The following is a 72,089-nucleotide window of genomic DNA, read 5'->3' as shown; positions in this document are numbered from 1 at the left end:
TTTTTATGTAGCACAATTTTGTAATTATTAATGCAAATATGAACAAACAGTATTTGAAGCCTAGACGCATCAGCAGGATGTAACTGCAGAAAAACCTGGAAGCTTCACTTGGCTATAATGAGTTAAACTATATCAGTGCTTCCATTATATAGTTGCACTGCATTTGTGCTGTTTTGGGTGGTCTGGCTGTTGTTATTCGGCCCTGATTTTATTCTTGTGGCCTGGTTCAGGACTTGTCTTTGCATTGGGGCAGTTTCAGGCCAGTCAGCTCAGAACTAAGTGTATTGGTTGTTGTCTGCCCCTTGTGATAATTTGAAAACCTAATTCTTTCCCTCTCCTCATTCATAAGCTGTTCACAATAAGCACATAAGTATCATTTTGTAAATTCTCTCCCCTTAATGTACTCACCAGGCTAAAGGACATTTGAACACATTGCTTAATAGTGAGGTACTGATACTGCTTGCACTGACATTAGTATCAAAGTAGTGAGTTGGGTTTTGCTATAATTAGTTTACTGGTTCTTGCTGATAGCAGAAGGTTTCCAGGCTAGCTGCTTTGCATTGAAATTTAAATTTTCAGCAGCAAGTCCACCCAAATATTATTCTAAAACTGAACTCTAAGTAGTTACCCCTGCCCCCAATGTCATTCCTGTCAGTACCATGGACCAGCACTTCCCCACAAATTCTCTGGCCAGCCTGATTGAAATGGGTATCTTGAGACAGTGTAAGAATTGTCTCATGCAGTCAGATGATCATCTATTACTCAAACAGCATAACACAGTGTATGAGAAATATACATAAATAATATACTTGGAGGCAAAAATCTCATAAACAGTAAACTCAAACACCAAAATCATTAGCAGTACACCACATGCCACACCTGTCCAAGGCCATAGCAATGCACATTATCCATCACATGCTAAGGTTCTAAAGATTAACTTACCTAAACTTCAAAGATGTCCAAAACACAATACAGGCACAAAGCGCACTCAGCATATGAAGCCTACTTCCTCACAGAGAGCAAGAAGTCCCAAGGTCACAGATGCTGAGCCTGTAAGGTAGGCATCGACCCAACCAAACATTCTTATTACAGCTGATTCCATTGTAAGACATACAGATGAGCCTCTTACTTAGCTGAGCAAGAAAGGAGTGACAGTAAGTTGCTTGTCTGGTGCCAGGATCCTTCAAATCACATACTCACTCAAGACCTTGAACAGCAAATACCAGTATGACTCTGTCATAGTTCATGCCAGTGTCATTGACTTCATGTGTACCTCCCTGGACTATATAAAGACAGACATAATGGAGCTTTCAGGCTGTGTGTCCTAAGCAGGTATGAACCTAGCACTGAGCAGCATTTACCTTCTTTAAGGATGATGCTACAAAATAAGCAAAAAATAATTGACTTCAATAACTGGCTTAGTTTTTGGTGTCATTCAAAGGAGGTCCAATATGTGTCAGCCTGGGAGGATATGATCAACAGACCATGGTGCTTCATCAGGGGTGGCCTGCATCTGTCCCCTCTAGGGTTTCAATTATTGGAAAAGACATTGCCCACACCCATAGTGTCTTTAGGTAATGCCAGCCTGATAAACCTACCAACATAATGAAGCAAGCAAAGGACCATACAATCGTGTTTTGATCAATGCTTGGAGCCTGAACAGGAATCTCCACTTTCTACAAGCCCTTCTCACCCAGGAAAGCACTGAGGTCTGTGTAGTGACTGAGACATGATATAAAATACCATAGAGCACTCCATCTGTGCAGGGCTATAATGCCTTTCACACATTTAGACGATTCACTGTGCAGGACTGCAAAAAATGTGGAGGTGTATTAATCTACATCCAGAAGAGACTTGCATCAAGGTTAGTAAAGCAGAACTAGAGCTTCTTTGTGTATAAATAACCATCAGAAAGGTCCCATGCCATATATTAGCTAACTATAAAACTCCCTCTATGACAAAAGAAAGCCACACCTCCTATCTACAGAAACTAGAATCACTAAGTATTAAACCCAATACCATTTTCCTAAGTTATCTAAACTATCCATTTATAGACTGGGAAACCTACACTACCACGAGTGCACAACAAGAGATTCCTAGACTTTGTTAATATGAACACCCTGGAACAATTAGTCAGTGTGCACACTGGGGGAATAACATCTTGGATCTTGTACCATCCCTTGTGTATCTTCATCACCTGTTAGGTGTGGCCATAAAGCAGTCCCCTTGGAAATAAAACTGAAACCAGAGATCCCTTCCACCCAAGGTACCTTTAGAAATTTCTTTAAAGGAAAACTTCACCTTAGAACTCAAAAAACATGTTTTTTCATTGTATCTTTGTTTTCCAATATATTTTAATGTCCCCAAATCACTCCAAATGCTTCTTTCTCGATTTTAATGTGTTTCCCACAAAATGGCAGCTGACGGGGCCTGCCTTGGTAATGTGATCTTGTTTTCTTGCTTTCGTTCCTTCTTCCCAGAATACATTTCAAGTCCTCTTTACATGAGTTATGTTAATACATAAAGAAGTGTTTTTTTTTCCTTATGCCATTAAGATAGAAGGACAGGAGTGTGAAGCACTGTCATCCAACACACCCTGCTACAACAGAGCTACTGCTGTCTTTCACTGACTGAGCCTAAGTTATGTGTCTGTCAGAGTTTGTTCTATTCTATAAATAACTGTTAGCTACTTCAACAAAAGAAAGTAGGCAAATAGCAGGCTTTTGTAAAGGGATTCTTTTGAACTTCTAAAAGAACTGACATACCTTTCCCCACACTTATCCTGATGTGTTAAATCTCTCACTGCAGTAAATTATCCTTGCTGTATCATGTACAGATATCAACTGATACTGGAAAGGAGTACAAAGAAAATTGGTCTGCTACTTCCCAATGCCTTCAGTGGGAAGTTTTTAAATCTCTCATGAATGATGCAGAATTAAAATGTGCTTCACTAGTTCCTTAATTATTTCTGTCATGTCACCCTCCCCCCATTTTTTCTATTTTGTATTTATTTATACTTTGTTAACCAGGAAAGTGAAAAGATCACAAGACCCTTGTCAGACCTGGGCTATACTGGCAAAGATAATAACAAATAATAGATGTACTTACAATACAATGAAAAACATATTCCCTGGATTCACGAAACCTCCGTGTAAGACTAAATAAGTCTTACTCAGAAACTGCGGTTGAATGGTCTGACGTCAGCATGCCATGCATATTCATGAGGGCACGCTGACTCCACTCCAAGTCTAACACAGACCATGCAGGAAGGCAGGGGGCGTGTCTGACTGCTGAGTAGTCCTAAGGTCCACGCCCCTGCAAGTGTCTGAATTATGAAATGTCAACACACATGAACGAGTCCGCTCAAATGTCAACATACCCAACACTACACTACCTCACATTGTAAACCCCCAGTAGAGTTATAAAATGTAAACTATAATTTTTTTTTCTAATTCCCGATATAGCTGCTCGTATATGTGTTTGCACGGGTGTGCCCATAGCTTAGCTAGAGTTAGCAATGCTGACATTGAAGAGCATAATAGCATATGAAATAATTCCTGACATATATATGACTAAAATATTACTAAAAAAGCATTGAAATGGCCTATGTATCAGTGAACAAAATGTATATATAGAAATGTAAGAAGGATCTTGACATATAAATGCCCGTAGCTAAGCAGCGCTTTACCCAGCGCAAAATAGTTGCCCACAGCTAAGCAGCACTTTACTCAGCGCAATAAGTTTTCGCGGAGCTGCGCACCACGCTAACCAGTGCACCGTAGGGCAACGGGGAGCAACGTCGGGCAATGTGGAGCAACGTTGAGCAAAGTTGCCTAAACACAGCCACACCCCCTAGCCTGTCTGGACAGTAGTAAAATAAAATACAATGACAAGTTCCGAACCCGGGACACTGTGCACCATAATCAAAGTACTGAACCACTAAGCCATGACAGCTTAGGATAAACATCCACTGTTAACATACATATACTTATAAATGGTAGATTAACCATTGCTAAGCAGGCCTGCAATCAGCCGAGAATTTTCAAACATGGCCAATTACAAAAAAGTGTGGGAAATGGGGCATATTTAAGCTCCATAGGCGGGAATACTCGTCATAACTGATTGTAGCTCCCATCTGCAGTTAGAATGTCTGCTGCTGGAGAGGGTACTCGCTTTCGAGCACAATGCTGGGGCATCAAGGAGTCAAAATACATGGTTTGGCTCCTAGTCCATCGTCATGAGTCTCAACTCCTGCAGGGTCAGTTCCAAGGGACGGAGTATAAGGCAGAGGCTTGGAACCGGTTGGCTCATGAACTCACCAGTGCCACAGGCATCCCTCAGACTGGTGAGCAGGTCCGTCACCACCATGCAGACCTGAAGATATGGAAGCAGGACCTACTGAACCAATGGATCCAGGAAGCCCGTCATATGCAAGATGCCCCACTACTGAGTAGGTAGCCATGGAATGCAGTATGTAAGACATGCTAATATAGTCTAAATAATGGATAGGTATGTCTAAATATCCCTTCATTTACTTCACAGCTGCAGGTGTCAGTGCTGCGAATCAGCAAGCCTATGCAGATAGGCTGCTAAGGCTGTGCCACCAGGCAGGTTAGTAATTATCCTGCATGTATTGTTATATAATATATGTGAGAAAGCATGAAAAAAGTGTTGTAGCCCAATAATACAGCTATAAAATGCCCTGAATAAATTCTCTGCATGTACTGTTATATAACATAAGTCAGAGAGTCAGAAATAGAGTTTAGTAACACATTAATAAAGGTAAAATAAGTCTGGAATACTATCACTGCATGTACTGTCATATAAAATAAGTGAGCAAGCCTGAAAAAGAGTGTTGTAACCTATCAATAAAGGGATAATATGTCCTGAATAGGTCTTCCGTATGCACTGTAATATCAAATAAAGGAGACAGCCTGTAGAAAAGAGTGTTTAATGTAATTAATAAAGGTATAATACTTGGAATGTGTCTGTGTCACTTACTTTGAAGTGTTGTTGTACCCTTGCATTAAATAAATAGTACTGCTGTATTAAGTGCTGTCAACCCACAGTTGTGCAGTCCCATATAAAGTGGATGAAGGAAGTGCCAGTAGCTGTGAAGCATATAACAGTCCTCAACAGTCAGTAAATGGCTGTTATGCATAGGTAAATCTGGCACACAAGTAGCTTGTCAAGGTGTTCCCCAGAAATGTGAGTGTGCTACATGAAATGTAGGATTCTGCAGAAATTAACTGAAAATGTCACGTGAACACATCCAGATATGTAGATACATAAATATAAAAATAAAATATAACTATGTAGCAGTAACATCTGCATCTTGGACAGTTACTATGTCAGATATAGGTCAGGTATATAATGAACTAGCCAAACCCATTACACAACCTAATGCATGCTGCCTAGTGTAATAATACATGTAGGGGATATACACCTGCAGTCAATAGGAATGTAGTGTAGAGTAAAAGTACTAATAAGATGTTAATGGAGGTTTCTTTTTACACCCTACTCCATGTGCATAAACAATGCAATTCCACACCTCAATGGGTATGTCTTATCTCAAGACATTTGTTGGGACATATGTCCTATTGTTCTATAAAAATCTGCATTTCCTTTGATGCATGTGCCCTGTTCAAACACCACAATCTTGTTGGCCTGTTGCCACTAATCATCCCTGCATGCTGTTGTAATGTCCACTGTTGTTCAATATATGCATGTGCTATGCTTGCTGTTCAACTGTTGTAACCTTGGTGTGTTGGGTTAATGGGAATATTACTGCATGCTGTTCCAACTAATTTGGAATGCTGTTGTCTATGTTGTAATTAAACACACCTAATCACAGAACGTATGGGAAGGCCGATCCCAGCGGACCCACCTGTCCCTCCTCAGCTGGCGATTGCACCTGGCACCAGCAGGTCTGGTGCCCAGCCCGGGCTACCCTCCTCCATTGGTCCTGTGCCACGTTCAGGTGGAAGCGCTGCAGTGGATGGAGCTCATCCCCCTTGCAAGCGTGGGCGGAAAAGGGCCACCTGTCACCCTCCAAAGGGTCCGGGTTGTGGTGCGTAGGGAGATCCAGCATTTAGTCGCTGATCCCCTACGCCAGCTCGAGGCAAGAGTGGCGCGACTCATGGGTGAGCCTGCCCCTCCTACACAGCCTCCAGCACAGCCACCCTCAGGTCTGTGAAGGTTCAGTGGTGACTACCCATGGGTGGGGATCTCAGCCCCACTGTTACCATCTGTGGGCTCATGGGCTTGCGATTTCCAAACATCCATCCACGTCAGTTGTGTTCACTCACCCATGTGTCATACTCTGCCCCTGTATGCATCTTGTTTGTCTTGTCTGTTTACCTCCTCAACCTACCTCCCCAAATATGCCTACTTCCTCTACCTCACATTCCACTCTCACCTGAAAAAAAAAGGGGGGCAATCTGTACCTACAAAAAATTATGCCCCATACATAGCTGCCCATTTCGCACACATGTCTACTGGACATGTAAACTGAAAATTAGAATTGGCAGCACTACATACTTTGTTGTCCTCACCCCTCTCTCAGGGGTGGAAGGTTTCAAATTTCACTCCAAATTTGTAACATATGCACAGCTGTTGCTGGTAAAGAAATGGGCAGCTATGTACCTTCCCTACACCTGTCCTGCACATCCCGATCTGGTTTCCCTACTGTCTTTCTCTCTTTGTGCCCCCTGTTTCACCACTTTCCTATCTCCCCTTTTTCTTTTCTTTTCTTTCAAAGAAATTAGCACGGGGGTTAGTGGGAGTAAACACTTTTAAGCAGTAGTTAGCGGGTTTGAGCGAGTGTGTGCATGTGTGCGCTTAGCTAAGCATCGCTAAGCATCATGCAAACTCGCGCAAACCCACTTACAACTTCTTAAAAGTGCCTTAATCACTCTGTATGTCAGGGCCCTTGTTCTGTTCAGCAGCAAAATAAAACACCTTTGTCAGTCTCGGACCCCAGACCTTGGACACACTTGACTGCATAAAGTGCCACTAAGCCACAGCAGATATACAATAACTTGGTGCTGAAATAAATATATCATGCAGAACAATGAGTGAATGTAAATGAAAAATAGGAAGGCCATAACACAAAGCTTGTTCTGTGGATCTTTACCAGCAATTGTTGTGGAATTGCATTACATCACTGTGATATGAGACGCAGCCATCCTAGCAGCAAATAATGTTATTTAGGCACTTTACAACCCCCACACAGTATCATAGCAGAGCAAACACTGACATATCTGATTAGGGCAGAGGCCATACTTCCTGATTGTGATACATATTATAACTGTGTCCCCCTGAATCCCTCTGAAAAGTACTGACGTTAGTCAGAGAGGTGTTGTATTACACAATGAATAATCAAATTAATAACAGTAGACACCGCGTGTACTTCATAAAAGGAGTACAAATCCATATGCACTGCTTCACTCAAGTCTACACTTACTGTCTCTATTAGTTGGAAGGTGTACCTCACATTTAACTACCTATCCCTGACTCCAAGCAAATATGTATCTGAGTGTTTCATAGGCCTGGCAGAGACACAAACACACAGGCATATCAGCTCATCAGCTGTTACACACTCTGCAAACAGCTTTGTGCAGACTTCCACAAGCATGCCCTTATGTAGGAGTACAACACAGAAATACCAAAGGATCTAGCCATGTACTGGTAGCAACTGACTGTACTAATGCCATTGTACCAGTGCTGAACACACCTGTGGGTTGCACAGACAAAGAATAACAGGCTAAAATCTGTCTACCATCTAGATAGGTTCACAGTTAGGACCTATGCAGACAGGCCACCTGCCTTGATAAACCAACAAGTACACACCAATCCATTAAGTCCAGTAAGATAACACTCACACAATAAGATGTAATGCCCTCTGTATGTCTGCATCCCCCCCCCATATTTTAAATATACGTGTGTTTAAGGTCAACCAAGGATGTAGGGAGGCATACTCAGTAGTGGAATTGTCCAGTTTACCTGAGACTCCTGTGCTAATGTCAACAATAAAAAGTACACAAACCCTGCAGAAGTGAGTACATCAATATGCACAGTATAACAGTCCACAAACAGTTCATGTGTCAAAAGAATACTTCTCAATAACTACTTTTGTATGGCAGTCAATTACATAAGTAGAAAAGAAATGACATAATCACATATATCTTGTGTAAGCATTTGTAGGGGTGAGTTAAACTCTACACTGATAGCTCTGTACTGGAAGTGGCAACAGTCAGGTCTGAATACAACATGTACATCACTGTCTGCACCTCTAGCTTCAGATATAAGAAGTATACCAACCTTCTGACATAAACAACAGCGTACACAGCAAACAAGCATGGGCCCCACTCTGGAAATCTGAAAAGGCTACGCCTACAAAACGTAGCAATTTATAGCATTGGGTTGCTATGACAGTGAGTACTGCAATTACCACACAACAGGCTGTATGCATTTACCAAATGCTGGGCACCAATTGATGCAGAGGTCTTCACATGCAGATGTGCAGATACCTATAAAAGCAGACTGTACTTGCTATCCCCACATGCAATCATTACATTGCACCTGATAAAGCTTCACAGAACTTGTATATGAGTAAATAGTGGTTATTACTTAATAACGCAAAAGTTTGATTAAGTAAAAATACTCTAGTGAATCAGCCACCAAATATATTAATTAAGTAAAAAAAAACTTAATTAATAAGAAAGGGAATTAAGTAGAAGCAATCTCTACTTAGGCAACACCAAAAAAATAAAAAAAATTCAAAAAAAAACAGATGGACCTGAAAGTGGCAAACAGATATGTGACAGAAATTTGATTACCGGCAAGTAGTAGATGTTTATGAAGAGTACTGTAAATACTTTGAAACATGCATATGTGGCAGCAGTAGGTATGTATGCACTGATGCCATGCATGACTACTGTCATGGACAAATTAGTGTGTAGCTGTGTGCAGTGGTACATAACTGTGACATATGTAGCTCAGCATTTAATGTCAAACATACAATCATGTCATCTATGTTCTGTACAGTACTGTGTATAATGGCTGTCTGGGAGAGTAGTGCAAACAGCTATATAAACATGGATGTGACAGAGTAACACATGCATGATAGTCATATAATGTGTAGCTTAGCATTGACAACTGCTGTACCAGGCTAGTATAGTAATGTAGCATTAGCAGCTATAAATACTCCCTGTAATATTACTGCCATGCACACATGTGACAACTGCTCATGTTGTAGCAAGGCCCAACAGGTCATCCGTGAGGTCTACAGACGTACAACAGTGTGTACCTTGTGTGTGTATGGCACACACATATATAGAGATATTTATGTGTCAGATATATTAGCATCTTAACATGTGCATAGAGCAAGGTACATACTGCAACTGTTTGTGAAGGGTGGACATATATATGTTGGTGAAGGCTGTTATGTGCATATTTTCATGTAGGTTGTAGTGTGTGGCAAACAAGACAGCATACAATGCTGGTATATGACATGTGGTGTTTAAACGCTGTGAGTATGATTTGCTAAGTTTATAGTCTTCCAGACAGGGAGTCCTGCTAAAGATACATGGCCTGAGAATACCCTCAATGCATTCTGCACAAGACTGTGCAAAATTATTACATAACTGTATCTCTCTCAACCCTTGCATAATTGATATTCCCACCATGAAAGGTGGACTGTATATGTCCCTACATGTAAATCTATATGTACACCAATGGATGCTTATATGTACTCTTAAGCACAATGTTGTAAATGTATTGCCATCTCTTTTGTTAAAAACCCTGTACCCATGAACTACCTCATAGGTGGTAGTCTACTCAACACCAAAAGTGTGATAAGAGACCAAGGGACTCAGGTGGACAGTAGTGTCCTTTTTGATAATCACAGTGCCACACTAGTCATGTAAACTGTGTACGGTCCACATGTCATCACAAAAGGTGTGTCATACATGGAATGAGAGGTCAGTGTTCCACTCTACTCATCAGTCATAAAACCCATCATAGAGTACAATGGGCCTTTTGGTATGTACCTCAGAAGACATCTACAGCAACTGTAGACGCCAGGCACAAACACCACAAAGAGTATTACCAGACTCAAACAGATGCCCTATGCAGACTGTCTTACAAAACCACAGCTACACTGTGTCGCATACCGCACACCCAGAGCCAACCTCTGCCTAACATACAAAGCTATGCCAAGCCCACAGGTGTTGGACATGCTCCATGTCAACAGATCAAAATCCCTACAAGCTACACACTGTACTGATCTAAACCTTGTAATGTCAAAAAGCAGAACATGCTGGAATGGTACATTCTCATCTCAGACACATACCATACCCTGGAACTAACTACCTATCAATAGCAAAGAAAGGTCCTCATTAGCAGTCGTCATGAATAATCATGATGAATGGATGTGACATAGGAAATACAACCTGGGAATCACCTCTGTGGCTCTGCATGACAGGGTCACATGAACTTAAATCACATGGGTGTTAAAGGGTAGGGTACCGTATGGCTAGGCTTCTATAGGCCCTATCCCTAATAGCCTATGAGCTACCTATGACCTGATACACACACGCATGTACATGTTGCATTAATTGCTATGTGAGGTTGACTGAGTGTGATGGTGAATGTGTAGGTGAATGTGTCAATGTTGTGTATATGTGTGATAGCCTAGTGGGTAAATGTTTATATCATGGCATGTAGTGTTCTAGCTCTGATCCCTGCAAAAGATATGCATGCTATTGCTAGGCAGTAAAAGCAGTATGGTATACGGTGTGACATAGTGCCATGGTGTTGACTGGAGTGTGCCAATGTAGGCTAAAGTAGTACATGTATGCTCATTGATTGTTGACACTAGTGAATACAAATCCCGTATGAACTATAGTACTACCTGAAGCTGTAGGCCTAAACAACGCAATATGGTGATTATCCACATTGCTTTGAAACATTGTTTTGTTTGTTACCTGTAGTCCCCACACATTACATACCTGAGGCATAAGGTTTTGTAAGTGCTGACACACAGTACTGTATGGTACACAGGTAAAGCTCATCTGGGTTGCCATACCTTTGTGTCTTGTAGGTATGTCTGATGTGTGTGTGGGTATGCCTGTAACATGGCCTGGGTCATATGTGTGTTACAGGATATAAGTAAATAATGTGGGAAGAAATAGCCAGGGAATTGTTATGGCTAGGCTTGTATAGGCCCTAGGGCTGATAGCCTAGTACCAACCTATGAACCTATGAACCTATGAATAAGTGCATATCTAGCAACATGTATAGTGTAGTACAGCAGTATGCCACCTATATTGATGAATGTGCACATATGTTACTTAGGGGTTTGCTATCAACAAGTAGTGTGGTGTACTGGTAGTACTCTAACTGTACTTTACAATCATTTCAATGGATGACAAATTTCTGTATGCATTAGCTTCATATATACCTCCTGTAGCTAGGTGTTGCATTGTGTCACATACAGTGTGCCATGTGCTGTTGTATAGTCTTACAAACTGGTTTCACTTTGTTGCTGTGCAGAACATGGTTTAATATATAGAACATGCCAGGCACTGTCAGGCAGTTGTGGGCTGAGCACTGATGTGTGGTATTAAAAGTGTGTATCTACTGACAGCCAATAGGTTGCTATATATGGCATTTCATTGATATCTGTACTTTATAATGTTAAGTGTGCCACAAGACTTGCTCACAATAATTGTCTTATTATCTTCCAGGGACACGTCTCATCATCGCAACCCTGCCTATTCCCCTGAAGAGGAGGAATTAATCATATCCACACTATTACAACATCACACTCTGCTGTTCTCCAGAACCAGCCAGGACCAGCATGAGCGCACTGCACTGTGGCAGGATATTGTCTGTCAGGTTAATGACGTAGGCATGCATAACTGGACTTATGAGCAGGTACGCCATCACTGCAGTGATTTAATCAGACATGTCCGGCAGCATGCCTCTGATGTCTGCAGACAACAGCTTGCCACAGGTGGTGGTGCAGCATCACACCCGCCCCTCACCAGAGTGGAAGAGCTGCTCCTCAGAGTGGTGGCTCCTGGCCAACCACTACAGCAAACATGTGTCATCATGGAGGCCGGAGTCACCCAGCAAGTTGACTCTGAGCGTGCAGGTAACATGCCATATCTGTAGACTACTGTTAGCTCGATTGTTAGAACATGCAAATGTCAGATGTGTACTGTGTATTTGGATGATGTGGAGCCTGGTGTTGTGCAATACTGATAATTTTGAACATAATCTGTATGCCTGTGACTGTCAACCATTGTACTACTGTAAAATTGCAAAGTCACAGCAGCGATGCCACAGTTGTTGACACTGACAAACTGTCTCATATCCTTGCAGGTCCCTCTGGTGTGACAGCAAGACAGCAGACCCATGCTGGTGAGTGTTCAACATTTCATATGGCAAATAACATGTGCATGTCATAGGTGGGTTTTAGGCCATTTACACATGTACAACACCTACACATAATGCATGCTCTGCAATTTTTCTTTGGGACTATGCACATCCCAGTAGCATGAGTGGCTGCCTCAAACACATGCTATACACAGAGCATCCCAAACAATTGTGGTACACCGCAGTGGACATTGTATAGGCAGAGTCAATACACATGCACACAATATACACCACGTTGTCATACGCAGTACGTGTCAATATGATACACATGGCGTATGTAGACATCTGCTGTAAGGTCAGACTCCAGTATCCCAAATGTCATCCACACAGCACACATACTATACCTGAGGGGTAGAGACCTATCATGGGGCATTGCAAAACACTTCAACAAACAAGACATACATGTTAGGCAATGCTCCCTATTGAACACCTTACATACCCATGTAACAACTGCCTGTGAAATGGTTAATGTAGCCACAGTGCTGCAGATCAGGTACAGCAAGATAGTTGCCAGTGTGGCACACATTAGTGGCCTTGAGTGACCACATGATGCTGACTGATCATGGCTTATGGTACTATACTACATCCAGTTACAGTAACTACAGTACAACACATAGCATTCATTGCTATACACCTGACAGTTGTGTGCATCCAGCCATGGTATGTATACCTGTGAGTGATGGTGCACAGGACATTTAAAAGAATTTAATACTTGCACAGCAATGTTGTGTCCATGTACACATTGTGTTCCAGGGTGAGGCCAATCATTGAACAACACACATGCATCAAACACATGTATACTGTTATTAACAAGGGCTCTCTACACTCGCACTGCATGCTGTTGAGCAACACACATCTTGTATGCTGATATGCATGACAGGACTCTTTGGCTTGTGATACTGTACTCCACCATCAACCACTAATGGGTATGTTCTGGATTGCTGTTGGTGTGCGTGTGTGTGTGTGTGTGTGTGTGTGTGTGTGTGTGTGTCTACTTTAGTGAGTAGTGTATTTGTGTTCATATGTGCATGTGTGCATGTGTGCATGTGTTCATGTATGCATGTGTGCATATGTGCATGTGTGTATGTGTTCATGTGTTCATGTGTTCATGTGTGCATGTGTGCATGTGTTCATGTGTGCATGTGTGCATGTGTTCATGTGTTCATGTATGCATGTGTGCATGTGTTCATGTGTGCATGTGTGCTAACATCATGTACAGATTGTAAAGTGTGTTTCCTGTCTCCCTCTCACATGTGCTGAGGTTGTGTTGGTTGAGTGCAGCAGGGAACCTGAAGACACTGCCACAAATAGTGGAGATAATGAAACATGTGTTGTGGCACAGGCAGGTTTGACAGGGTCTGTCGTTGTTCCGCCAATCGACAGTACACAGCTTTCTACACCATCTATGTGCACATTCATACTGCCAATACATCCCTCATCACCAATGGCCTTAGCTGAGGGACAGCATACAGTAGGCATTGACCATGATAGTGTGGTATCTATGACACATGCAACCCGTCACAGCAGCCATACACAGATTCATGGAATGGTACTACATAGGCGGATGTCCAGGGGTTCTTGTGGGAGCACTGCTGGTCGTAACGCCCCTGACAGATGTGCCCCCACAGGTCTTACAACCTCAGGTATGTTCCGGGCTGTAATGCAGGCACAGGCACGTATGGAACGGTACACCAGACAGGGACTGAGGGTGCAGAGGGCCCATAACACCGCTATCAATGACAGTATCCGTGACCTTGCGGGTGCAGTGCGTCACTACACCGAGGTCATTGATAGACATTGGGGGGAGACATTAGATGTCCTCCGCAATGTAATGTCCATGTGCCAGGACAGTGCAGGATGGCCAAGACGTCAACGTGGATGTATGCCAGCAACAACATCAGCTGGCAATCGTCGCGGACGACACACAAGTCGCAGCTGCTCCCATAGTGGCAGTACCAGCCCCAGCAATGTTGGAGCAGGGCTGTCAATAGACCATCATAGAAGACCACATGCACGTGGCTCTGGCCAGTCCCAGCAGGGACATGGGTCCAGTCCACATCTCTCTGCCTCTGATGACAGTACCCAGTCTGGCTTAGTACCCAATACTGTCTATTGCACCCCTGCTAGGCACAGGTACTGTGTCCATGGCCAGAGACGGTGATCTGTACAGCCTGGCAGGTACAGTCTGTGGCTGTCCCACAACCTCCCATATATGGCAGCCACATGGTGGAACTGTGTGCATGCAGACACACACACATAATCCAAACACCTAGGGCTAACACATACACACACATATTACATCAACATTGACCCATGCTGTACTGTTGTCCCTCTCACACACACACACACACACACACACACACACACACACACACACACACACACACACACACACACATACATGTCGATTGGATGGGTCAATGTCAGGCTCTGGCAAACCAACAACACACCCTGTGCATATGATGAAACTCTGCCACCTCCTGTCATCTGTAACATTGATGCAGGAACAGGCTAACATGGTGCTGAAGCACAGGGTGACTTTATAACAGTGTAGCAATGTTAGCATGTTGTCAACAGTACAGTGTAATGATATCCCTGTAGGTATATCTGAGCAGGCATGATGCATTAAAGCTATGATTATCAATGTAGTATTGTTTACAACAGTGTAAATTCCAAAAATGTTTTGTCCGCCCATGTGCCACTTGGCTGATGTGTGTAGTTTTGGAAGCATGTGTTGGTGAGTGGACAGTACATGTGTGATGTGTGCAGTACAGATTTGCAGGTGTACATTTATGACCATGCTGGAGGTGTACTGTCTGCATGTACATGCATAGTGGACACATGGGAAGGGTGGCATGCCCTGTATTTCACAGTGTCAAGACTTCATTGTTTCTATTGGTGGCCAGTATGCATTTTAATATACATATGTTTTAACTTGGGTACACATGTTTGTATGACATGGTTTGACACTATGCTGTGGGTGATCCTGTTACTATCTGTAATTGGTTTGCATTCTGGTAGTGCACACAACCTCAACAGCCTGACTATAACCAATCGTTAGATGATGTCTTGACAACTGACACACAGATGTAGGTAACTCAGTAGCATTTGGATCCATCCGGTACTATACTATACCAGTGACCAGTGGTATTGACCACCACCCATTCCTGGGAGCACTCCTGTTTGGCATATAGCCCTCTTAGATACAAGCAAACACACTGGGGATATGTCTGTCCACATCTGGAAATGCATACAGTGGCCTACAATGCATTCTCCGGATGAGACACTTATCCTCTACAAGGGTATCATACAGACAAATACCTGTTGTCCAACACATGCTGTAAAGATGTAAGACAAATATAGCATAGTTATCCACATTTATTAAGCATTGTATCCCAACAGTACCACATAGGTAGTAGCCCCAAACATGTAGAACAGGTACCGATGTGTACATACGACCAAGTGTTATGTCATCTGTCCTTTGGTATTCACATTTCCATAGGCATTCTGAAGTCCCCCGGTGTATCACATAACCAATAAGGGGTCTGTATGCATATCCACAAAGTTGTTGTACACCTATAATGAATGTCCATTATTGACAGACTTTGTTGTGTTTGAACATGTCTGAAATATACCCAAGGCATGAACCCTCACTCACACTATTCTATAGAAACTGTCATGGGTGTGTGTGACACAGATGACCTAGGCCACAGATCACTACAGTGGCTGGCCTTGTCACAAACATACATATGTGACCGAAGGTCTGAGGAGCAGCAGCACAATCTGTCATAGGTAACAGATGTATTCATGTAGAAAGCAGGCTTCACACCTTTGAACTAATTGAGGTCACATGTACATATATGTATTTGCCACACAGATACCTGAAGTGTGCAATGCACATACTGTTGTTATACTGATATGTCATACAGTAGTAAAAGCTAAACACACAACACATTGACCAACAGTATCACACACACACACTCATCAATTGCAGGATTCAAACCCCCTACCTATGTTATGATATTGGAGAGATACGCATTAACACGACACGCTATATGCTCTACTGGAAGTTTGTATTTCCACTGCTATATTTGTAGGATGCTGACATCATCAGACTTGCCAAACAGGAATGTAACACTTTTAAGGTGTTTGCCTAGTCTCCAAAAAGGACAATACTCTCAAAGGAAATCATACACCAGCCCCTACAAACACACACTCATCAATTGCAGGATTCAAACCCCTATCTAACTATGTTACAATATTAGAGAGATACGCATTAACACAACATGCTACATGCTTTACTGGGAGTTTTTATTTCCACTGCTATATTTGTAGGATGCTGACATCATCAGACCTGCCAAACAGGAATATAACACTTTTAAGGTGTTTGCCTAGTCTCCAAAAAGAGCAATACTCTCAAAGGAAATCACACACAAACATACACACCCCACACACACTCAGCAATTGCAGGATTCAAACCCCTATTTAACTATATTATGATACTAGAGAAATACGCATTAACACAACACTCTATAATGCTTTATTTGGAGTTTATATTTCCACTGCTATATTTGTAGGATGCTGATATCATCAGACCTGCCAAGCAGGAATATAACACTTTTAAGGTGTTTGCCTAGTCTTCAAAAAGGGCAAAACTCTCAAAGGAAATCACACAGACATATACTCCCCACACACACACACACACACACACACACACACACACACACACACACACAGCAATTGCAGGATTCAAACCCCTACCTAACTATGTTATGATACTGGAGAGATACAATTAACACGACACATTATATGCTTCATTGGGAGTTTTCATTTCCACTGCTATATTTGTGGGATGCTGACATCATTAGACTAGATATGGTACTGTGTGTGCACTTAGTTTTATGCCATCCCAGGACTGAGACATGGGGGACAGCAGGTGTTACCAGCTTGAACAGGGCTCCACAATTCTTACCTTGTGTGATCTATCTGTGGCACAGTTGCCAATCCATCCGATGACAATACATATTTATGCACAGGTTGTTGATTTTTTGGATACGAGATGTGTCTGGGATGTTGGGAAAGGCATATTCAAAGTGTATATGGGACGTGTGTAGCTCATTTCATTGATGTATGTCCTGGGTGGCTGCCTTGCAAACAATCTAGCAGGTTTGGGAAACATGATCTGCCCATGAACAGTCCAACGTTGGTAGGGTTGTGTGTTTATAGGCTGCCAATAGCTCTGTTTCTGACTTCAAGTCATGATGGACTCTATGGCCTTGCAGATCAGACTTCATCGGCTTATAAGACTATAGTTCCCATGGTCTGTTGTGCACCAACACTTGTGTAGTGTGCCATATGTTGCTGTAGCCCATTCAACAGTTTCATATCCTGTAGAGAGGGTGAGAATCAACAGACTGTTCAGGTGCAGGGTCTGTTTGTTCTGCAGTTCACTTATGACACATATAGGGGCACAATGTAATCCAATTGATGCCATGTTTTCGGCTTTGGAAGGACCTGTTTAACCATTCTATATGTGATATTTCCTGGTATGATGAGTGGGCCTTTTGTCAGTGGGAGGTGGGTATGTATGTATGGGCCTGTCTGACAGGATGTTGGCATTGTCAGTCATTTACAGTTGGCCCTGACTCAGGACATATATGAGTGTACATTGCTATTTATGACATAGCTGAAGGAAGTGTCATGGTTCTGTATGGACTCCTTCGCAGATAATTTTTCCATGACCTGGATTGGATAGTGTTTGGAGTGCACATTGTTTATTGATGATACTGACTTCATTTTTTTTTCCTTTGCTTGTCAACGTTCTATGACCAACCTAAGTATCTGTAGTACATATTTGATTATGACAGGGTTCCAATATATTATATATGTGTCTGTTATCATATCACTGTGTGCACAAGTCAGGATAGGTGCATTGTGAGAGGTTCCTGGGTTAACACATGCAACTACCTGATATGTGTGGCCCACTGCTGTACTCAGACATGGCCTAAGTGTGTGAGCATGCCCAGTTTGGACTTTCAGTATGTTGTTGGCTGACATTTGCCTCATTTATTCAAGAATGTGAGCATGCCCAGTGTGAACTTTCAGTATGTTGTTGTGTGAAGTCCACTACATTTATTGGCGTGTGTGAACACGCCCAATATTAACATTTATACTATATGTGTGTTGTAAATCGAGTTGTATTTTTACTGCAGGGCTCACCTTTGTGTCATAACTCTACAGGGATTATGCTGTGCCTGCGGGGTTTCCAGGAGCACTTTGCATAGACTTATCAACATTTCTTCATACAGGCTGACCAGTGAAATACTGTCATGGTTTAGTGGTTCAGTACTGTGACTATAGTGCACAGTATCCTGGGTTTGAGGGCTGTCACTGCTTCATATTTTCATACTGGGCAGACCAGACTGCTTAAGGAACAGCAAAGCAAATATGACCATGTTTACCTGCTTTTGCTCAACTATGCCCAACTTTGACCAAACATGCACAACATTGCTCAAAGTTAACCAACATTGATGAATGCTGCCCAATATTGCTCAACATTGCCCAAAGGTGTGTTACTTAGTTTGTGCAATTTTGTTTACATATACTAAATAGTGGTAAAAGCTGTTTAGCACTGCTTTATATTGCTTAAAACATGGCAATCATGCCTCAGGTGATGCTGCAGGGCTGCCTATGTCGGATGCACATATTACACTCCCTATACATGTTTGAAAACAGGTAGTGTCAAGTTGGGCATCCCTTTTACTATATGTGCGAGTCAGAGAGAGGTATCATTTCCAGGCTTCCTACTGAGCCAGTGTATATGCTATGCGTTGCCTCTTTGCCAAGGCCAAAGCATACTGGGCATGCCTCCTTCTGCCTACTGGGGCAGGCTCAGGTTGTTCCTCCTCTGAGTCATGCTCTGCCTGTGATGGCCTTGGGAATGGTGGGGGGCTGTTTGGCCCGGCCCTATGCTGGTCCTGCTGCAGCTGTTTTCGCAGGATCATATTATGTAGCATAGCACATACCATGACTTTTTGGGTACATGTAGTTGGTGAGTACTGCAAGGCTCCACCAGATGTGTCCAGGCACTGGAACCGTGACTTGAGCAGCCCAAACACATGCTCAATTACATTTCGTGTTTGTGCGTGTGCCTCATTATGGTGTTCCCGTTCAGGTGTGTGTGCATTTCTGATGGGTGTCATCAGCCACGGCTCCAGAGCATATCCAGCATCCCCCACTAGGTGACCATGAGGGATGTCCCCATTGGCAAAGTCTGGTACAGCTGTGTCAAATCCCAGATATGGGAATCATGGTAGCTTCCAGGGCAGCCAGCACACACATTCATTATTATGCCCTGGGCATCACAGACAACCTGGCAGTTGATGGAGGGGAAACCCTTGCGGTTAAAGTAGACCCTACCCCGCTCACCAGCTGGTGCTTTGATGCGTATGTGCATGCAGTCTATTGCACCCACTACCTAAGGGTATTCCGCTATTTGCTGGAAAAGACGCATATTGCTGGCCAATACCTCACGGGAATTGGGGAAATATACATGATCACCGACATGTGCTGACATGGCATTCAGAAACTGGTGCAGTACCCTGGATGCTGATGCCTGTGAAATCCCCATCATATCACCAGTTGGTCTCTGGAAGGTACATGTTGCTAGTATTCTTAGGCCAACACATACCTTGGTTTCCACTGGAATGGGTTCCCCTCTGTTGGTTCTGTGTGTGAGGCGTGGCCTGCACAGCTCAACAATTTGCTGCATGAGGTCTCTGTCCACTCTATAGCACTCCACTATCTCCAGCTTATGTAGCCCCTGGTAGGTAACCCTGGGCATGTACACTCTTCTCCGTCTCCTCACTGTGGGTTGCTCAGCAGCATTAGCATTGTCACCACCCTCAAATGGAAGCCCCTAACATTTCTTTGTCTCAGTAAAGCTTTTTCAGTTTTCACTTCTATTAGCTTACTGCAGTTTTGCAGTGTCTCTGAGAAAAACATAGTGGAAAGTTGTTTGCAGAGTTTTAAGTGCTGGGCTGGACTTGGCTAGTGTACTGCCTGTGTAATTGGATGATTCTGATTGTTTTCACCTGCTAACTCTGCTACTTCTCCTTGGTTAACTTCCTACTATTTGTTGTGCTTCCTTTTCCCTTTCCCTTTCCACAGGGGCAGTGCCGCGCAAACAAGTGCATATGCGCGCTCACACGCGCGTACACATGCTTACATGGCCTAACACTTGCTGACTCCAGTTTAAATGCACGCACACAGGTGCAAACGCGCTTACACAGGTTTCAACAACCTTACACTTGCTTACTCTGGCTTAAACGCGCACACAGACGCACACACGCGCATACAGTCTTACTCAGTTTTACAGGTGCGCACATGCGCACATACACATTGTAGGCACTTTTACAAGAAACGTTAGTGTTGTCCACGGCATACACCTTCAATTTCTTGCCTTTAGCTAGGATACCTGTTGACACCCCTCTTCCAGTGATGGGTAACTGACAGCAAACACATGCCACTCTGCTCCAATGAGCTTACATTCTTTCATACATACCCCCCTCATGATGTCACCTATCTTCTACTCTGATACTCCCCTTATCCTACTCTTACACTCCACGGACTTTGCTCATTTGACATGTGAAATTGAGATTTACTAGCCTTACCCTCATTTGCGTAGGATTGCCTACTAATGCTAGGTTACATTTCTTAGACTGAGCTTCCCCCCTTAGCAACCTCTAGTCAGTAGCCATGTTGTCTTCAGCCTGCCATTCACTTGCATGGCAGATGTATATTTATAATAAGATACCTAATTTTGGCTTTTATTTTTTTTTGGGGGGGGGGTTTACAGCGCAGCGCTTTTGCGCGACGCTGCGCTACACTTAACTTTGGAGATCGAGGTAAAAAAATATATATATTTTTTTTTTGCAACGGGTAGAATTGCCAATGGCGGTATATTTGGCCATTGGCATGCTTCCTCAACTGGATGCATCCTTTATTTGGAACTGTCACTTCTCCGTTTTGCTATTTGCAGAACGGTACTCAGATGACAACCGAGTACATTTCTACAAATAACACTACTCTTACTCGGACAGATTAGGGTTTCCTGGATTGCAAATTTACCTCATTTGCATAACTTTCGGCAGCAAATAAGCGTGTAAGAGGAGTTTTAGGAGCTTTTTTGCATGCCCCTGCCTGCTGTTCCTGGATCGCACTGCAGACATGTTGGCTGCATGGAGTCTTACTCTACTCTTAGACTCCGTGCAAGCCTTCGTGAATCCGGCCCACTGTCATAAAAATGTGTGACGAAGATTGCATGTACAACACATAGTCAAAGTGTGTCAGTGAATAAGTAAAACATTAAGAAACATTTACTAGAATGTGTACATTAATAATGCTTAACTCTACTATGTTAACGTTATTATAAATAATGAATTGTATGCACCCATTTTGTACAACACACAGAGCTGTAAGATGTTACTGTTCTCTAAATAACTAGGAATCAGCAAGTGAATATTTTTTTGACTTCACAAAAGAAAGGGGTGGGGGGGTAATTATATTTCCATCACTTTTGTTGTCCTAAGATAGTATAAAAACATACTAAACCTACAAATTTTGGAATGAAACAACCATCACAGTGGAGTCTTATAACTAGTATAGTGAAAAAAAATTGGGACATGTAGAAAGCAGGAAAAAGGAGGTTGATTAGGATGATGAAAATGATATAACACACACATACATGCATACACCCTATCTGTGTGTGTGTGTGTGTGTGTGTGTGTGTGTGTGTGTGTGTGTGTGTGTGTGTGTATATATATATATATATATATATATATATATATATATATATATATATTTGTGTGCATCTGTATATATATGTATTATGTACACACACACACACACACACACACACGCACATGCATATGTCAGTGCATGTGTGACTACTTACAAAAATATCTATTGCATATTTCTCTCTAGATATATTCACACTGTACTGATCCCACATATATTATTATACATGCTACATATATATATGTGTGTGTGTGTGTGTGTGTGTGTGTGTGTGTGTGTGTGTGCATGTGTGTGTTTATATGTATACACTCATATACAGTTACACAAAATTTCCATTTAAAGGACATGAAGTACACACAGGCATATAATCTGTTTCTCCATTACACACACACACACACACACACACACACACACACACACACAAACAAAAAGATAGACACAGTCAGACACGTGCATTTAAACACAGTTAAAGTACTTTTGACTTTCTTTTCTTAATGTTTTTAATGCAAGGGCACAGCAAAAGTATGTTAAAGTATATTCAGCTCTATATTATGGTTGACATCAATGGTCACATTTCCTTTGTGGACTGGAAATCCTTATGCACTCTACAGCGGTAAGGACTGACTCAAAATCAATGGAAGTCTCTTACCATGGATCTGTGCACCAGATATGCATCACCCTCTGGAAGGATGTCACAAAAAAAAAAAAAAAAAAAACATAAAAGACCTTTTTATAAACAGTATCAGAGCACCTGGTTGATAGGGTTGCCACCTGTCTCTCTTTCTGCAGTTCTATCCTCTGTGTATGTGGCGGGGGGGAGGTTTGAAAATGGTAACTGTGTTAATACTTTACAAGATAAATAACTTTCTGACTTTTCTCTAAATGTCAGAGAAATCTTTGATACTATCTTAACATATAAAATATTACAAATTACCAACATTTACAGCTTACCATTTCAGTACTGTGATGTTGCTTATGTAAACTTGTCAGAACAGGTGACAACTGCCTTTAAACCCCTGACTGATTTAATTGTTTTTGTTTTGCTATGAAAGGCTAGTGCTATGTTGTCCTCTCCTCTGCAATAACAACAGTAGAATGTAGTTCCACAGCTTTCTGTCCTTTTCATAGCAGTTGCTGTACTCCTGACATTAGCAGGGTTAATTGCCCATCTAAGACTGACAGCAGTACCTGACAGGGTAAACTACAGATTTATCTGTGTCTATGGTATGTCATTCAGACAGAGACAGATTCCTCTGCAAAGTATGTGAGAAGTTAAGTGAAAAAAAGTAGGTGAGCTTTCCCTTTCTTTGATTGCAAGGCATGGAAATGAAAGTTTTAAAAATTATGAGCAGGTTTCTGGTACCTAAACACTGCTTGAACCATATTGTAGGGAGAAATGCAACCTAAGGATTGAGTTAAAATGTCGGAGAGGGTGGAGTTTTCCTTTAAGATAAACTACCTACTCTTAAGTGATATATTGGCAAGCTTCAAATCCCCACCAAACACAGTTAATTCCACTGAATACACAGAAATGTACACCACCACACTGAACTATCATGTAAACAGCTGCATACATGCAACTGAACCCCATAGGAACAAGAGCAGGACAACCCCCATAAACAAATGTACATGGTGGAACCATAATATCAACACACTTTATAATAAAAGGAAAACAGTTTTGACCAAAAGTAAGAAGAGTAATTCCCAGAATGCTCGAGGCCTTGTCACAGAAATAAACAACTCAGGAGCTTAATAAAATCCACCAAAGCCAAGTTTTATGCTAAAATAGTTAACCAAGCCAAAGACAATCACAAGGCTTACAAGGCATGTTTGTTATGTTCATAATCTCAAAAGCACACTGCAGCAATGCACTGAGCTGAATGTGAATGATGTTACCTACACTGAGGCTGAAGATATAGCAAACCTACTGTCTGATAAATTTACCTCTAACTTTACTCCTCTCTCCCCCTTTGTCTGTCCCTTAAGATATACCTGGAGCTGGCTCACCTCCAGCTATCACACAAGGCCAAGTCCTAAAAGTGCTATCAAAAGCTAAAAAATACTGCATCTATGGTTCCTGACAATATCCCTAGATGCATCTTAAATAGCATGAAGAACAATTTAGCCACATCCCTAGCAACACTGTTCCATCATAGCTACAGTCATTCCCCTGCATAAGGGAGGACCATACACAGACCCAGGGAATTACAGACCCACAAGTCCAACCAACCTCATTTGCAAAGCCACAGAAATACTTATCATGGAATTAATCAATCATGGCATTGGGAACCTCCAAACACTGGAACCATCTCAGTCATTATTGGTCAAGGGCAGTTCATCTTTACTGAACCTGGTGTATTTTTGAAAGGGTCACCAAAGCAATGGATGAAGGCAAAATGTTTCACACCACATACCTCAACTTGGCCAAAGGTTTTGACACAATTCCCTACTCAGCCATGGTAGAAAAGCTAAATAAACTGGGAATAAACCCCTACATAACCCAGTGGATTACCAACTGGCTCACAGATAGGAAGTAGATACTCAAAATACAGGAAGTTACTGCCATAAAGACACCAGTCACCACTAGAGGTTCTGTGCTGAGACCTCTCCTTTTTGGCATCTACTTTTCTGAAGTAAAAGCCAACAGAAAAGGACTCTAACTGACTAAGTTTGCAGATGACTGTAAGCTAGGAGCAGTCATTGAATCCCCAAATGACTTAGCCATCCTGCAGGAAGGTTTTAAATAAACAAATGGTGCCAAAATCATTGTCTGAAACTTAAATGACAAAAAATGCATCATTGTATACTTTGAGAAGTCATCTACCCCTAGAAACTACCACACTGACAATACTCCCCTAAGAGTTGACTCAGTTGTTTGGGATTTGGGAACTTAAGTTGATAGTGACCTAACTTTTGACCAACATGTATCTATTGCTATAAGAAAGTCCTTCTACATTGCACAGCTTAAAAACAAATGGATTGTGCCTAAATCTAGGGATATCATTCCCCCCTTTACTTAGCCCTCATTAAGCCAGTCATAGGATATAATACCCCATTGGCATCTGTCTATCAAGACAGATGCAACAACTGAAATGTCCACAGATATATCTTAGTTAAAGGATACAAGGTTAAACAACATGTCCCACATGGACCAACTCAAAGCTCTGTCACTAAACTCAATATCTAACAGTCTGCTGAAAGGTGACCTGTGTCTGGCATACAAGGCATCCTCTGACCCATTACTGATGGACTTACTGCGTATCAGCAAGTCAAATGGCATCAAATACTCAGCTTAGGGATCTAAACCTCTTCTGCATCACCAACATTACAGTTTGGAGGGGCAGGTATATCTCGTTGAACATACTGGTGTTCTGAAACAGACTCCTCATCCACATAAAACAAAGCTTATCCCTGTCCAATTTTAAGTGCAACTTAGATATATTTATTTTATTTTTTTTTATTTAACAGTTTGTTTACTGGGATAGTCCATTGGGCCAAGAAGAGCCCATTTTCAATGGAGTCCCAGGGAGAAAAGCTCCATGAACAGCAATATAATATGAAGACAATGCATTTACATTTATGTAATACTACTGAAGAATAGAGGTATTACATAACATGATAAAAAATTTACGATTGGAGTGAAAATTCAGTTAAAAAATTACAAACACACGCACACACACACACACACACACACACACACACACACACACACACACACACACACACACAAACACACATACATAGGTCAATTAAAATAAGAAAAAGCCATTGGTGCATATATATGCATATAGCATCTTGAGATAGCTATTATAAAATCTCTGCACCAAACTTCTGCACCAGAGATGTTACCAGTTTCAGGCAAAGCATTGTTTCAGAGACACGGGTATATCGTTTTGGAAATTTTAGAAGCAAAGAATTAAACAGTCTTGGGTAATATTTTAATGTAAACATACTTATTTCAGAACCTTGGGATATTCACAACCAAGGAATGTGAAATACCAGACTGATTACACAACCCAAACACTGTAGTGCTGGACTTCTGAAAGTTTTGAATGGGTGCCAAAAAGATAAAAAATAATGGTAGAAGGTAGAACAGAATGGTGTAAGAAAGGATTAAAGAAAAAGGACCTGAAAACTTAAGTTTGCTTTTACGTCAAGCAGTACATTTTGATTGGATGTCTTCTGTGTGTCAGGGTGTCAGTGTGAATGAAACAATGAGGCCAAGCAATGACAAATAACATTTTTGTTCTGTAATATTTTAGTATAAGCCGCAGATGGTTGTTGGGATTAGATCTGATATGGTATATCACATCTCTTTATTTTTTTCCAAGTTTTGGGCTTCTTGGGATCTGTGTCCAGTCACTACACAGATGCATACTACTGATAGAAAAAGATTTGAAATTCTTCCAGATTGCTGCAGTTATCACCTTGAAGCTGCCTCTGCCCGATAACACTTCCCTTAGCTCATCATATCACCCACCTTTTGTTTCACTCATCCCATGCTGTTTAAGAATATTTCACAGATATGCAACACCCCACCCATTCAGGAAGCTCAACCAAGTCCAACTATCCATTACACTCTCTTAAAGAAACACTTCCTCATAACTAGCTTGAAATTTTTGGCTTTCATTTGATCACCAAATCCTCCCCCCATTTTTTACTTTTTTTTTTTTTTTTTATTGGAAATCCCTCACATTCCCCCTTAGCATCATATGCATCAAAACCATATCCACCATCCCTCCAAAGTTCAAGTGAACAGAACCAAAGCTGACTGGGGTCTGCCCTCATACCCTGAGCTCTTCAACAACTCATTCATTATATTTATCTTTCCAAGATGCCCCCTTCACCTGATTAGCATCACTCTCCCACTATGATTTCAAAAGCTGCACTAGAACTCTGTACAATGGCACAATGACCTCCCATCCTTTATACCAACGCCACCTATAATGCAGCCTAACATTTTATTATTAATTAGGAATGTTTCTGATTTGTTGGCAGGGCATAATCTTGCTCAACAGAACAGGCAAGAAAATAACATAGAAAAAGTAGGAACAAGTGCCTGTAACCCTACAGTGATGGGGGAAGAAAAAGATAAGTGATATGTGTGAGTTGTGAAGTGCAGGAATTCCTCTTCGAGTTTCATTGGGAACTGACCTGAAAGTTCTGCAGAAGTTAAAGTAAATCTAAAAAAAGTGACTGTAGGGAGTGAATTGGGGTCATTTGAGGGTGAGAATAAGCAGTGCCTAGCAAATGTGAACCAGCTAATATGTAGTGACCACAATCTCTCTCTCTCTTTATATATATATATATATATATATATATATATATATATATATATATATATATATATATATATATACATTTGTGTCTATGGGGGTGTGTGGTTGCATGTACATGTGCATACACACAAACACACTCACACATATATTTATATCTATATCTACTTATAGCGCTCTCTCTCTCTATACCTATATATATATATATATTATATACATATATATATATATATATATATCTATATATATTATATATATATATATATATATATATATATATGTGTGTGTATATACATATATATATATATATATATATATATATATATATATATATATATAGTCCCATTTGTACAGCAATCAGTTTTACTGCCACCTGGTAGACTTTTTTTTTTCTGCAGAGGGACTGCACCTTTCATGACCCTTTTCAATGTGAGTGCTTTTCTCCTGCACATCCGATCATCATGATACATATATATTACATCTGAAGTTACAGCAATTTGCAGAGAAGGAAATTAATGTATTTTTGATTTGGTGCAGCCTCAAAGGTAGCATATTTAAAGAACTGGGAATGGGAGAAAAGAGCTGCCATTGAGAATGCCTCATTGTAAAAATGAATGGGGGCCCGAATGGAAAGATGATAGGGGTCCGAATGGAGAGATGAAAAGTCAGCAAACAAAGGAGAGTAGTAGTGCTGAAATTAAATTCATCCTCAAGTCTTGGTGAGTACCTTCACAAGGTGGACCCTGTTTTTCACAAAATCTCACCAAAGTGACACTGATATATAGACTGTATTTATATAGCATATATCATGGACAGAAGTAGGTCAAAAATAAAAAAGATAGTTGGGTGCACAAGACCCAGGATGAAAAAGTGCCCAATCCTGGTAGGCACATTGGTGCCAGGACTGGAAAAAATGACAGTGTAGAATCCTCAAAATATGGAAGCATTCCTACAATGGGGCCAGGCCAGATCCACGGCGATGTTGGGCCCCCTTGTTGTAGAAGGAAGTAGCAGTCCACAGAAATCACAAAAACTGATAGGCCAAAGAAGAGCCATAAAGATGACAGAGTGGACTATTGAGGATACGAAAGAAATTATGTATTGTTACTATTATGCAAAAAGCACAGAATTCCCAGACACAAAATATATAAAAAGATTAAGAGATAAGTTACAGGAAAGAAAAAATACTTCCACAATCAAAACTGTCAGAAGCTTCAAATAAAAATTTGGGGACATTAATACAACAGATTTTTGAAAAATGGTATGTAGATCAAGAAACTTTGATCTGTTTGGGAAAAGAAGCATCTGAAGTACGAAAATGTAAACAACAAAACCTATATATTTTTGAAAAGTATAAAAACTAAATATGGAGATGAGAGAGAAATAGAGATTTGATATGGTGCAACATTTATGCAAAGGTGAAAGCCAAATTAATCAACATAAAGAAGGCAGCCCCAAAGATATTCCAAGAGAAATACAGGCAAAGGCATCTTGATATGGACAATTTCACAATAAAAATAAAAGCACAAAGAGGGAATGTAGAAAAGCAGATTAGTAAAGTAGAAGTTAAAAAAATAGAAGTTGAAGTTATGGAGGGCCTGCAAAGTGAAGAAGTTGATGTAGAAGGTCTAACACAGATTGCATCACAGCATGATGGAATGAGTCCCCAAAGTAAGGAGAAACAGGAAGGTCAGGAGGCATCTGAAGAAGAAATATGGACATGAGAAAGAAAAAGAGAGTTAATATGGTGTAATATCTATGCAAAGGAGAAAGCAAAATCAATCAATGCAAAAAGAGCAGCACCAAAGATATTTGAAGAGAAATACAGGCAAAGGAACCCAGACATGGAAAACTTTACAATACAAAAAATAAGAAGACAAAGAGGAAAAGTAGAAAAGGAGATCAGTAATGGAGGAATTAAAGAAATAGAAACTGAGTGAAAGATTTAGTGTAGAAAATCTAATTCAGAAAGCCCACAACAGGACAGAGCAATGGAACTCCAAATTAAGGGGAAACCAGTGGAATGGGAAGCAATTGGTCAGGTGCCATATGAACATATTTTGGAGCCTTCCACTGAAAACCAGTATAAACATTCACTTGAAGCTGGACAGCAAGGGAAGGAACAGGAAAATGTGGAAACTCTGATGCAGTTAATGAGGAGTGATAGGCCAGAGAGTTCTCATCATACCTCTCAACCATACCGAATCTCTTGATTTTTACCGGTTTTTGAGGTCCAAATAATGGGGTGCCACGATTCCTGAGTTTCACTCCTTAATTTCTGAATTTCCTGGCTTTTTGTTTTTAAAAAAGTTTTTCAGACTGACATCATCACGTGGAGGCGTGCACAGTGACGTCAGTTCACCCTAACCGGAGTGAGTGTGTTTAAGTTCACAACCCGCGGGACAGACAGCTTCATTTATGTATTCAGGATTATGTGCTGCCATTCAAAAAGTGCTTGGTTGTTTGCATATTCATTCAGGCTGTTCATGTTTACAGGTAAAGCACTTGCATTAATATCGAGTCCGCCAAGATGTTTATGTGCTACCGTTCAGAAAGTGTGCAATTTGAAATTGCTGAGAACTGGAATTTCCAAGATGTTTATTTATTCAGTAGGATGTCCATGCTTCATTTATTCAGGAGTGTGTGCATCTGTTTATAGGCTGCTGACCTTGCCATTCAGAAAGTGCTTGCTTTCATTCAGGATGTCCATGCTTTATTTATTTAGATGTGTGTCTGCTTATTCATTCTGTTTATATGTTGCTGTTCTCATTCAGGATGTCCATGCTTTATTTATTTATTCAGGATGTCCGTGTATTGTGTTTATTGGTGTTTTGACTGCATACCGAGTCTGCATGTGCTTGCTTTTATTCAGGGTGTGTGTGCTTGGTGCTTCATTTATGTATTCAGGAAGATGGCTTCATTTATGTATTCTTCATTTATTTATTCAGGATGTCCGTGTTTATCTCCAGGTAAAGCATTCTTCATTCAGGATGTCCCTGTTTATTTGGATATTTACGCTCTGCTATTTAGAAAGTGTGGAATTTGAAATTGAATTCACTTATGCTGCAGAATTCAATTCAGGATGTTTATGTGCTGCCGTGAGGTAAAGCATTCATTCAGGATGTCAGTGTTTATTTGAATGTTTATGTGCTGCCGTTTAGAAAGCGCACATTCATTTATTCAGGATATCCATTGCATTCACTTATGAATGCTGCAGAATTCTATTCAAGATGTCTGTGTTTATTTCTGTGTATTCAGGATGTCCATTGCATTCACTTATGAATGCTGCAGAATTACATTCAGTGTGTGTGTGTGTGTGTGTGTGTGTGTGTGTGTGTGTGTGTGTGTGTGTGTGTGTGTGTGTGTGTGTGTGTAGGGTTACTCAGTCTCAAACCCTGTGCCTTAGGTACAAGAAGTAAGAGTCTGAGTTCTCTACTCATATCACTACTTTTGGTTGAAGGAGTTATATCTCTCAACTGTACAAATTTTCCCATAATGTACAATTTGGATGGTGTAGTGGTAGTGTTATTGCTTCACAGCAAGAGGTCCTCTGGCTTGATTCTTGGAAGTTTTAATGCTAAGTCTATGTAAAATATATCTCTCAACTGTACAAATTTTCCCATGATGTCTAGAATGTGTTTGGCTCATACTTTTTGTCTATTTCTCTTATAATTTGGATGGTGCCGTGGTAATGTTGTTGCTTCACAGCAAGAGGTTCTCTGGTTTGATTCTTGGAAGTTTTAATGCAAAGTCTATGTAAAATATATCTCTCAACTGTACAAATTTTACCATGATGTCTAGAATGTGTTTGGCTCATAGTTTTGGTCTGTTTCTCTTACAGTTTGGATGGTGCAGTGGTAGTGTTGTTGCTTCACAGCAAGAGGTTCTCTGGTTTGATTCTTGAAAGTTTTCATGCTAAGTCTATATAAAATAAAATCCAAATAATCATCATAGAAGTAAAGCAGTATGTACATTAGCGTTTATGATAAATGGGGTGAAATAGCCAGGTAATGGGACATTCAAATGGCTGCAGGGAGACTCTGGGTCATATTTTGGCTGTCTGTTCTTCAGTTTACGTTTGAAAGTTGGTATCCCACAATTCCACTGGAGTGGGTGGGGTTACATAAATGGTATGTTAATCAGCGTACAGATTTGTACCTATTTTCATGGGCCTTTGTCCAGATTTTTGATGTTTCCAGGATGAGATGTATGGCCCTCATATGATAGAGCAACGGATGGCACAGGAAAAAATTGAAGAGAATGTACCACAGGAAGATGCAACAGAACTTTCTATAGAATGCCCACAGGAAATGGAAAACAAAAAATGTGCCCTCAGTCTAGGAGAAACCAAGCTAAGAGAAGAGTTGCTTAACTTGATAGAGATAGATAGACATATTAAGATCAATGAAAGAAGTAGACTACAAAAGGTCAATAAACCCCAAAAGTCAGAAGTTTGATAAATCAAATGAACACAGTAATTAGGACTGTCCATAGAGATTCATGCGATATAACAGAAGTAAAGAGGATATATTACTGTGCTGCTAAATTAGTAACTGATAAAGTTCTACCACAAGAATGCAGGGTAGTGAGGGAAAGGAAGGGGAGAAATCAAATGCCATCATGGAAGTATTGAATAAAGAAAACTATAAAGCAACTAAGACAAGAAGTGTCACTATTAGAAGAGTATAGAAGAGGGAATAGATCAACGAAAATACTTAGAAAGATAGACGTGATAAAAGCAATGCACAGTATTAGAACAGATCAGGATCTATTATGCACTATTGCAAATAACAAACTAAAAATCTCAGCACAGGCAGAAAAACTTAGAAGATACATAGACAAACATAAATGAAAAGTACAAAATAAGCAATTTATTGATGTCCCAAAAAAAGTTTTATACAGAATTGGGAAATGGACTACATGAAAAGAAACATGGAAGAGCTCTCCGATCTTGTAGCCCAGGCAGGTATGACCTTAGCCCTGAGTAGCATTCTGCCATCACCCTGAATTATACCGCAGTACAAGGACAAAATGATTGACTTCAACAATTGGCTAAGCTTCTGATGTCATTTTAAGGGAATCCAGTATCTGTTTGCTTGGGATGACATGGTCGACAGACCATGATGCTTTGCCACAGATGGCCTGCACCTGTCGCCCCTGGGATTCCGGATACTGGCTAAGGCTCTTGCTGCCCCTATAGTGCCTTTTTTAGGCAAGGTTCAAATAACAAATTCACCACCGTAACAGGAACAGGCAAGCAAAAACTGAGGTTAATGCTACTCAACGCTAGAAGTCTAAATCTCAAAATGCACTCACTTGAGGCACTCCTTAAAATGGAGAACATCGATATCTGTGCAGTGACTGAGACCTGGTTCAAGGTTCCAGAGAGCAACCATGCACTACCAGGCTATAACTCATACCACACTTTTCAGCCATGTAACTTGGACCGAAACACCAAAGGTGGTGGTGTGTTCATATTCATTAAGGATATCCACACCTCCAGGTGAGTTGCTCAGCATAATGCATCCAAGGTTATCCAAGTGCAACTAACTCTGGGAAAAACTACAATCCAAATCATAGCTTGCTACAGATCCCCCACCATGCCCCAGGATTCCCACTCCTCTTTTCTTGATGTACTGGAAAATATTAGGGTTCAACCAAACACCCTAATAATGGGCGACTTCAACTACCCCACCATTAAATGGGAAAACTACTCGTGTACCAACTCCTTAGCTCAACGCTTTCTGGAATTCATAAACTCCAATGCCCTGGATCAACTTATCCACACCCCTACCAGGGGCAACAATATGCTAGACCTAGTTATTACCAACATGAGTGACCGGTGTTCCACACCTGAAGTCAACTCCTTGTTGGTCCGATCCGACCATACGCTAATCACCCTTGATATCCACATCCCGCCCCCACCCCCCATTAAGGAAACCATGGTAAAAAATGTCTCCAAAGCCAACTTCATGCTTCTTAAGACAGAAGTGGTGAACTTCATGACACCCATGCAGATGGACAATATAGTTATAACTGCTGAATCCTAAACAAATGCACTCTATAAGCACTTACACGAGTGCATGGATCATGCTATCCCAAACAAAACCAAGACACTATCTTCCACAAAAAGGAAGCCAATCTGGTGGTCCCCTGCCATAAACAAACCGTACAACAGAAGGAAGAAACTGTTGCAAAAGAGGGTAAAATCCCATGAGTGGAGGAGCTTCCTGATCAGCCTCAGTAAGAAGCTGAGATCCCTTATAAGATCCTTCAAAGCTAGCTACGAAAACAAAATCGCCACTAATTCTAAGGACAATCACAAAGTATTCTATAGCTATGTCAAGAATCTCGATGGCAACACTCAGATATGCTCTGAGTTACAGCACAAAGGCACGAAAATTACAGAACCAACTGATATTGCCAACATCCTGGCAGATAGGTTCAGTGCTAACTTTACCCCCACTCACATCCTAAAGGGCCCATATCTATACAGGAAGAATGCAGAGTCCCTGTAATCACAATTACGCAGGTAAAAGCTGCACTCTCTAAAGCCAAAAACACAGCATACATGGGACCGGACAACATCCCAGGCTGCTGTTTACATGAAATTCAGGACAAACTGGCTCCCCACTTAAGCACCATGTTCAATAATAGCCTCGCATCAGGCTTTGTGCCCACTGAATGGTGCACAGCAACAGTTATCCCACTCCACAAAGGGGGAGCTACCATTGATCCCGGGAACTATCGAACTATTAGACTGACGAGCCTGGTCTGCAAGGCCATGGAATGTATCATTATGGAACTCATAAACAAAGACATTGGTAACCTCCAAACTCAGGATCCCACCCAGTTCAGGTTTGTGGAAGGCAGATCATGTCTCCTGAAACTGATCAACTTCTTTGAGACAGTCACCAAAGCCGTAGATGAGGGTAAGGTGGTTCACACAGCCTATCTTGACCTCACCAAGGCTTTCGACACCACCCCCCATTCTGGAATTATAGCTAAACTCACTAAACTAGGTATAAATCCCTACATCACAAGATGGGTTGCCAACTGACTCACTGACAGAACCCACACTGTAAAAGTTGCAGACTCCAAATTTGACCTCAAAGCAGTGACAAGTGGACTACCACAGGGTTTTGTCCTGGGACCTCTCTTGTTTGGTATCTACTTCTCTGAAGTACAAGCTAACACAGAAGGCCTCTCGCTAATGAAGTTCGCAGATGACTGCAAACTAGGAGCCATAGTCAAGTCCCAAATGATGTGGACATCCTACAGAAGGGCCACATTGAGACAGATGCCTGGTGTCAGAACCATGGCCTCAAGCTCAATGCCAAAAAGTGCAGTGTCATCCCCTTTGGTAAAAACTCTGCACCCATGAACTTCCACATAGGCAGCAATCTACTTAACACTGAATGTGTGATAAGAGACCTTGGGACCCAGGTGGACAGTAGTCTCTCCTTTGATAGTCACATCACCACAGTAGTCAGGAAGTCCTTCTATGTGGCACACCTCATCATAAAAGGATTCTCATCCAGGAAAAAAGAGATCATTGTTCCCCTCTACTCGACACTCATTAGACCCATTATAGAGTACAATGCCCCTTTTGGAATGTACCTCACAAGACATCCACAGCAGCTGGAAAGGCCACAGAAGTACCTCACAAAGAGGATTACTGGTCTCAAACAAATGCCCTACACTGACTGCCTCAAAATAATCCAGCTTTACTCTGTAGCATATCGCCTATTCTGAGGTAATCTCTGCCTAACATAAAGCTATGTCAAACCCAGAGCTATTGGACATGCTACACCTAAAGAAATCCCAATCCCTCCGAGCTACGATCTAGGGACCTAAACCTTGTCACCACAATAAACAGGACATGCTAGAGGGATAGATTCCTGTCCCAGAGACTTCCCATACTCTGGAACAGGCTATCCATATATGTCAAGCAAAGTTCTTCATTAGCACTCTTCAAGAAAAATCTTGATGAGTAGATGGGAAATAGGAAATACACCCGGGGATCACTTCTGTGTCTCTGCTCGACAGTGGCACAGCAAAATAACTTTCTTGGGTGGCGTAAGCCAGGAAACCTTGTTGGCTAGGCTTACGTAGGCCCTTGGGCCAATAGCCTAGTACCTAACTATGAACCTATGAACAAGGTAAAAGGAATTGAAAGACCACCAAAAAAAAGAAGAAATAGATACATTTTGGAGAAGTATCTATGAAGAGCTTGTGGAACATAACAAAGATGCTAAATGGATAGAAGAAGTAAAATAAAGAATAAGAACTTTAAAGGTACAGGATATGAAATGGGCTGAAGTAACAACCAGAGAGATTGAAACAAAGTTAAGAAAAGCCTCTAACTGGAACACCACAGGCCCAGATGTAGTATCTAACTTCTGGTTAAAAGTATTAACATCTTTGCATGAATATTAACCATGAGTAAGAATTATTAATATGCGCACCCCAGACAGACACCGACCTGGTTAACAACAGGAAAAACAATGCTCCTACTTGAGTGAACCTGCAAGCTACCCTAAAAATTATAGACCAATAACTTGTCTTCCAATGACATATAAACTATACACTGGAATTGCTGCTGACAGAGTCTGCAGTCATTTAGAAGAAAACTAAATTATGACAGTAGAACAAAAGGGCAATAAAAGAAAATCATATGGAACAAAGGATTATTTGCTGTTAAATAAAGTCATAGTAGTTAACTGTAAAAAGGGGAAGAATTTAAGTATGGCGTGGACTGACTACAAAAATGTATTTGATAGTTTCCCACATTCATGGATAAAAGAGTGCTTAAAAATGTATAAGATACACCCTGCACTGATCAACTACATTACAGTGACCATGAAACAGTGGCAGACCACTTTGCAATTAAGCCATGATAAAGGACAACTTATTCCAGGTATAAAAATCCAAAGGGGGTATTCCAGGGTGATTCTGTATCACCGTTGCCATTCTGTTTTGCCCTTAATCCATTAAACTGTCGACTTAACAGCTTAGGTCATGTCTATTATTTGGCTCCTAGAAAACAACAAAGTATAAAGACTTCTCACCTTCTCTTTGTCAATGATTTAAAACTGTATAGCTCATCTGATGAGAAACTGAAAGCACAACTGCAAGTTGTCAAAACTTTTTCAGATAATATAAAAATGTCATTTGGTCTTGATAAATGTGCAAAATCAACCTTTAAAGCAGGAAAACTGCAGCACCAAGAAAACATCAGTTTGGGACAAGAATGTGATATATAAGAAATTGCGCAAGAGGGAGTGTATGAATATTTGGAAACTGATGAAGGATCAACAATAAAACATGAACAAATCTGAATAAAACTTATTAAGGAGTATTTTAGAAGACTTAAATTAATTCTGAAAACAGCACTGACATCTAGGATCAAAATCCAAGCTATATAACCAATTTGGTCTTCCTGTTGTAACTTACAGTTTTGGAGTGATTGATTGACCCCAAAAGGTGTTGGATAGATTAGATAGGAAAACAAAAAGGATGCTTCATGCTCACCAAATGATTTATAAAAATCAGTGCATACCCTAGGTTCATAGGATCATAGGAGATTACTAGGCTAATGGCTCTGGGGCCCTTACAAGCCTAGTCAAGAGTTTCTCTCCAAAAATGAAACCTCATTCAGCACCTGTCACCCCTGTCAATGAGTGACACAGTTGAAACCCCTGGGACACATTTGTGGTTGCCCATCCACTCATGAAGGTTGCACTTGAAGAGGGTCAGCGACTTACTTTGTTTGACATGTACAGGGAGTCTATTCCAGAGATGGGGCAGCCTCTAGGAGACAAAGCTGTCTCTTCAGCAGGTTACCAAATTTATATATTCCTCATTCCAAAGTAGGGATGGGCCTTCTTGAAACTGATTCCATGTATAGATCTGCAATCGTGGGACTCCACACATATCTGCTGACCTCACAAGACCCAAATGTAGTGAAAGTTTTGAAACATGAGGAGAATAAATCTAAGATGACTTCCCTGCTTAGGCTAGCAGAAGCATATATGCATCAGGCAGGAATGAAAATCAAACCACAAGTGGATAAAAATCAGGCAGCAACTGAATGTGCCAAAAAACAAAAGAAAGAATATAAGGTGAAGGACCAGATGAGAAGGCAAAAAATGTGGAAAGTGCATAAATATAGTTGCAAGTATAGAAAACTTTTGGAAGAACCTCTTGTTGATCAGGAATGAATGCAGGAATAATTAAGGAGAGGCAAATTTAAACCAAGAGATGAAAGGTTAATACTGAAGGCACAAGATAGTGGGCTATATACACATTGGTTTACAAAGTCCATTGAACATGTGGGAGGAACAGACAAATGTAGGTTTTGTAAAACTGAATTGGAAACAGTTGCACACCTCATTGCTAGTTGCGACATACTAATGGCAGAAGGACTGTATAGTGAAAGGCATAATAATGTGACGAGACTGCTGCACCGGGGATTGTGCAAACATTATGGTAGTGAAGTGGTTGAAAAACACGGGAAACATGAACCACAAAGCATCATAGAAAATGAGGAAGTCTATATCACATGGGATCATCCACTGCCAACAGTTCAAAAGACAGATGCTACAAAACCGGATATAGTGGTCCAGGAAAATAGGACAAAAGTATAATTGATCATTGAAATTGCTGCACCCAGTGACTATAGTGTCCTGCATACAGAGAAACACAAAGTCATAAAGTATCAGAATTTGCAGGCAGAAACAAGAGCAATGTGGAAGAAAGACACCCAGATAGTTCCAATAGTAGTAGGAACCACTGGTCTTATAAAAAAGAGTCTACAGTCATATTCAGATATGCTACCAATACATGTAACTCCATACGAATTACAGAAGGAGTCATTACTGGGCACATACATTGCGGGTGCTGCAAAGAACACTTTTGCCTGACATCAAAGAGTGAAACAATACTAATTTCATGACCTTACTCGTACTATGATTTAGGAATGAGATCCATTCCTGTCATGGTATTAGAAACCCAAAAGACTGGGAGAAATTAAAAAAAAAAAAAAATGTTTTAAAATCTGTTGTTTCAGTACTTGAATTGTGGTGGTCATATTCAATGATAGGAAGCTGTGGTTAATAAGCTTGACTTTGGTTTTTCTTTAATATCACAAAGTAGACCTGATTAATAAGGTCACTTGGGAAGAAGAACTAATACAATCATGGCATTGCAGATAGGCACTAGAGAAAGCAACAGTGTGTGGCAAAAAGGAAAGGAAGAGGAAATATCATATTAGAGAAGAATGAATGAAGCAACATGTGATATGAAAGAGTAGTAAACAATAGGGTGAATTATGAAGAGAAAGAAATTGATGAGAAATTGGGATAGATGGGTATTGCCAAGCAAAAAAATGAACATAATGGAATATCTGAAGGAGATGGTGTCATCTAATACCATGAAAGGAATATGGGTGCATGCAAAGATTGTGTATGAGAGACAGAGGTAAAAGGTAGGTTTGAGATTAAAGGATGGACATGATGATTCAGGATAATTCATAATGTTGAAGGATTGTGTTGCCAGATGAACAGAGGAAGAAGACGACTCATGGTATGTAACAACACTTTCAGAACTAACCTTAAATAGACAAAGTCAGGCTATTCTTAACTTGCCTATTAAAAATAGGAATAGCCAAAATATAATTATGCATGTGGGGACAGATGATTTGGCAAAGGAATCTTTGCTGGCGATAAAGCAAAGGATTCAAGAACTGTGATGCATTAATAGTCCTAGACTTCCTGTCAGCACCATACTCATAATGGTTTTGGGATAGATGGAGTAAGAGACTTCAAATATTTGCTGCATGTTTGACAAGGAGCAGAAAGATTCTGGATTACAGGAGAAGGATGGTCAGGGATTTGATGCAGAGAATGTCTATGCCATACAACAGAAAATAAAATGTACTAAAAGTAAAATGGGAACAATACATTAACACTATTGTCCCTTTAAATTTTAAAGAGAAAACCATTTAGGAAATTTGAAAGAAAAATGTCATTAATTTGTGAGGAGAAACTTGGCTGGTAAAAGGTCATATATGGAAAATAAGGACATGAAAGTATTCAGTAAATGAGAAGTGGAGAATGACACAGTGTCAGAAACCTAGGCTAGAGAACTGATGAGCTCTTTAAATTGCTTATGAACTGAGAGAGTAATAATACATTGATAACCAAACCATGGGCTGCAAAGGAACGAGACTTGGTTTATAGTCTATCTGCATTCTATAGCTTCAGAAAACACTTCGAAAATGGAAAAGAGTTAGGAATGGTGGTGTTTGTCCAAGAAGAGCTATGTATATATTTCACCATATACAAGAATAAAAATGAGAAGGCTTGATAAAAGACTCATACTCTGAAGATGCCTACTGTTTGATGAAAGTATGCAGAGAACCAAACAGATGCAGGAAAGGGGAAACTGATGACAAATGGATATAACAGATGTGCCAGCAGTATCACATAGTGATAAGCACTTCAAGCATCCAACAAAAGAGATATATTCACCCCAAAGTACAAAGGAAGTGGCAGGTGGTAAAGAGGCTAATGGAAACCAGGTTCAAGCAAAAGCTGAGGCTCGGTGCAAAGAAGCTTAACGTATTTGACATGATCCTCATTAGTGCGGAAGAAGTGAAGAGGATAGTGCAACAGTGCTGACAGACAATGGCAACAATGCTACAGTGTGGTTCACAATTCTGGGGTTAGACACGATACATACAACAAATGATATATGAGGGATCTACTAGGAAATAGATTGAAACCTGGTGGGAAGCTCACCCGGGAAGAATAGAGAAAGGTGCAAAGAACTAACAACAATTTTGGGACAATGGGGATGTCTTAGAAAAGGAGTGCACCAGGTAATGAGTAAACGTAAAAGGAAAAGAAGACCTACAGTAAGGTAAAACAACTAGCATGCATAAAGCCTTAGGTAATCATGGTCTACTGAGGAAAAATGATGAGGCCAAAGTGAATGTAGAGTGACCAGAAAACTGGTTACTAATGGCATTCTTCAAACCAAAGTAGTTAAGTGTAAAGAATGAATGGGCTAAAGAAGCAAAGAATGATCATGATAATTGTCTGTCTATATACAAAACTACTTTGAACACTTAACATATGCATGAGGCAAGGAGTAGGGGTAGGAAGAGGTATGAAGAAAGAAGAGACTAAGCTGATGTACAAAATGAGTTTTGTATCTCAGTGTTAAGAAAATAATGTTAAGGCAGGGGAGTATCTTGGTCCATGATGGTGATCAGAGAAGAGAAATAAATGTACAGACAGATTGTTGATTTTGGAAGAGGTAGTGAAATTGCTCAGACAATTTCAGAATGATAAAGCACAGAGGTCATGCAGGTTGCATCCCAGTCTGCAGAGGAAATAAGCAAGTGTGCTTGGTGAACAAATGTACACATTTTACCAGTTCTCCCTGTGGACTGGAAAGATGCAAGATGACTGGAGAACAGTTATTTATTGATTGATCGATTGAGTGACTGATTGATTGATTGATTGATTGATTGATTGATTGATTGATTGATTGATTGATTGTTTCTCCAACTTTCAAGCTCATCATGTTAAGATTGAGGAGAAGGTATGTCAGGGAAGTACCCAGGGTGCAAAATGAGCTACCTCCAGTTCTACTAGATATCAGGATGACTAAAGGAACTAAACCAAGACAAGTTGCATTTTGTCAGCTTTTACAGTAACATTTTAACCCACACTATAAGAAATCAGGCCATGCCATAGGATACATATTCTTTAGTGAATACATTAGGCTAGAGCACCAATTTCTTAAAATTACACATGCTATATCATATACTACTCTTTAATATAACTGCTCCATTAACTGTAAGATGAATAATTCATTCTTTTCAGATACATGAATTATACATCTCTGTCCTTCATATTATAGTACTATTATGCAGTCTATGCATTTCAGTACTTCAGTGCAAAATCACTTTATAAAACAATGCAGGTACAAAGTTGAAACATGTTATTACTACAAATTTAGTAGCAATTTGTCAAAACTTGTATCAGTACTTTCCCATCCTTCTGTTGTCTAGGTTTCTTGTGAGTTTTGTCAAAAATATAGCCTAGTTTGAAAAATAGGTTGTGCTTCTACTACTGACTTACTAGGAACAATATTAATAATGGATGTTCTAGATTCTGTGGTGCTTTGATAATGCTTCTGTAGTTATTTCTACTATGATGAATCATCTTGATAGGGAAAACATAGTTGATAGGTAATTACTAGGCATGCAGTCCAGGAGACTATTAAGGATCCTAGCATAGATTCCCAATTGCCCCCAAAGGTCACATGATAGTCAAATAAAGGCAGAGGTAATCAAATTTTGTACAACAGGAATACACTAGCAGCTCATAGCCTTAATCCTCTGCACTTATTGCAAGACTAAATGCATCAGAAATGTGTGTGTTGTCCTTGCACATGGACCATGCTAATCTTCTCTGTATTGCACCAGTTTTAGTATATTTCATGCTGAACAAGTACAGTAGTCATACAAACTGTAAAATCACAGTCTCACTACTATAACAGCAAATACAGTTGAGAGGTTAATGCTAGGACTTACAGGAAAGAGAATAAGTGCTCAGTAAAATATATATCAACCACTAAGGGAATTTCTGAAGAAACTTTCCTGAATATCATACTAGAATGCCTTTCAACCTGCATATGTTGAAAATATGAACAAAGGCACTTGCAAAGTAGGTTCATGCAGCCAAAACTCTGGATATCTACTTAGTGTGATATTTGAATAGTAATGGCACATAATAATTTCTTTCTATTTTTTCTTTAAATAAAAAGAATGATTACATTTCCTTCTTCACAACAGATTTTTATGTTGACCAACATTTCAATGAGACATTTTAAAGCACCCTCCCCTCTGGATTACTCTAAGTAAGTTTTTGAAAAAGTTTCACCTTCTGTCTTGTCATATAAATCTGTCAAATTACCCAGTTTTATTCCAGATCCCCAACAAAAGCAAATTCACTTATTGCTTTGGTTTATACAAACAGTTCAGTAAACTGGCTATATTCAGTTTCTTGCCTGGCTTATATTTCACTAATAAATCACACTTCTGCAGTCTCAGCAGCAGTATTTACAATCTCGGTTGTGCATTGTAAAATTATTTCCTACATATATTCTCCAACAAATTGTGGTATGTTTAATTAATGCCGATTTCCCCATAAATATACACAGGAGCATTTCATATCCATACACTACTGCAAGTAACTTTTTATCATTCTGAGCATATATCTACTGGTATTCTGTAAAGGTTCCAGAGTCATATGTAATTGTTTTAATTTACTGTAATACCACTTACATCAAACCCCTTCTTGCTGGCATCTATTGTAATATGACTGATTTATTCACATCAAAATACTTGGATGCGGATGTATCCACACAAGTTCACATCATATTATAATGATTTTCTTAATGATAAACTGACTACTGACTTGCTTGGAATAAACTTAGAACATCATTGTATAAGTCTAAAGAATAAGTCTAAAGAATGTTTTTGAGAGCTCATCGCCTTATGGTCATGGTATCTATACCATAGCTCTTCTCAGTATCTGGTTTTGCTCCTTCTGATACTAAAATATAACCCATGTATCTAAGCTCTGTAGTTATGATTTTAGAATTACTCTTATTCTCCTTGGAGCAATTCTGTCAAAGCCTTTTCAGTAACTCAGTCTTGCATCTTGTTGTTCCCTAATTTAGCCTCATACGAGTATACCACCAATTATAGTAGCAGCATCAATCTCTTTTATTACTTGTGCAACAGCTCTTTAAAACACCTCAGGTGCTGATTAAATACCAAAGTAAAGTATATTAATTTATACTTTCTCATAGGAGTACTCAACATATACTACTTACAACTTCTTATTCAAGTTTTATTTGACAAAATCCTTGATTTTTATCAAACATAGAAGAAATAATTTTCTTTTGGCAAGACTGAAACTACCCTTTTCAACTGTAGAAACTGAGCAGCATTCTTTTTTATAACTTTTTTTAGGTCATGTGGGTCTATTTAAATAGGAAGTTTGTCTGAAGTCATTCAACTAGCCAAGGTGTTGACTCATTCTTTAGACTTGCTGTGTCTGAGTCGCACAAATTATTTCCATTTAGATCTTTTTAAAGTGTAACCCACAAAGCTACTAGAACTTCCATTGAATTATGAACTAAAAGGTTGCACTGTGGGATGAATATAATAGACTTCTGGCAATCACACTCTTGGAGAGAAAGTCTTAATAGCTCCACAGTACTAGGAGAAACACTTTCTTCTCCATGATATTTGTGTTTAGATTAGCCTTAAAGCTCGACCAGGCCCCATTGACCATCTCCCCTTCTAAATGTCCCCCACCTCAAAAGGGAAGCATCTATCATGAATGTGGCCTGTGAAGAAAAACAAAAGGTTGCCCTATTGTGACCAGCAGTGAGCCCAACCACCAGTGAATGTGGAGGTGATAAATGTTCATCATCGATACTGGAAATTCCACAGGATGTGTGAGATAAGACCACTGAGCTGTTAGAGTCCACTGCAATACTCTCATATGGAAATGTGCCAGAGGAACTAGTTAGACAGATGCTGCCATATGCCAAATGAGCCATAGCACTGCAGCTGACAAAGGTTTGGAATCTGAAGAATGTAGTCCCCCTGCAGAGAAGAGAAGAGAAAGTGGATAACAGGAATTTGGCAATCTGAGAGACCATCCCCGGGATTCATGAATGTTGCGCCAGGCGGACGCATAGCGTAGGCGTTACAATGCCAAATATGGCCGCCGAGCGATTCAGGTACGATCCAATCCCACGTGCACTACCGGCGTGCACCGGATCTGCGCCGCCTCCGGCGTAGGTATGCTAAACACCCCATGTGCGGTGTTGCACCATGCAAATGAAGGCATATAGCGATCCATGAAGTGGCGCAGGCGTAGCATAAGGGCACGGCAATGTAAACCAAAAAAACGGTTTACATTTACCCAAACATAACATAGGAGTAACGGAAGGCTGTCAACGTCAGGTATCACACTGTTGCCATATGCCAATGGTGAAAGACACAGAGAATGTCAAAAGAAAACATGCACAACATGTAAATAATAACATAAATGGTATGTCCACAGAAACTCACAGCAGAACCCCAGGACATGTCTGCGGAAGGTGCTAAACAATGAAATAATATGACAATGTCATAAAACAGCAGTGTAATACACATCAACTTCACAGTCACAATACACCATGGTATGCATGGAAAGCCACATCCACGGTGCAAGGGTTGCCAAGGAGTCGCGGCAGTGTTCAGCGTGGTAACTATGAATTAGTAGTCAATGCCATGCAAATGAGGCAGATAATACTGAATCGCAAAACCCCCGCCGGTGTAAGGCTGTACCAAACGGGCAGCGGTAATACACCGAGGAGTGGCTCAGAGGAATACATGTCACCTGCAGGGGGTGTGCCACTGTAGGAGGAAGCACATTGGAGCTCAGCAAACCTGGGCTGTACATTGCACATCACAGCTGCAGGACCGGCGTGTGGGGAAATAGTTGAGCTGAGAGCACACAATGCGCGCAGAGGTGCATGTGCACGAGGATGACTACGTTCCCTTAACCCAGTCATGTGGCCTTCGCCCGCAAATAACATCGGATACAGGAAGGTGATGTTGAGAATATGAGGAAATGCGGAAGCAGTGTAATTGGAGTAGTAATGAGCAATCAACAGTAATCAACCCACGAAGGCCAATCGGCAGCTGACAACTCTGCATGCAGAAACCTGCAAAACGGGATAGGGGAGGCATATGAATGCAAAGAAAGTAGGAGAGGTAGCAGATTGCAAAGAGTGAAGACCTGACACAGCAGAGCCAAGTAGACAGGCAGCATAACGGCGGCAGCACAAAGCACGATATGCCATGTCCCAGAAACTACACATGACAGGGCTCTGCAGGATGCATGCCAGGAAATAGTAGGTGCAACGTGCAGAAACAGTAAGGTAAGGTCGAAAGCTAATCCATTGCAGGCAAGAGTAATGCAACACCAAAGGCAACAGCGTTGCAGTGCCAACGGTAAAACATGGAAGATAATCCCCAGATACGGCCGCACAGACACACCCTATGACATCACCGGGTGTACAGCACAACAGTATAAAGTGTGAATGCACACAACACACAGCCGTGTATTCCCAAATGCCGCACCATAGGTGTAAACACACGGGGAACTTTTAAAATGTACATGTTGGGTGCCGCCGTGGCCGTGATCCATCAGCATGTGTTAGAGACAGATGGAGTTGTGGAGGAGGGTGCCGACAACTACCGTAGGCCTCAGAGGAGAAGGAGAGTGTTCAGACCAAGGGTAACCTACCAGGGGCTACAAGACCTGGAGATAGTAGAGCGTTACAGGGTGGATAGGGACACGTTACAGCAAATAGTGGAGCTGTGCCGGCCACACCTGAGAACAAGAAACAACAGAGGGAGCCCATCCCAGTGGACACAAAGGTATGTGTAAGCTTGCGAATACTGGCCACAGGTACCTTTCAAAGGCCAACTGGGGATATAATGGGCATCTCACAGGCATCAGCATCCAGGGTACTACACCAGTTTCTGGATGCCATGTTACCACATGCCAATGAGCATATATACTTCCCCAGATCTCAGGAGGAGTTGGCTAGCAATATGTGCCACTTCCACCGTGTGGCACAATACCGGAGGTACTGGGTGCGATAGACTGTGCGCACATACAAATCAAGTCACCACCTGGGGAGCAGGGTAGACGCTACATAAACCGCAAGGGATTCCCTCCATCAATTGCCAGGTCGTGTGCAATGCGGGGCATTATCATGGATGTGTGTGCTGGCAGCCCTGGAAGCTACCACGACTCCCATATCTGGCATGCCTCACAGCTGTACCAGGTATTCGCCAGGGGACATCCCACAAGGCCACCTTGTGGGGATGCTGGCTATGCACTGGAGCCGTGGATGATGACTCCCATCAGAAATGCACACACACACATGCAAGAACGCCATAATGAGGCACACGCACAAACCAGAATAATCATAGAGCGTGTGTTTGGGATGCTGAAATCACGGTTCCGGTGCTTGGATACATCCGGTGGAGCCCTGCAGTACTCTCCAGGCACATGTGCCCACATATTCATAGTATGTGCCATGCTACATAATATGATCCTGCGGAAGCAGCTGCTGCAGGGACATAATGGTGAAGGGCCACAAAGCCCACCACAACTGCCAAGGCCAGTCCAGGCACAGAGGGTTCAGGACCATGAACACACTGTGCCAGCCCCAGTAGGCAGACGGAGGCGTACCCAATATGCCTATGCCCTGGCAAAGAGGGAACGTATAGCACATACTCTGACAGCGTAGGCCCCATGGACTGACACCTCCCTACCTGCACACACAGTGAAATGGACGGCACACAAACATGGCCACCCGTAAAGTGTACCGTATGGGTGGCCCCATGTGTGACTCCAACATAGGCAGCACCCAAACACTGTACACCCAACAGCCAGCGGAGCATGGAAGCCAACACCTGAACCGTGCGGGTCCTACAGCAGGCGGCGTTGCTGTATGCTGCCACGTTCGCCGCAAAGGTGTATACATATAGACATGTAGATATGTGCATATACAGATATGTAGATAGATATAATTACATATATAGAAATATATGTACACATATACATATAAGTACTACAGGTAAGACAGGGAATCAGAGGGATGTAAGGTGACAGAGAAGTAACGCGATATCTGTACATAGTATACATAGTGAAAGACAACCTGAGCATCCGGGAGGTTTAACAGAAGAAACCGCCACCCATGGAAAGGTCAACATACCGAAATGCATAACCATGAGTCGGAATGATCGCCAGGCCACAGTACAGTAACAGTACATGCGCGGGTAATACTATGATGATATGAGGGGAGGTAGACACTGCCGCGGTGATGCGCCCACGCAGGTACTGTGTGCAACCGTCCCTGTGACTGCCGCGGTATGTGTATGTGTGCGGTGAGGGTGCCGTGTGTTTCGCTGTCGAGTGTAATGTGTGTGCCTCTGTAAAATGTGTATGTTGGTGCCATGTTAGAGGCGGAGTGGAATAACATGTGTAGGCATACAGTACACTAGCCACAGGCATATGTACACCAGTAGTCCCAAAGTAGTACTGAGAGCCCCACCCTGGCTAGGCGTGTGGCGACGTATAATGATGCAAAGTGTAAATGTCCCAGAATGTACCACAGGAATATACTCCAAATGAAATGGAAAGGGCGTATGTACTAATCATGACCATATGTATGACACCGATATGCTAATTGCAAAACGATACGTCGGCAAAGTCACACAGCAATAGGTATGTACCGCAGAAATACGCATGTGCTACCCCGGTACTGACCGTGGCCACGTATCGGCCCGTAAACACTGCTGTGTGTTCTACAAGTGTCAAACAAGCAATCGCCACCTGAATAGGTGGCAACCACTAACAAACAGGCCATCCCAAGTACAGGACCACAATGACTGTAAATATCTGGGACAGAATGACAAGGGATAGTCGTCACGTACAAACAACCGCAGATATACCACCGATGTGACGGAGGAATACATGCAGGAAGCACACACGCAGGCGATACCAACACCACATGACAACAACACAACCTACACTCCCAGAACAACAGACAATTAACTGTCAACTCCCCAGGCAGGGATGGAGCACACAGACAAGCATACCGTGTATGTAGAGATGCAAGGCCCACAACCCGTATCCATCACCTACAACCTCCGATATTCCCCATCGCACATATCAAAGGGATACAAGCCGTAATAGCAGCACAAACATACAGGCAGTCAATGACAGCTGCATAACCGCAACATCTCGCGTGGGAAACACTATCAACAGCGGATGCATACTTGCATCCGTTGTTTAAAGGAATCAACAGCTATGTTACACATCCGAATGGAGAAGACCATCAACAGGCGCCGTCAGGACAGGGACACCCACATGTCGAACATAATACCATACCCAACACACACAATCCACGGCTAACACCACTGCGAAATGTACCTGTCGCCACACATAGCGGCTGCAGTTACACATAACATAACACAATACAGACCATCTCCACGAAGGTAGGGCAAATAGCCAATGCCCAGGTGAGGAATGCAACCATACCATAGTTACGAATGGAGTAGATGCACAGGTGATATGCGCACAAGTACACTCTGAGGAACAGCTATTGGTGTGATGAACCCACATGTTGCAGGTATCGACGGATATAAGGATGACTCCCAGGATATTCAAACCGTATGCTCATACCGAGCCAGTACTCTACAACGGAAAGAGTAACAAATAGGAATACCGATACACGGAATGAAACACTGACAAGGTATGTAGAACCCACGATATGTACGGGTGTGTAACGCATGATGTGTATGATGAAGCTGTACTGTATGTGAATGGTGTTTGTAAGTAATGATACTTGTCCATAATGCAGAGAGTGGTGAAAGGTGGTTATGTAGTGCTATCCTGCTGAGCATACCAACGACTGTGGACACTGTGTGCACAGCAGTGGGACATCATGTACACAGCCGGGATAACACAAGGGCTGCCACAGGGGGGCATAACAGAGAACAATGCCACACCACACGCCGATGCTGGCAGTGGATGTCCAACAAGGAAGTGCCATAGCAGGGGATAGGACATGTATGTATACTGTCACAGCACACATGTGTATGGGCATATACCGTCGATGTCATACGTAATGTCGCCCGGCGTGTGCGTATGCCTTGCAGTAGGGGATACTATGTCAACTATGTGTAATGTAAAGCTGTCATGGTGGATATGACAGACATCATACACAGTATCACAGGCATATCATGCATAATGGAGTTATTGCCTATTGGTATGTACAATAACAGGATACATATGGCCTGTAGATATGGGACAGAGTAGTAGCATAATAGCCATCTGAAATGGAAGGAACACCAAGTAACCATGGCCAAACGATCTGTAGCAGGTGCAATGTGGGCAACAATGAAGTCCGGCAGGTCCATGTGTAAACACATGTGCAGTGTACACAGTAGTGTCACCTCCCCATGGTAGTGTCCAGTGAACAGCAGAGGTGGGTGTCAACTGCATGTCTACACAGTACTGCTGCTGTGGTGGTACCATGACTATGTGTCACTCAAACAGCAAGGGAGCTATCACATGAACAGTGCCACTGTGTGTCCCTGTGGGATGTGCACAGGACCTATGTTCCACAGCATGGTGTGTGTTGTGTCTGCGGAAGTAACACAGAAGCCCAGCCCATGCAATGTGGCATGTGTGCACATATCCATGAGTGGTCCGTTCACACTGCCCACTGCAATTGCCATGTATGAGTACTACATGCATCAGTAATGCGGAGGACATGGTCCATGTCAGAGCAGAAGACACCCCTGTGTATGTGGTATGCAGATGTGTACAGATGTGTTTTCCGTCTGTCAGCCGCATATGTAAACTGTCTGAGCCTGGTACACATCATGGCATGACAATGCTGTGCCATGTAAAGTCGTAGCCATTGTGGAAGGTACACCATGAATGTGGTATTGTAACCTTGACCGTGTGTAGATGTGTGTATGCCACAGGTACAATGGCTACCTATGTACCAGCATCACACACAGTACAGATAGGTGTGGCCCTGCAGATGTGTACCCATGCCACAGTGGAATACGGTAACCACAGCACCATGTGGGGCATTTGTGTGTACAGCAACCATGTACAATTTGATATGCATGTATGGGGACAGTATCCATGTGATACTCAGTGGATGAATGTTGCTATGCAAAGGTGATGTGCATGCACCATGTGTCATGCATCCTGATGCCATGACACCCACATGATGTATCTGCCACACCGACACCCATATGGTTGTTATCAGTATGAGCTGGTGGAGCTATAATGGTGCCAGGTATGTAGATGTGGGATATCTAGGCATGGACAGTACTCTGTGACAGCATGTTGTGTATGTAAGCAAATAGTGAACATGAGGGGCCCCATGACTGAGGACTGTGTAATGCCATATGTACCTGACATGTAGTAGGTAGCATGATATGCTTGCACCACTGTGTGTCCTGTCCAGGAGTCATATAGCCTAACATCCTGAGACACAGGGTATGATGTGCAGGTGGATGTGTACGTTGCCAATACCAGAGCGTGGAATGGTGCTGAAGGGCAATGTGAGGACAATGTCTGATCTGTTGCCCTCTGTACCACACCAACCACCCATGCAATGGTATGACAGGTGGCCAGCATGTGTATGTGGCGTGCTGTGGCACACAGAAGCCCAACAAGGGTGCCAGTAAAGGCATGGAGGTCATCAATGAGTGCGTGAAGCACGTTTGTGAGGATGTGCCCCAGTGCCATACAGAATGGTCCAGTCATGGGTGTACGAATGCAGTCCCACACGTGCAATGCAGTGCCACCCATGTGTAGTGCGATAGATGCGGCAGTGTGGCGGTCAAGGTACACAATGTCCGACAACAGGCTAGCAGTGAATTCAGTGGGCTGGTGTGGAGACACATACCAAACAGGTTGGCGGGACATAACAGCTAGGGAGATCGGAAGGTGACATTGGGACAGTGTCTTAGGACATAACGTGTGCATGGCAGTACCATGTATGTGTCCACAGGGACACTACGATGTCCATGTATGGATTGCAACCCTGTAGTGAGTGAGAGTGTGTATTGTTGGTAAGTACACCATTGCCTGGCATGTTGCCAACATTATCTCAGTCTGCAATGCCTGGGTGACTGTTGTACGACATCGAATGTGGATGTAGCCAAACAACACAGACATACCACCACACTGCCTGAGGACCCACACTGCAATGTGCGGCAGTCATGTGTAGGTAGCTAGCCTTGGAGCATGTGATGGACCACGAGGACCCACCATGGCTGTCAAGTGATGCACCCACACATGTGAATATACACCACCGTGCAACAGCCTGCACATGTGCCCATACAGCAGATGTGCATGGAACATGACCACCACCGTGGCGTCTGTGAAAAGGCCAGTACCGCCATGTCTCTGTGTGGAATAGCATGGTCCCTACCATTGCGTACATGCTACGGAAGTGCACTGTGGTATGTGTCAGCATAGTTATGTACACTGTCCATCTGCCGGGGTGCCATGCCATTAACAACCCTGTCAGCAGACGTCAGTAGTACTGGCTGTAGAACACATGTTCCATGTATGCTGCGATGGGTGTGTGTCCAGGGTGTGGCTAGCAGGGCCGTGAAGCATATATGTTCATCTACCAAAGGGGGGATAACCCCAGGTTTAACACACCAGACACATGGAGGTATCGTGCATGCTGAGGGTAGTGTAGGTATGGTATGTGTTGTGTAATGTGTCACCCAGCTAGGTGGAGTGCATGCCTCAAGCATGTGTGGGTACATGGGTGTCCATTCTAGGGAAGTGTGGGTTGCTGTCAGCACATGGCAGTATCAGCTGTCTGAGGCCCAATGTACAGTATGACAACACAGACAGCATGTAACCTGTGGTGTACAATGTAAGCTCTGTTGCGTGTTACAATGTGTCTAGCGGTCACAAACATGGGTATCTGAACATGGAGCACCTATGATGCATTGTGTTCGGCAAATATCCAGTATGTGTGCAAAACACTGTGTGATGTGGGATCCCTCACCTGTGTGTGTTGCAGTCCAGGTATGTGCCTGGGAGGTATGATCCGTGTACAATCTGTACTTGCAGGTGTGCTGTGCAGAGCATGGAGGCAGGTCCCAGGCACTGCAGATAAATGTGAGTGGTGCACTAGTGTGTGTGCCTTGCTTGTGTGCAGCACAGTGGAAGGTGCAAGCATTGTCCCACATGACCCCATGCCGTGCCTGCCTGTTACAGCCCTGCTGGAGACAGTCATGTGACACCGCCACAGAGGCAGTATAGCATGTGAAGATGTACATGTGTGCTCCACACCCCAGGCAGATGTCCGCAGGTCATGTGTGCCACAGCAGTGTGGTCGACCAGGACTGTCATAGTGGTCAGATACCACATGCCTGTATAAGTACAGTATGAGCATAGTCAACAGTTGCAGTGACAGAGTAGGTCAATGTACAGTGTCCCTGTGTTCAGACCACTGCCTACTGTACACTTGGCTAGACACACACCCAGAGGGTGAATATACCAGTGAGCCATCACATGTCCCAGTACACGTAGCCTGTGTAATGCCATCACAGGGCGGTCACAATAACATGTTGTATGACAGATATGTTGTACCAGGTGATGTGTCATGTGTGCATATGTTGAGTTGCACAGCCGTTCACACGTCCGCAACATATCAGTGCATGATGCCTAGTGTAACATGATGTGTGGAACTGCACTGTGATCCACAACAGGGTCATCTGAGACAGGTGTGTTGTGAATGGTGTAACCCATGGTTCCACGGGATATACACTGGTGCTGTTGGCTGCCATGCTGGGGGCCACCAGTGGTGCCTGCAGTGGTCATACAGACATACTGCACACATTGTTCTGGCAGGAATGTCCATTGTTGTAGATGATGTGTTACTACGTGAAGGTAGGTGTGTGTTGTGAATGTTACCCATCCAGATGTGACCATCAGGCGCAGTCATGGTTGTCGACAGCATCACACCCATCCACAGCTGTCAGAACCCTGTCCCCAGAATGGGTGTCAGCCGCCCTCGTACTGTGTGACCTATGTGCAGATGGCGGAACACCTCCTACTGGCTGGCTAACAGTGTCATCTAGGAAGGCTATGTGATGGCTGGAATACGCTGTTATAATGTATAATGCTGGTATCCCAATGAAGTACATGGAATCACACACAGTAAGCCATGGCTGGCATGTAAACCATGTACAACAATGACTGTGTGACAGACACAAACAATGCGGAGCCATGTTGAACATGCACCCATGAGAACACCAAATGAGGTATGTTGCACATATCGATGTACAACTGTCAGCTATGGGCACAGCATGGATGCAGGCGCATATCCCCACAGGCAGTACCACGCCATGTAGGTAGGGGCATTGCATGACTACATGTGACAGTTGCTGTACCGCCACATGTACTGCATATCCGTCATGTAGGGGTAGCAGTGGCACGTGACTGTTGGACATGCCTGTACATATGACCATGTCCCACAGGATATGTGTTACGTGTGTACAACACGTGTTGTACCGTCATCAAGCTGTGAAGTGTATGGCTGCCAGTGTACCTGTGTGACATGTTCTGCAATGGGTGCAAAGGTGCGCAGTAGTGCATTGCATGCCCACATGCCCCACACAGGTGCATAGCCTGAACATACAATACAAAGAGGGTGTTGGATCATAGCAACCCACAAGAGGAGATGGGTATGGGTGGCAACCCACTACCACCTGTCCGGGTAAGGTGTGCATGTCCATGACACATTAGCACCCGAGAAGCTAGCAGTACAGCAGTACAGGGTGGCATGCATATATGTTCACTAATACCCTGTGTGTCCCACCACTGGCCTGTGGACAGACAGACACCAACACAATGTGCAGCATTGACATGTGCACAGCACATCACCGCTGGCTACTGTAGAACAGGCTTACTGTGTAGACATGTGCACAGAACGTCTGCGCCAGCCACACTCAAACACGTTATGTGTTGAACCCCACCATTATTGTAGCCCATGCCACAGACAGATGTTCACGCATCTGTGTATGTACGTCTGGGAATGTCCCTGGCCTAGCAGTATAGCTGTGTCAGTGTTGCGAACAACATACTGAATGGGCTGTGTGTGTGAGGTGTGCGTCATACGTGTATGGTCCGATGGATGATACCATCAGTGCCCTGCTATGTGAACATCCCTGTCCCCATACATGGATACCTATGCTGTGCCCAACACCACGGTCCCTGTGGGAGGGATGGCGCTGTGTGGTGCACCAGCTGACATGGGGGTGGCAGCAGGCACTGGATGTAGACATATGTGGTACCCATGTCAGGCCAGGCAACCATCCATGTGCACGGGATAGCAGTGTGTGGGCACATACAGCACTGTGTTGAACAATATCGCAGCACATAGCACCTGTCAGGGGTAATGTGTATGCATGGATGTGCGATACCAGCATGCACCATACACACCCCACCAAGCAGCATGCTGCCTACCTTGCAGAAGGCCATTGTCCACACCATGATGATAGACATGTGTAATGTCCATATACACATAGCAATGACATATGGAATGGACAGCCACCCTGCCAATATCAGTACCCCCAGGTGGGACACATCCCTGTGCCATGTATGTGACATACCCTGCCATACCATGCAGCCCTGCCCAGCAAGGCTGCACGTGCTATCACAGTCATACATGGTGCGATGGACAAATGGCACTTGCACTATCAACCGTCCAGAGCAGTAATGTGGCACTGATGCACCCTGTGGTGTCACAGGTGCTGTGTGTTGGTGTGTACAACGTGCGCGCACATGCTATGCATGACCTTCCCTGCTAATGTCATATGGTTACACAATGTCCCATGTGTATCACATGTGCAATACAGGTGAGCCGTGGCAGGTTGTCCAACACCCGTACAGTGCTGTGTAGATGTACATGGCACAACACATGCATGTACAGGTGTCCATGTGTATGTGTGCAGTGCCACCGCTGGCGTTCATAATGGCTGCGTGCGTGATGCCTAGTGACATATACACAGCATCCAGGTGAACAGTAGAACTGTGTGCACATTGGGACACGTGCCAACTGGTATGAACACAGGTGCAGGCAGGTACACATGTCCACAGCAGGTTACCATCAACATGGTGTGTGTACAGTGTGATGAGTTGACACACAGATATGATATGATACCCACTGCTTAATGGTGTGTCGGCAACACGTCAGCTGTGTCAGTGCCATGATGCATCGCAGAGATTACTGTGCAGATGTCGTACATGTCATAGCAATGTATGTCCAGCGGTATGCCAGTACATCAGTGTAAATGTGACCTGTCACCATCATTATGTCTTACAGATAATGCCACGTTCCCGGCTGCCAGCCTTCAGCCGCCAGGAGGATGACGTAATCATACCGTTGCTCCATGACAACTATGACCTGCTATTCAGCCATGTTCCACAGCAAGCACAGCAGCGGGATGACCTGTGGCAGGATATGCGCAATAGGGTGAACAACATGGGTGGCAACAACCGCACCTACCAGCAGATACGCCGACACTGTACAGACCTAATACGGCATGTGAAACAGCATGCCGCTCAATTGCCAGAGAACAAGGTGGGACAGGTGGTGGGCCACCAACCCAACACCCACTCACACACATGGAGGAGCTCCTGGTCAGTCTGGGGACACCCAGGGAACATCATGCAGAAACACTCGCTGCCATCGTGGAGGTGGGTGTCTCCCAACCAACGAGCCTGGAGCTGCCTGGTAAGTCAGTCTTGCATGTGTGTATGATAACTGACGTAGGTGTGGGTGTCACAGTACACCACATAATGTACCAACACATGCCAGGTATATGGCCACACAAGCTGCATACTACAGTATGCTACGTTGTGTTTGCAGACATGTGCATAACACATGCTACCACACAGGTACATGATGTGACATGCACAGTGCTTACTGTGGCTACAGTAATGGATAATGTGTATACTGTTGTGTCGCCCCTATACAGGTACCTCTGGCGTGTCGCACAGCCATGGGTCCGTCGCAGGTGAGACTGTTGCTAGTAACAGGCATGTTACAGTGTATAGATATTAAGCCATGTGGCCAGGTATGACATGCACACCTGGGTCTGCTCCAGTCACGGTATACAGGTTGCACCACCTGACACACACGCCACCCATGTACAGTAGATACAACCGTTAGTATACACCGGCATGACACCACATAACCCATCGGTGTGATATGTGCAGTCAGCTATGCATACAATGGTGGAGGTGTTCTACAATGGCTGCATATGTAGTATGCATCAGAATGCCATTTGCGGTATGCACACAGTACCACATAGTGAGCTGTGATCTGGCCAGCACACAGGTGTTACCAATGTGACCTATGCCCTGCATTGTGTGCACACGTTGTGACACATGTCGCATGCACGTGGTGTTCTGTCTGCAACATTGTCACACCATGACATGACCTACGCACAACATAGCAGACATCCACACTGTCTGCATAGCCCTCGGATTGTGACACCTCAGACTAGTATGGGTGTATGTCACATGGGCCACCACAGGGATGTGTACACGATGCCCATCACACACAATTGTCCATGACCCAGTCAAACATGGCCATGGGTGATACCCACAGGCATGTTGCCACACAGTACATCTGGGTGGGTAGTCACCGTTGCACTTTGTCCACACATAGTGCGATCATAGCTGTAGTGGACCACCTGTACATCTGATGTGGTACACCAGACAACCGCAATGCCTGTCTGCAGCCACTGGAGGTGCCACCAATGTCTACCATATACGTGCTGTGGAACAGCATGACTGTGTTGCAGACATGGCAATGCAATGCGTCCATGTTACGCATCGCACAGAAACATACCTGTGTCTTGCTGCCATGCAGTGGCACAGTGCCTGTACTCCCCACTGTATAGCTATGTACACAGCTCACACCAACCACACCTGCACAGACATCTTTGTTACACATGCATTCTATCTGTAGCCTGTACACATAACACTGCACTGTGACGTCCAGTTTGATGTGGTGCATGTGGTGGGACACCATTGTCACATGTCCACATGTTATCGCACATGTTGGCGGAGTACATGACAAAGTGGCGCCAGCCATGTGTACTGTTAACCTGCCTGTGGCCACGGTGTATCACGGTGATGCATGCAAACTACCATGAATGTGTGTACTGCATGCCTACTGAAATGACACCTGCTTGATGTAGTGTGCACCCCAGGGCAGTATGCATACTACCACTATTAATGTCTGGCCTGCATTCACTGAGCTGTGGTGTGGGAATGCTGCATGCCATCTGCAATATCACATGCATGATGTGTCTGCATGTGTGTGTGTCTGCGTGTGTGTGTCAGCGTGTGTGTGTCTCTGCATGTGTGTGTCTGTGTGTGTGTCTGTGTGTGTGTGTGTGTGTGTGTGTGTGTGTGTGTGTGTGTGTGTGTGTGTGTGTGTGTGTGTGTGTGTCTGCGTGTGTGTAATGTATCTTACAGTATGTCTTTGTATTCACAGGTGGTGTAGGTGCGTTCCCCTCCTGCGGTCCATCTGATGCTAGTGTCCCCACAGATACTAGCGGTGATGACCATATGCATGAGGCACAGGCAGGGTTGTCAGGGGCAGAAGCTGTGCCATTGGTTAACATCCCACCTATGTCCCCTTCATCTCCGCACGGTTCTGATGCCGACACATACCACATCACCGTTGCCCATAGAGGAAGGACAGTCAGCGTCTGTTGGCATTGAGCAGGAATGTGTGGTGGCTACAGAAGGTGCGGGTACACACCATGTTGCCAGTGTAATGACTGGTGATGTGCCACACAGGCATGTGGCTGGTGCTGCTCTTGGGAGGAGCTCTGGTAGACATGCACCTGCTGTACAGGGTGCAGCAGCTGGTATCACCAGGCGCATGTTCCAGACTGTAATGGCGGCACAGGCACGTGCTGAGCGGCAGAACCAAGAAGGGCAGAGGCTGCAGAGGGCGCAATCCGTTCCTAAATGAGAACATCCAGTCATTGGCGAATGCTCAACAGCAGCTTGCTGATGTTCTGGATAAGCGATTAGGTGAGATGGTTGGAATCCTCGACCGAGGCATGTCAATCCGCGGCGTGAGCTGTCTGTGCTGGAACACCTGGTAGGGGTGAGGCGTAGGACACGTGGCCGTGGGCCAGCAACACCACCTAGTGTAGGTCGGCGTGTGCGTGCCACCTCTCATGCCCACTCACACAGTGCGGTAGCAGCAGCAGTGCAGCTGGTGCTACACCAACCACACCAGGACACAGCAGGCCACGTGGGCGTGGCCCTGGCGGTCCCAGCGTGGACACGGTTCCAGCGGACATGTGTCATCGGAGTGGCCACTCCATACCTCCACCGGTAGTGCCCGTGCGACCCCAGGCAGGCACGGGTCACGTGGCAGGCGGACACAGTGAGCCATACAACCTGCACTGTACAGTCTGGGGCTGCCAAGTATACCCGTGTAGGCATCACAGATGGCTGAACTGTGTACACACATACCCACACACAGCAGACACAACTGTAGGGCTCCACCACATCCACATGCATTCTGCACAGTCATGCCCAGTAAATGCACCGGCCCTTACACACACACATGATGTCATCCATTGGTACAGCCTATGCCCTGGCACACATATCACCCTGTGCATATGATGAAGCCTCTGCCGCAGCACTGTCATCCACACCATCGGTGCGGTTATGCAAATATATTCTGATGCACAGGGTGGACAAGTTAGTGAGAGGTGTATGTGATACCTGTGTCCGCATAGTGCGTGATGTGTATGTTGCAGTGGTTGTGTATGACAGGTGACAGGTGCGTATGTGGCGTGGGTTGTGTACTGACATCATGCAGCAGACATACCATGTAGTGCAGGTGCAGCATACATTGAGCTGTGTACACGGTATGCGTGGCGGTTACATGTGTAGCACCATGTTGGTTCTGTTAACCTGTATGCCTCATATGGTGTACTTGCATGTGCCTACTGGGAGCACTGTTATCAGTCCCCACGTGTAGCTGTGGGTTACCCACAGGCACATCTGGCAATATCAGCATACCACAGGTACCCGCAACCTGCATGGACTCCTACATAGGTACATAGGTGCATAGGTACATACCAGGCTATGTGCCCTACGGCATGTGTAAGCCTAGCCAGAGTGTGTGTGGCTTTCACCACCCCTTAGGATGAGGATACTATATCCATTGGTCCGCTGTCCCTCTGTCCAGCAGTGACACAGAGATGATGCCTGGCGCATACCTCGATCACCCATCCACCGTCAGGATTACTCTTGGACAGAGTCAGTGAGGGGCTCTGCTTCACATGGGCTGGGAATCTTTTCCATGTTGTAGGGGGTCTCTGGGCGATGACCCTGTCCCTCCAGCACGTCCTATTTATGTCCGTGTTGAGGTTTCTGTCAGTTGCTTCTGTGCCCGTGGTTGTTTGGAGCCTAGGAGGTGGAACATGTCCATGTCACCCAGGTCGGACATGGCCGTGTATGTCAGGCACAGATCACCTCAGAGCAGATGGTATGAGAAGGTATACAGCTGGAGTCCCCTCAGTCGGGCAGCGTGTGACATATGTTTCAGCACCTTTATCCCTGTGTTGTGGAATGTTTGAGGTCCTTCCGAGTGCTGCAGGTGTCAGGTTAGGTACATTCCAAATGTGGCGTTGTACCCAATCATTGGTCTGATGTGTGAAGAGTACAGGGGTACAATGACCTCCCCTGATGTGGATGTGAATCCCTTCATGACCAGGTGGGCACAGTGGAATGTCTTCCCAACCACATTGGCAATGTGAGTGTCGAGAGAGGTTACCGACAGGTTTGGTACCCATGTCCTGATCACGTCCACCATGTTTAATGGATTATCACCTATATGGTAATTCGGGTGAACATGTCTTTCCCAAAGGGTAGGTCTATACCTTCCCTGGCATGTAGCATCAGGCCATGGCTCTGGCACCAGTTATCCATTTCTATGAGACCCCAGGTGGATGTCCGTGTCTGATGGGGTGTTGAGTATGGTGGCGGTGTGCAGTCATCTGCATACCTTGTCTGCCACAATCCCCTATGTTTGCATGCACATTGGAAAGTTGAATGCCGAACAGGAGGGGGCCCAGGACTGAGCCCTGTGGGCCACCACTCGGGACCAGCTTGGAGTCTGACATGGCACCAGGAACACAAACCCTGTGGGGTTTGACCTCCATCCAGTTGGCAAACCATCGTGTGACATATGTCTCTACATCTACGCTGGTGAGCCTTTCTATGATGCCCGTGGAGTGTGGTTTGAACGCTCCCGCCAGGTCATGGTAGTCTGTGCAAACCGGCGTACCCCCATCAATGGCCTTAGTGACTCCTCCAAACAGGTCGACCAGGTTTGGGAGGCAGGATCTGCCCTTGACTAAGCCGATGTGGGTATGTTCCGGTATTTGCCGTACACCAATGTCTTTATTTATGGGCTCCAGTATGGACCTCCCACAGCTTTGCAGACAAGGCTTGTCAAGCTGATAGGGCAGGGATGTATAGAGTCCATAAGAGCACTACCCTGGTGTAGTGGGACCACAGTTGCCGTATGCCATCCATCGGGGACGTAGCCCGTAGTAAGGCTAAGATGAAACAGCAGCCTTATGTGCGGGGTGAGGGCCTCAATGAGGTTGTGTAGCACACAGCCGGGGACACCATCTGGTCCCATTGATGCTGTGTTCACTGCTTAACAGATATCAGCTCTCTCCTGGGCATACGGGATGTTTGGGAGGCTAGACTCTGGTGGGATGGATACGTCCCCTCTTGGGGGGGTAGATGTATGCACGGAACCTGTCCGCTGGTTTGTTGGCAATGTCTGTGGGTTCAGTGATCATTGTACCATTCTGGAGTAATTCCGAGCATAACTGTGTGCTTCCACCCATGTTCCTACCATAGCTAAGGAAGGCCTTATGGTTGTCTTATGTGTCCTTTGCAGTACCAGTCCCACAGGCGGCCTTGGATGATTGTATGAGTGATCGTATGTTAGCCGGTATTAATCAGTGATGCCTTCCCTGGTACTGATATTGCTCTGTCATGTATTAGCTTTCAACTCTTGTTGTACGGTTTGTCAATGGCTGGGGTCCACCAGACCATGTGCCTGCCTTTGGTGGACAAGGTCCTGATGTTATCAGGATCGCTTGGTGCAGACATTCCTGGGGGTGCTCATAGAAGGCATTTGTAAGGGTTTCATCAGTGTGGCCTGTGTTTACCACTGGCATGGAGGCCTTGTAGGGTACCACACCAGTCGTATGACGTGTGTGGTTCGCTGTGGAGAGGTCTTCACTGTGGTCTCCCATGCCGTGTTGGGTGCAGGATGCGGATCTCCAGTGAGTTCACTATATGGTCTGACCTCACCATTGAGGGATGTACATCCTGTGTGGAGCATGTCGTCCCCATGTGTGATGATCAGAACTAGTATAGTTCCCCCCCTTGTGGGTATGGTGCATGGTTGTTCCACAGCATTCAGGTGTATGAACACCTGGAACCTTTGGTGTAGGGTGTTGTGTCCTGGGTAATGTTCCCGGTCTATGTATGGGTGGTTGATGTCACCCAATATGACGGTGTTGTGAGAGCATTCATACTCACCAGTGTCTTCAGGAAGGCTGTGCAGGTATCCTGGGTTTGGGAGGGTGGTCTGTAGCATGCAACAAACTGTAGGGCAGTCCTACCCATGGTTAATTGCACCTGGATATTCCCCGCTGCTACGTGCATTTCTGCCAACCTGGAGGTGTGTGTATCCTTCATGGAAATGGAGACTCCACCTCCTTCTGTGTTAGGTCCGGGTTATGGTCCTGAGCAGCGTGATATGGGGTATGACCTGATAGTGCTGGGGTGCTCTCAGCAGCCCTGAACAATGTTTCAGTCACAGCACTGACATCGATGTCCTCCATACTGAGGAGGGCATTTGAGGGTGTGCAGCTTGGGCGTAGACCACTGGCACTGAGCAGTATTACCCTGTCTGTTCTCCAGGTTTGTAGTGTAGGGTGGTAGGTTTATCATTCCAGCCTTGCCTGCAGTGGGCACTGTGGGGGTGGCAGGTGCCTTAGCCAAACCCTTGAAGACCAGGGGCGACAGGTGCGAGCCATCCCTTGCGAAGGGGCGTGGCGTGCCAAGCATGTCATCCCAGGTATGAGGAATCTGGATCCCCTCAGACTGACACCGGTAACCAGGCACATTATCAAGGGTGACCACTTGGAGCCAGTATAGTGGCATCATACTTGATGAGGGTGGGATACTGCCCAGGGTCAGGGACATGCTGGCCTGGGCTACACAATCTGAGTGGCCCTCTATGTCTCCTTTAATGTATCCCAGGGTGGTATGTCTCCAGTCGTTGACACCAGCATGGGCAATGACCGCGTCATACCTGTACATGCTGCGGAGTGACCTGAGTGCGTGTGTTATGTGGCGGATTCCAGCGCCCGACAGGCAGCCTACTGTGATCATTCCCTTGTTCAGTCTGGTGGGTGGGGCGTCGGTGTGTCTGACAGTGGCGTCACCCATTACAAGTGTGTCTGGCATTGTGTGTGTTGCCTTTGGGGCTCTGACTGTTTAGCACACTGCCGTTGAGAACTATGTGTTGCATGTCCTATGTCTTGTGGAGGCAGTTGCTTGGGTGTCTGCTTCAGAGGGCTCGTTAGGTTCGTGACATGTTTTAACAGTGCCTCCAGGTATGTCTTAGTGTGTTCATGTGTTTGATTAGCATTTGCGATAGTCACATGTGACACTGGGTTTGTGGTGTGCATGGTGTCCTTCCCTCCCGTTTGGTCTTGCGGTCATGGTTTGAGAGAGCACAGACCCCTGTCTGGCTATATAGTTGCATCTGTCACATGTATTATGTTCAGTGGGAGAGGTGCGGCTTGTCCGTGTCCATGAGGCACCTGTAACAGTGCCCAGGACGCCCAGATTCACCATCTGAACAGGAGAGGTCGCTAGCAATTGACCCTTCGACATGCCAGAGAGCGTGAATGCATTTGCTGTGTAACTGGGTCAGAAGGCACCTATAGGGAAGTGGGTACACAAGGGGATTCTAGGCCAGTGTAGTACTCCATTTAGTATACATGTACTTTACCTATGTAGGAATACTATGGGAGCAGGTGCAGAGCTTTTGTGATATAGAGAACAGACAGTCGGGATTGCAAGAAGAGAGGTTATACACATAAACCTGCAGAGCACGGAGCCAGATACAGTGTAACGTTGCTTACACGGTACATGGCACATGTCCACACATATACTGCACCTGGCGCCTGTGGTCGGTGCCACAGGCTACGGTGGACAGAGACATCACATACATGGCATGACACAGTACAGGTATGGTGTCATTCTGCAGGTGTCGTGCGCGGTGTGCTGGCTACTGACCGCAGGTGTCACCTGTCAGCTGTGGTGCACGGTGTGCAGCAGTCGGATGCTGTACCGGTACAGGAATATGTCCGCAATCGCGGTGCGTACACCTCTATGGCACACACCCCATTGTGTGCAGATGGGGACACCTGTCTGTGTGGTCAGCACCCTCACAAGACAATGCACCCACAGCCATGTCACAGGGGTGGTCTTGCACAGGTGGCCAGTAAGGCTCACAGGTATGGCATTGACAGGGCTGTACAATGCAGCACCAGTGCGGGATGGTCACCCTGTGTGGTCAGTGTCCAGTCACAACACTATATCTGCATACACCCTCACAACAGGCAGCAGACATACACACATGTTGACACACTGACATGGTGGTGACCACACATGTCTACGGAGGGATGGCGTGTTGCATGTACTGCACCATCCACATCCATGCACCCCACACTGAGGTAGGTACAGATCTCTACCATGGTGTACAGTGATGTGTGGCACGTGGCACATAGTCCCCGATCTGTGGCATACATGGGCACACATTCCTGCACACATGTTGGTGCTAGAAATGCCACACCGCTATATGGGATATGTGCAGGCGTGCAGCGGTATGTAGTGCATCCTGCGTACTACCACTGTATCTGGCAGCTGTGCCAATATTTGCACTTGGGAGGTGGTAGGGGTTACAGTGGCCATGTGACATATGGTCGATGACGCATGGCCGATGGGTATGCATTATGGCAGCGCTGTCATGTAAAGGCGACATAGCAGACTGTATGCACATGGCAGGGTAGGATGGTGTGTGACACACCTGTGACCAGCACCTGCACACATGCATGTGGACAGGTGTTTAAACACATGGTGTACACACAGACTGCCATGCGTGCTGTTACTATGCCACCATATGACGGCCCCATGATGGGTATGCATGTGGTAGGGGTTGCAACTGTGTTATGGACCACGGACACCGCTCATGCACGGCTGCACCGTGCACAGTACACGTGTCACATGTATCCCCTGTTGCCATGTGTGTATGCATTGCTACGTTGTGACATGTGTGTCGACATACATGGAACATGGACTGTGGTATGGTATCACAGCTGTCACAGGCAAACTGTACAAGGGTATGTGTCCCAGTGAACACCGCTACACCCTGTAGGGGGTGCATACCACAGACATGTGTCCGCCTTCCCTTCGTGTGTGTATTACCGCGTATGCCTGTGTTATGCATGTGGTACATCACAGGCTTCGTATGTGTCCTGCGTGCAGTCCATGCACACAGCCAGGAAATCACATATGTGACATATCCGGACATTGTTTCACTGTGGTACAGCTGCAGTCATGTGTCATATCTGTGTCAGGCCCGTGGTATGTGTGGAGCATGCCTGTCCATGTATACCGGTATGGGTGGACTACATCACACCTGTGGGATCATTGATAGTACATGTGTACTCTGCACGACGGACGTACACCGCCACATAGTCTTGTGGACATATGTCACATGCTGTTGCTGGACCGTGAGGCATACTGCTGCACCGATGACATGGTGCTGGCATGGCAGCTACAGTGTTCACTGCAGTGTGTACATGTTCAGCCTGCACCCGTGACGCCTGTGCTGTCATCTGTGTGTACGTGTAACTGCATGTGTGTCCACCCTGTGCGTGTGTACGGGTTTACCTGGCCGTGACTTGCGGTGTGTGCACTCCGTCTGCATGCCGGATGGCGCGTAGCACATACTACGTGTGTGAGCATGGCCGGGTTGCTGTTGTGTGGGTGGACACACGACGGTCCACATTCTGCCTCCCATGATTTCGCCCCATGTGTATGCATGTCTGCACTGTGCAGATTCTAAGTGTCTGAGCATGCCCAGTAAGCAGCTGTGTAGATGGACACACAGTACAGTGCACACCACGCCCGTCTGCGTTGATACCCCGTGTGCATGCCTGTTTCCCCTTCGCAACCGCCACGTCTGTGGCATGGCCGGGTTGCTGTTGTGTGGGTGGACACACACGACGGTCCACATTCTGCCTCCCATGATTTCGCCCCATGTGTATGCATGTCTGCACTGTGCAGATTCTAAGTGTCTGAGCATGCCCAGTAAGCAGCTGTGTAGATGGACACACAGTACAGTGCACACCGCGCCCGTCTGCGTTGATACCCGTGTGCATGCCTGTTTCCCCTTCGCCAGCCACGTCTGTGGCATGGCGGGTTGCTGTTGTGTGGGTGGACACATGATGGTCCACATTCTGCCTCCCATGATTTCGCCCCATGTGTATGCATGTCTGCACTGTGCAGATTCTAAGTGTCTGAGCATGCCCAGTAAGCAGCTGTGTAGATGGACACACAGTACAGTGCACACCGCGCCCGTCTGCGTTGATACCCGTGAGCATGTCTGTCTCCCTTTGCAACCGCTAGGTGTGAGGGCACGGCCAGTACACCATTCGGGGGAACACACTACAGTCGGCACAGATGTCTGCTACTAGGCGTGTAGCCATGGCCAATGACATCCTGCATAGCCATGGTGACCATCCAGGTGAGTCATATGTGGTTGTTATGCCACAATGGCTGCCTACATCGTGCATGCGGGATGCCCTCTCATAGGGTATACTGTATGTGGTGCATCCCGTATCCATGTCGTGATGTACTGCTCCGTAGTTAGTTGGTATTCCCGACTGCAGCACTACCGTGTTACTGTTCGCCCACCTTGGGATGGTAACATGCTGTGTGACTGCGCACTCTGTCTTCATTCCCTATCGGCTGCCTTGCCTCTGCAGATGATATCACCCACCTAGGGGTATGCCTCCTGACAGTGCTGTGCTCAGTAATCTCGGTAGCGCATTCTGTAAATGCATCATGCTGTAGTGTGTTCATGTAGGTAGGCGTAGGTTCGACTCCCGGCCCTTTCCTGTGTGTGTGTGTGTGTGTGTGTGTGTGTTTCCAGCTGCCTCTGCAGATGGACATGCTTTAGATGCCGCAACACATACCTTGGCTATTGCCAGCTATTCCCTTACGGATGATGTCACCCGCCTAGAAGTATGCCTCTGACAGCACTGTGCTCAGTAATCTCGGTAGCGTTCTGTAAATGCATCATGCTGTAGTGAGTTCATGTAGGTAGGCGTAGGTTCGACTCCGGCCCTTCCCGTGTGTGTGTGTGTGTGTGTGTGTTTCCAGCTGCCTCTGCAGATGAACATGCTTTAGACGCTCGCAACACATACCTTGGCTATTGTCAGCTATTCCCTTACGGATGATGTCACCCACCTAGAAGTATGCCTCTGACAGCGCTGTGCTCAGTAATCTCGGTAGCGTTCTGTAAATGCATCATGCTGTAGTGAGTTCATGTAGGTAGGCGTAGGTTCGACTCCGGCCCTTCCCGTGTGTGTGTGTGTGTGTGTGTGTGTGTGTGTGTTTCCAGCTGCCTCTGCAGATGAACATGCTTTAGATGCTTCAACACATACCTTGGCTATTGTCAGCTATTCCCTTACGGATGATGTCACCCGCCTAGAAGTATGCCTCTGACAGCGCTGTGCTCAGTAATCTCGGTAGCGCGTTCTGTAAATGCATCATGCTGTAGTGAGTTCATGTAGGTAGGCGTAGGTTCGACTCCGGCCCTTCCCCGTGTGTGTGTGTGTGTGTGTGTGTGTGTTTCCAGCTGCCTCTGCAGATGAACATGCTTTTAGACGCTTCGCAACACATACCTTGGCTATTGCCAGCTATTCCCTTACGGATGATGTCACCCGCCTAGAAGTATGCCTCTGACAGCACTGTGCTCAGTAATCTCGGTAGCGCGTTCTGTAAATGCATCATGCTGTAGTGAGTTCATGTAGGTAGGCGTAGGTTCGACTCCGGCCCTTCCCGTGTGTGTGTGTGTGTGTGAGTGTGTGTGTGTTTCCAGCTGCCTCTGCAGATGAACATGCTTTAGATGCGCAACACATACCTTGGCTATTGTCAGCTATTCCCTTACGGATGATGTCACCCGCCTAGAAGTATGCCTCTGACAGCGCTGTGCTCAGTAATCTCGGTAGCGTTCTGTAAATGCATCATGCTGTAGTGTGTTCATGTAGGTAGGCGTAGGTTCGACTCCCGGCCCTTCCCCGTGTGTGTGTGTGTGTGTGTGTGTGTGTGTGTTTCCAGCTGCCTCTGCAGAAGAACATGCTTTTAGGCAACCGCAACACATACCTTGGCTATTGCCAGCTATTCCCTTACGGATGATGTCACCCACCTAGAAGTATGCCTCTGACAGCACTGTGCTCAGTAATCTCGGTAGTGCGTTCTGTAAATGCATCATGCTGTAGTGAGTTCATGTAGGGAGGCGTAGGTTCGACTCCGGCCCTTCCCGTGTGTGTGTGTGTGTGTGTGTGTGTGTGTGTGTTTCCAGCTGCCTCTGCAGATGAACATGCTTTAGCCGCAACACATACCTTGGCTATTGTCAGCTATTCCCTTACGGATGATGTCACCCGCCTAGAAGTATGCCTCTGACAGCGCTGTGCTCAGTAATCTCGGTAGCGCGTTCTGTAAATGCATCATGCTGTAGTGTGTTCATGTAGGTAGGCGTAGGTTCGACTCCTGGCCCTTCCCTGTGTGTGTGTGTGTGTGTGTTTCCAGCTGCCTCTGCAGATGGACATGCTTTTAGATGCTTCGCAACACATACCTTGGCTATTGCCAGCTATTCCCTTACGGATGATGTCACCCGCCTAGAAGTATGCCTCTGACAGCACTGTGCTCAGTAATCTCGGTAGCGCGTTCTGTAAATGCATCATGCTGTAGTGAGTTCATGTAGGTAGGCGTAGGTTCGACGCCCGCCCCGTGTGTGTGTGTGTGTGTGTGTGTGTTTCCAGCTGCCTCTGCAGATGGACATGCTTTAGATGCAACACATACCTTGGCTATTGTGCCAGCTATTCCCTTACGGATGATGTCACCCGCCTAGAAGTATGCCTCTGACAGCGCTGTGCTCAGCAATCTCGGTAGCGTGTTCTGTAAATGCATCATGCTGTAGTGAGCACATGTAGGTAGGCGTAGGTTCGACTCCTGGCCCTTCCCGTGTGTGTGTGGGGTGTGTGTGTTCACAGCTGCCCTAGTAGAATGTAGTTATTTTAGGCGGCTTGGCAACACATACCTTGGCTATCGGCGGCTATTCCTTTATGGATGTTGTCACCCACCTGGGCGTGTGCCTCTGACGGTGCTGTGTTCAGTGGTCCACGTAGCGCGTTCCATACCTGTGTCATACTGTTGTGCGGTTGGGTATGTGGGGGTGTGGTCAATCACCATGCCTGCCAGATGTGTGTGTGTGTCTATGCTCCCAGCCGCATGGGTTCATAGGGTATGGCTTTAGAGTTTCCACAGAACACTTATATCCTGCCGCCATCCCTGTGTTTGTGGATGGTGAGACGCAGCTCGTGGACTGCCTGTGTGCCTGCTGTGGTTGGCGACCTCCGTAGCGTGTTCTCCACGTGCACCCTGCTGTGGTGTGGTGGGGTGGTGCTGTGTACGTTACACTCACGGCCTTGCCACATGTGTCCGTCTGTATCTCTCTCGTTGTATATATACATACCTATGTTGTGCCCATAGCGCTGCTCTTGCATGGACAGCTGTCTGTCCCATGTATCGCATATTTGCACGGCTGACACATAGAACTGTGGTACGATGCATATCCACTCATTGTCCATGCAGCGTCCGTATTCCAGAACGCCCTAGAGACATCTGCTGGATATTGTGGCAGACAGCTATCCTTGCTGTACTGACACTGTACCATTACGCCATAAACCTTGTGTATAATTGCCTGTTTATGGTGTGTGTATGTCTATCTGTGCTGTATGCATGGTCGTGTGTGTGTCCCGCTATAGCCGTCTGTGCAGGTGTCGCCACTATGGGTAATCCTTGTAGACCGCTGTTTCATGTGCACTTCAGCACATACCTGCAGACCGTACTACCCCTCCTATGGCAGCGGCCTTAGATCGACCGCTGCCCTAGGCTATAGGGCTCCATGGCGCCCACCACCACAACACATGGTGCCCCATCCTGGTGTACCTACATGACATACCTACTAGACAGGTGGCCCTACTAGTGCGGCGCCCTAGGCAGCCGCAGGATTGGCGTATGCCTACGGCCGGCTATGAGCACATCACAAGGCATACGTTTACATTCAGTGTTTTACAAAGGCTAGGTTATAATACTAGAGGGTTGACCTCATCAACTATGCTTTAGAATGCGGATTGAGATGGATTATTAGGTGGAGAGTTGACCACACACCAGGGCTGACTGATGAAACACTGATTAAGCCTCTTTTGAGAAGCAGGTGGCTTAAACCCAAGTAACAGGAATGTAGTTTAGGTACAGATATACAGTTAACACACATTAGTCCACTCTTTCAGTTGTTTACCACTGTATTACATTGATATGATATACATATCTTCTATATATATTGTTAGATCTTTGATTGATGAGTATTAGGCATAGTACAATATCATATAATACATGTTTTAATAGGATGTTTTTGGAGATGTTAATATATGTGTGTGTAGTTAACATTGCGTCTGTGCTTTATATGCTGTGGTTAATTGTTCATTGTTTGCTGAGAAATTGACCAATGAAAGTGTAAGGAGGGATATTTAAAGCCTGGATGCTTTTATGTTATGTGTAAGTCTGACAGCCAGCCTACGGGTGAAAGCTTACTTGTCTATGAAGGAACCTTTGTATACCATTTGGGCACTGTCCTGGACAATTTCTCGTTGACTGTTTCATCTACCTATGTGTGTTTTGGATTGTGTGCCATAAGGTGCCAGCGGTTCTTTGATGTTGATTAGGTGTATTCCATGGTCAATTGACATTAATCCTATTAATTCACTGAAGGATGTTCTTTATAAGTGGGAACGCCATAGTTTAACCATCCTATGACCTTCCTAGTTGAAGTTGTTAGTGTGCCATTGGTATGTGTTCCACAGGTCGCCCATTTGTTCCGCAGTATGGAAGCGAGTGATCCCCATTTTGGTGCTGGCAGATTGAGTGCTGTATGCGCGGTATTCGACGGCGGTCTGACTTTGTATGGGGAGTGTCTACTGTAGTCCCTATCTGTATTTCCTGTGTTATGCCTTACTGCAGCTGTGTAATTCCACCAGGTTTCCAGTTATGGGTGCCATCTTGGTCGTGCGCTTGTCCATCCATGGGAATTGCCTACTGGACACTGGTATAGGGCTGTACACATTTCACACCTGCATTTAGCATTATCCGGTGGATGCTTTGCATTATTAGTGGGGAGTAAGGCATGTGCTATACCCACATCCCTCCAGGCGGGAAAACGGATTATCTGCCAAACAACACCGAGCCCCATTTCTGCATACCCAGGATCCCATGGCTGCAACCCTCGATGGTACCCATTACACATCCTTCATGTGTGCGGGACTGGGATGTGGACGCACTTCTATGGACTCGACAATCTGGGGATTTCTGTTCATATGTCCTGCATTTCATGGACACTTGTCATCAACCTTAAACACGCTGGTGGTGCATATGTCTAGCTGTGCCGTAGTCACGGCTGTCACTTCTTCTGGGTCGATCGATCGCAGCTGGTAGATATTGCGTACGGATCAATTTTTGGGGTCCTACAATGGACACCAATGTGCATATGTAAAGTGTAGAACTTGTTGGACTGTGTCCATCTGGCCAGTGGTTTTGACTGCTGCTGTATGTTCCCCAATCGCGGATGTCTGTTTGACTACCCATATTATGTAGTGCTACGAAAACCAGGTTTTCTAAAATGAACCCAAATGGTGTAAATCCAATGATGCAGGTTAGCAACTGGTTTAAATAATCCTCAGAAGTCCCAATAGGAAATATCCGCCACTGTATTGTCAAAATAACACCACCAAAACATGTAGATCCTATTAATTCATTGAAGGATGTTCTTTATAAGTGGGAGCCATAGTTTAACCATCCTATGACCTTCCTAGTTGGCGATGTTGGTGTGCCATTAGTATGTGTTCCACAGGTCGCCCATTTGTTCCGCAGTATGGAAGCGAGTGATCCCCATTTTGGTGCTGGCAGATTGAGTGCTGTGTATGCGGTATTCGCACGGCGGTCTGACTTTGTATGGGGAGTGTCTACTGTAGTCCCTATCTGTATTTCCTGTGTTATGCCTTACTGCAGCTGTGTAATTCCACCAGGTTTCCAGTTATGGGTGCCATCTTGGTCGTGCGCTTGTCCATCCATGGGAATTGCCTACTGGACACTGGTATAGGGCTGTACACATTTCACACCTGCATTTAGCATTATCCGGTGGATGCTTTGCATTATTAGTGGGGAGTAAGGCATGTGCTATACCCACATCCCTCCCACGGGCGGGACAACGGATTATCTGCCAAACAACACCGAGCCCCATTTCTGCATACCCAGGATCCCATGGCTGCAACCCTCGACGGTACCCATTACACATCCTTCATGTGTGCGGGACTGGGATGTGGACGCACTTCTATGGACTCGACAATCTGGGGATTTCTGTTCATAT

The 72,089-nt window shown here is 44.4% G+C and overlaps 1 non-coding gene across 1 annotated transcript; it reads right to left on the bottom strand.

The window, feature by feature from the left end:
- Window positions 1-41,941: 41,941 nt before the first annotated feature.
- Window positions 41,942-42,044, bottom strand: LOC122816021. Its single transcript, XR_006367030.1, has one exon. It is a non-coding gene; the product is annotated as a U6 spliceosomal RNA (small nuclear RNA).
- Between the last annotated feature and the right edge of the window lie 30,045 nt (window positions 42,045-72,089).

The sequence above is a fragment of the Protopterus annectens genome, chromosome 11.part0 (genome assembly GCF_019279795.1).
Source record: "Protopterus annectens isolate FY-2018-M chromosome 11.part0, PAN1.0, whole genome shotgun sequence".
In the NCBI taxonomy this organism is placed as follows: domain Eukaryota; kingdom Metazoa; phylum Chordata; order Ceratodontiformes; family Protopteridae; genus Protopterus; species Protopterus annectens.
This window is presented reverse-complemented; position numbering and strand designations above follow the sequence as displayed.